The sequence below is a fragment of the Zingiber officinale genome, chromosome 6A (genome assembly GCF_018446385.1).
Source record: "Zingiber officinale cultivar Zhangliang chromosome 6A, Zo_v1.1, whole genome shotgun sequence".
Taxonomy (NCBI): domain Eukaryota; kingdom Viridiplantae; phylum Streptophyta; class Magnoliopsida; order Zingiberales; family Zingiberaceae; genus Zingiber; species Zingiber officinale.
In genome coordinates, this window is record NC_055997.1 from 105,509,712 (window position 1) to 105,581,800 (window position 72,089).

At 34.4% G+C, this 72,089-nt stretch overlaps 2 protein-coding genes across 2 annotated transcripts; both read left to right on the top strand.

The window, feature by feature from the left end:
* Window positions 1-5,154: 5,154 nt before the first annotated feature.
* On the top strand, window positions 5,155-37,607 carry LOC121997246 (structural maintenance of chromosomes protein 1-like). The gene is made up of 18 exons (XM_042551568.1): window positions 5,155-5,811; window positions 14,178-14,414; window positions 17,987-18,220; window positions 18,317-18,555; window positions 22,043-22,309; window positions 22,464-22,734; window positions 26,961-27,085; window positions 27,936-28,045; window positions 28,138-28,245; window positions 28,329-28,468; window positions 32,118-32,207; window positions 32,277-32,485; window positions 33,190-33,359; window positions 34,861-34,970; window positions 35,135-35,514; window positions 36,166-36,417; window positions 36,922-37,149; window positions 37,241-37,607. Exons 1-18 carry the CDS (start codon window positions 5,374-5,376, stop codon window positions 37,284-37,286), a joined length of 3,654 nt encoding a protein of 1,217 aa, XP_042407502.1. The 5' UTR covers window positions 5,155-5,373; the 3' UTR covers window positions 37,287-37,607.
* A 22,391-nt stretch (window positions 37,608-59,998) lies between these two features.
* LOC121997248 lies at window positions 59,999-69,354 on the top strand. The gene is made up of 7 exons (XM_042551569.1): window positions 59,999-60,135; window positions 60,236-60,421; window positions 63,206-63,291; window positions 63,897-64,043; window positions 68,083-68,206; window positions 68,679-68,965; window positions 69,079-69,354. Exons 2-7 carry the CDS (start codon window positions 60,238-60,240, stop codon window positions 69,169-69,171), a joined length of 921 nt encoding a protein of 306 aa, XP_042407503.1. The 5' UTR covers window positions 59,999-60,135; window positions 60,236-60,237; the 3' UTR covers window positions 69,172-69,354.
* Window positions 69,355-72,089: the final 2,735 nt, after the last annotated feature.

Below are 72,089 nucleotides of genomic sequence, written 5' to 3' on the forward strand. Positions count from 1 at the left end.
CCCGAGTAGTTGGATTTTCTCAAGTAGAATTTTTGCCGTCAGCTTATATAAGAAAAAATTTCAATGGCTAAATTTTATTTGTTTCAAATTGATTTAGAACTCACCTAGTTGACCGATCAAGCTAATATAGCTATTGATCATCCAATGACTTTTTGGGGAATCGATTGAAAATTCTTTTCAATCATTTGCTCAAACCTTCACTCTATTGGATCTAGCCCATTTCATTTAATTGCAGCTCAAATAAAAATATTATATTCTTTAAACTATCATATATTTACATTCCTTAGTTGACTGACTAGTGTTGTCGATTGAGGCTAACTCTTTAGTGAATTGAAGCTATTTGTAGGTCCCTCCTTCACTCAACTTATCTCTTGTATGTCTACAAGATGTTACAAAACTAGGCCTACTCACAAACTACAATTTGAGACTAATTACTCAAGTTAGTAGATAGTCAATTCCTACATACTTAAACGTCATCCTGATGATGTTATTGCTCCAAAACATAAATATCGAAAATATATTCCCTCACATAAACATCGAATATATATATATATATATATATATATATATATATTTCTTTTCCAAATCGTCAAAAGGGCATCTCGCTTTGATTTTTTATCAAAAGGACACTCTATGCCCTTATAAAATGATACGACTGTTACTACACTGTTCTCATTATTATCTCTCATATATTTTCTACCTAAATCTTGAATTTGGGATATGTTATAGTAGCTACACGATCGTAGCTGCTACCCAGTTGTAGTAGTTATGGTTACATAACTACTACAACTTAAATGTTAAATCCTAAATTTTGATAGACCATAACTTTTGATTTGAGTTGAACCACATAACACACAATATATCAAATCAAAGCTCATTCTGATATCTCAATTAATTTTGGGGTGGAACCCATACTGACCTAGTTTCAGACTCAAAACATATCATTTAGAGGCTTTTCAGAAGCTCCAAATAATTTTAGTCGTAAAATTTTTTTCTAGGTTGTAACAGCTAATAGAGTTAATTGTTTTCCCTAACCTCATGATTTCTAAGAAAAAATAAAGAAATGCAAAGAGATAGCAATAAACCTAATCAAGATCTAGTTACATCGTAAACATGACATAGTATAAGAAAGTATAATAAACAAAATCTTATTGAATAGTCATATCCTTGTCTTTAGCACCATCGGGTTGATCTATGTGGAAGAAGATGTAGCAGAAAGGAAGGTCTCCCAAGAGACTTAGGGGATGACAACGTCGAACAGTTTCTTGTCAATGGGAAAAAAGAAACTAGGTCAAGATCTTACCTAAATCCTTGGGGGCCTCTCCTTTTATATAGGAATCAAATCCATTATTAGCCCATAAATAATAACGGATTAGGCTAAAGAGTTCCTACACATTGAACCCACATCCAATAACGTGAAATATAATAACCTTAAGTTAGATATCTCACTTAATGGATTTCAGTATTGTAAGTTTCTTAAATCATATATGAGCCCACCTTAAGGGATATTGTAACACCCCTATTTTTTTCCTTTGTTTTTTTACAATTCATAAATGTAACTACGGATGCCACTTGCTTATACTTCCATAACGGGTTCTTAGTTCAAATAAAATTACATAGACAGTTCAAAAAATAACATAACTAAATGCAGAAATTAAACTGGAATGTCTTCGGGTTGTACTATCATTGTTCCGAGCTGACTTACTGGTCAACTTCTCCTGTCTCATTTGTTCCATTGTCTAAAAAAGAAAGGTGAAAGTCTATGAGTTGAGAGACTCAGCATATTCAGAATCATGTCATGCAACAGTTAGCACCTATAATCTAGTGTACTAAGGAAAATCACGTTCTAGATAACTAGGAACCTTCCTACCAACATACCACGAACGTACTCATAGGCATCGACATAAGCATGAGAGAATAAATATAAGCATACAAACAGACATGATCATGAACATGTATATTAGCATAACGTAAGCATAAACATAAGCATACGAACATACATAATCATGAACATGTACATCAGCATAACGTAAGCATAAACATAAGCATATGAACATACATAATCATGAGCATGTATATAAGCATAATATAAGCATATGAACAAATATAATCATGAGCATGTACATAAACATAAACATAAGCATACGAACAGACATAATCATGAGCATGTATATAAGCATAAACATAAGTATATGAACAAACATAATCATGAATATGTACATAAGCATAAACATAAGCATACGAACAAACATAATTATGAGCATGTACATAAGTATAACATAAGCATAAATATAAGCATATGAATAAACATAATCATGAGCATGTACATAAACATATCATAAGTATAAACATAAGCATCAACATAAACATAACCTAAGCATAATTTATCATAAAATCTTTTTAAGGTAAGAATCGTTAAAAGTGACTAGCTATCATCATATGGTCGATTGATTAATCTCAGCTGTAAAACTATGGTACCTGGCGGCGGGACGCCAGCAACTCTCGTCACTGGGTCGTGGCCTAACATGGAAAACTGATATTGGGCTCCCTCTGGGGCCATGCCCAATAAACAAGATCTCTCTTGAGCCTTTTCCCTTACAATGTTCTCATCTAATCATTGTCATTTTGTCACAGTCAACTTACTCGATATTAGGCTCCTTCTGGGGCCTTTTCCATCACGGTATTCTCATTACATCTTTATCATTATAATCGCTTTATTATAGTCAGCTTACTCGATATTGGGTTCCTTCTGTGGCCTTTTCCCATAAACAGACTCCCTCTGGGGTCTTTTTCCCTCATGATATCCTCATTAAATTTTTATCATTATTATCACTTTAAGGTATCATAATCAGACATAAGAGGGACATAAACATAAACATAAACTTAAACACAAACATGCAAATTCATAACCTAAGCTTAAGCATGAATTTCAACGTAATTCTATGCGTAAACATAGGGTGAGCATGAAAAAACATAACACATGGCGCAATCATGAATCTAAACATAAACATACAAATTCATATCATATCTATCGCCTACTAACCGACCATGATGTGGAGTAAGAGTAAACACAAGCATACAAGGCAATTTTCGAAATTACATATAGCATATATGGTCCTCATGGTGAGAGCAAGTGGCATCTAATTTGAGGAACTCAAATAAAACATGATATGAGAAGGGCATGAAGAAATTGTAGAGTAGCATCATGATAAACGAACCCTTACAATAGAATTTAAAACTACTTCTATCATATCTAAAACTTGCAAGGTCTATAACACAATTTAAGCATGCATAGTTCACTAGCTTCTAATGGAAACCAAGCAAAAGAACATGAAGCAATTATAGGGCATCATCATGATGAATAAACTCCTAAAAATAGTGATTAAAACCAAACCTATAGAATCCACAACTTCCTAGGCCTACAAATATATGTGAGCATGAAAAGTTCCCTAACTTCTAAGGATTAACCAATAGCAAAACGTGAAGCAAATTTTTGTACATCATCCAACTAAGTAGCTCTTAAAAATAGTGGTTCAACTCCTCCTATAACTCTGAAACTCACAAACATTATAATTCGAATTGAGCATAAAAAGGGTCTTCTACCTTCCAAGGGAAAACAAGTAGAAGCATGTAACATTATAGGGTACAACATCCATATAACTAACTCCTAAAAATAAAGTTTAAACCAAGATGTGTGAACTAAACATAGGTTTTATAACACACCCTATAACATCCGAAACCCACCCTATTCACAATCAATTAAGAGCATAAGAAAAGGACCTAAACATGATGTCATTAGCAAGAACAATAAACCCATCCCTACAAGCTTATTAAATTCAAAACCTCCCAATTTAATTAGAGCATGAGAAAAAAACCTAAACGTGATGTCATTAGCAAGAAAAAACAAGCCAATCCCTACAATCTAAAACCTCCCAATTTTTTTAAAGCATGAGAAAAGAACCTAAACATGATGTCATTAGCAAGAAAACAAGCCAATCATTACAAGCTCTAAAATCTGAAATCCTCCGTTTAAACAAACCTTTAAGATCTTTAAGGAAAGAACTTAATTAAAGCATCACAACTCAATCTATGATACTCGAAATTCACAAAACATAGAAGCTAATTTAAAGCATTGACATAGTTGAAAACATGCCTTTAAATCTTAGCTACCAACCCCTCCTTTAGTTGTCTTCTCTTGGAGCTCTAGAACTGGTGGAATTGGGTGAGGTGAGTGATTAGGTCTAGCGGCAATAAGAAAACAAGGTGGAGTTCTAGGTGAGTGTTTTATATAATGTGGAAGCTTTAAGACTTGGTTTAAATTTCTAATTCTTATAAATTTTATATAAAACCTCATACTAAGTTTTTATTTCTATCCTTTATCTATATCCATAGTTATATAAATTTCATATATAATTTGTATGTGATAATATTGTAATTCTTAGTTATTATCTATAACATATACATTTTATAAGTTATGAATATACACGTGAGGCATATAAATTGATATACAAATTCTTATACTTTTATTTAAATACTAGATAGATTTTATAACTGCTAAGTCCCATATATTATTTTTATAAAACTTAATACTAAGTTTAAATAGAAATCTATATTCATGATTATATAATTTTATATATGTGTACAAGTTTATTTGTTTAATTTAACGAACTATTCAAGTTTATTTATTCAATTGATCTTATATATATTAAACAAATATAAATAAATTTTTAATAAATTAAATATTAAATTTGTTCACGAACATTTGATTAATTTATAACCTTATTAACATGCACCCTTTATTCATAGATTTAAATTTTATTATCCGGAGTCAATAGTTTGGACTAAATTTTAAAGACCGAAATAACTATTTTTAACTAATAACATAATATATTTTTTCAAAGATTTTAAGATTCAGAAAATTCGGCTTTAGTTTTTTAAATTTCACATGTGCATGTCCCAATTTCATAAATTTTTCTTAATATATGATTCATCTTCTCGATTTATTAGATGATTGATAAATTTTTTTATAGGATCGGGAATTCATCGTCTCAAAATTAATCGACCTAATTTGAATATCTTATGAAAAAAGAAAATTCCCCTTTCGGAAGGAATTTCTGCTTGGGAAATTTTGCCAAACTGAATTTTCCATTGGGATTTATTCCAGGATACCACTAGTGTTTTCCCGGCTTCATTCTCTCCCCCATTTCCATTAGGATCGCTACTTCGTCGACTCTCCTTATCTTCTCCACTCGTCCAAACCTAGCGAATCCCTCTTACGTACTTCCATCTAGCTTTCGCCTAGACTTTCTCCCTTATCTCCGAACCCTAACTCTAACAACCTGCGGAAGTTCACCCACTAGGGTTCCGCTTACCATGCCGTCCATCCTCGTCCCTGGCAAGATCCACCGCCTGGAGCTCGAGAATTTCAAATCCTACAACGGAAGGCAGACCATCGGCCCCTTCTCCGACTTCACCGCCATCATCGGCCCCAACGGCTCCGGCAAGTCCAACCTCATGGACGCTATCAGCTTCGTGCTTGGTGTCCGCTCTGCCCACCTCCGTGGATCCCAGCTCAAGGATCTCATATATGCTTTCGATGACAGCGATAAGGAGAAGAGGGGGAGGAGCGCCTTCGTCCGTCTCGTCTATCTCATGGCGAACGGGGCAGAACTCCAGTTCACTCGGGCCATCACTAGCGCTGGCAGCAGCGAGTACCGGATCGATGGACGCGCCGTGGGATGGGATGAGTATAATGCGAAGCTCAAATCGATTGGCATCCTTGTGAAGGCACGAAACTTCCTCGTCTTTCAGGTACGGTTTCTAATCTAAAGTTTTGAATTTGTTCTGTTTTGCTCGCTTTGTTTTGAGATTGAATTATGTTAAGCTCTAAATCACAACAACAACAACAATAACCAAGTCTTTTCCTACTAGGTGGGGTCGGCTGTATGAATCTTTTTACGCCATTGAGCTTTATCTCCTATTATATCACCATCTGTATTTAAATAAATTTTATTTTGTTTTATTGTTGCTAACCAAGTCTTTTTTGGTATTTCTCTTCCTCGTTTGATATGCATGTTTATCATAGTTTCACATCGCCTAACTGGAGCATTTATTGATCGTCTAAGTATATGTCCGTACCATCTTAAACGTGTCTCTCGGAGTTTTCCCTCAATAGATGCAACTCCGACTTTCTCTCTAATGCTCTCATTTCTTATTTTGTCCATCTTCATATGCCCACACATCTACCTTAACATCCTCATCTCTGCAACTCTCATCTTCTGCTCATGTGCTCGAGTCATAGCCCAACATTCAGCTCCATATAACATAACAAGTCTAACTGCGATTTTATAGAACTTACTTTTAAGTTTAAGAGGTACTTTACGGTCACATAAAATACTCGACGCTCCCCTCCATTTCACCTATCCTGCTTGTTTCTATGTAAGACATCTCTCTCAATCCCTCCATCATTTTGTAAAAATGATCCTAAATATTTAAATCTCTTGGTTTCGGGCAACTCGTCCTCTCCTATTTTAATAATTGTTTTATTACTTCTAATATTGCTAAACTTAAATTCCATATATTCTGTCTTTAATCTACTAAGCTTAAAACCTTTTCCTTCTAGTGTTTCCCTCCAAGATTCTAGTTTAGCATTACTCCTTCACGTGTCTCATCTACCAAAATAATATCATCTACAAACAACATGCACTACGGTACTATGTCTTGAATGTGCGCAGTGTATTCGTCCATAATTAGTGTAAAAAGATTGGGATTTAGAGCTGATCCTTGATGTAACCCTATCTTTATTGGAAATGTTTCAGTTACTCCGCCTGAAGTCTTTACTCTGGTCGTTACATCTTCATACATATTCTTAATTAGTTCAATATATTTTACGCTAATATCTCTCTTTTTTAAAATTCTCCATATAATTTCTCTTGAGACTCTATCATAAGCTTTTTCTAAGTCAATGAATACCATGTGTAGATCTTGTTTTTGCTCCTGATATTTTTCAATTAATTGTCTAAGAAGATGTATAGCTTCTATTGTCGACCTTCCAGGCATGAACCCAAATTGATTTTCTGTCACTGTGATCTCCTTCCTTAATCTTTTTTCTATTACTTTTCCCTAAAGTTCATAGTATGACTCATTAGTTTAATATCCCTATAGTTTGCACAATTTTGTACGTCTCCCTTGTTCTTATATAAGGGAGCTAGAGTACTTATTCTCCATTGATCAGACATTTTTTTCGTTTTCAATATCATGTTAAATAATTTTGTAAGTCATTCAATACCTTGTTTCCCTAAGCACTTCCATACCTCTATCGGAATATCATCTGGTTCAACGACTTTTCCATTGTGCATCTCATTTAAAGTTTGTTTTACTTCTGAAGTTTGAATTCTACGATAAAAATTAAAATTTCTATACTTATTTGACCTAATTAAATTACCTAAGTAAGTTGGTCACCTAAACCTTCATTAAAAAGTTGATGAAAATACCTCTTCCACCGCTCTTTTATTTCTCCATCGTTTACTAATACCCTATTACATTCATCTTTAATACATTTTATTTGGCTAAGATATTTTGTTTTCCTTTCTCTCACTTTAGCTATTCTATAAATGTCTCTTTCCCCCTATTTTGTATCCAATTTTTGATATAACCGTTCAAAAATTTCATTTTTTACTTCACTCACTACTTTCTTAGCTTCTTTCTTGGCTATTATATATTTTTTTAAATTTTCCTCGTTCTTACAAATATATAATTCCTTATAAGTTATTTGTTTTTCCTTCATTTCTCTTGTACTTTCTCATTCCACCATCAAGATTCTTTACTTAGTGGTGCATGTCCCTTTGACTCACCGAGTACACTCTTAGCTACTATTTTCAACTTTGATACTATCTTATCCCATGTTGTATTAGAGTCATCGTATATTTCACCTAATGCTTGTACTTCTACCTTCTCCTTAAATATATTTTGCTTCCCATCTTTTAACTTCCACCACTTAATTTTAGGAATTGTATATATTTTCTTTCTATTGATACTATGTTTGAGGCGTATATCCAACACTACTACCCTATGTTGGGTAGTTAAGCTTTATTCAGGGATGACTTTGCAATCTTTACAAATCTTTCTATCCTTCTTTCTAACCATAAGAAAGTCAATTTGCGATTTATTATTCCCACTTTTGAATCTGACTAAGTATTCTTCTCTTTTCTTAAAAAACGTATTAGCTAATATAAGGTCATATGCTATCGCAAAATCTAATATAGTTTTCCTTTCCTCATTCCTCGTTCCAAACTCATAACTCCCATGTACTCTCTCATATTCCTCATTTTTCACTCTGACATGCCCATTTAGATCACCTCTTATTAAAATCATTTCAATTGGTGGAATATTTTGTAATATTTCATCTAAGTCCTCCCAAAACCTTGATTTGGTAGCTTTATCTAATCTTACTTGTGGTGCATATACGCTAATTATGTCCATAGTTTCTTTCGCCACTATTATCTTAAGGGTTATAATTCTATCCCCTTTTCTAACTACTCTTACAATTTCATCCTTTAACAAACTATCTACAATAATACCCACTCTATTTCTTGCTTTACTCTTTCTAGTGTACCATAATTTAAAACCCGAGTTCTCTATTATCTTTGCCTTCTCGCCTGTCTATTTTGTCTCTTGTACACATAAAATATTAATTTTTCTCCTAATCATCATATCTACTACCTTCATTGATTTACCAGTGAGAGTTTCTATGTTCCATGTTCCAAATCTTAGATTATTAGTTTTCTTATCATATTTGTTCTTATCCAATCTATGGTGTGAGAACTCTTGCCTATTTAACACTACACCTAAGTTTTCATGGGAATGTAGCGGCCCTTGCTGAGATGTTACAATCGGACCATGTAACGCGAACTCTTGCATATTTATCACTACACCCGAGTTCTGGAAATGTAACGGTTCTTGCCGAGACGTTACAGTCGAACCCTGCAACGCGTTCCTTCCGGGGAACAACCTAGCTTTAGCACAATAGTTTAATGGATTCATTCATTGAATATTTGCCATAGTTTGACGCTGGCGGGCAACTTAAGAATATTTGCCATACTCTAAATTAGGGTTTTATAAATTAGGAATCTATGCTAAGCTTCATGTTGTCTAAAACCGTTAGATATCTGTCTTAACTATCGTGTCATTTTTTAATTTTATTTTTTTCCTAAACTCACAGCCTTTTAGTTTTATTTTTAATAATTTAACCTTAATTTTGTCCTAATTATAGCATGCAAATAACATATACTAACGTGTTTTATCTTAAAATATAATTGGTTATTTCACCTAATACTACATAATAGCTCTAATATTAATTATAACATTGTATTTTTTGTCACATAATTGGGCTGCTAGATATTCCTTCTTCACTAAAGCCCATCACAATTTTTGTCTCAGTTTATTCTCCTTCCAATAACTCTTTTCTAAAGTTTCATGATATGAATCATTAGCATAAGCATAATTCCGTTATAATTTGAAAATATTATATATCACCTTTCTTCTTATGAGTAGGTACTAAACAACTTTTTTTTCCCTTTCCTGAGCATTTTCTTGATTCCCAAAATTTGTTAAATGACATAGATGACTAAATATATGTTGATCTCCTAATGTCTTTCAAACTTCACTAAGAATATCATCCTGATCTGTTTTTACATAACTTCATTTTCTTAGAATTTTCTTTTACTCATTAAATTCAAATTATAATTACTAAATTCATCATAATTGTTGATCTCTAAAATCTAGTTCTCTTGGGAATGCTTATTACATACTCAACAAAAGTATATATATATATATATATATATATATATATATATATATATATATATATATATATATATATATATATATATATATTTTTAAAAGCTTTACTTGATTGCTTGCCATCAATAAAAATCTTTTGATTTTTATCATCTATACATTGAAAATTTCCCAAGTCTTGAATAAGGGTAGAAAGGATGACATTGATGTGTTAAAGAGCACAATTTTGATAGGGTATTCTTTTTATTTCATTTGTGGTATGTCGAAAGCCAATATGTTGTGGCTTGTGGTGCGTTGATCTTAAAGTGATAGATGAACACAGAGATTTATTAAAGTTTCTTGTGACAATCAGTAGATTGAAATAACACAAGAATAACCAGTGAAATAATACAAGAATAACCCCTATACTACCTTTGAGTGTAATGTGCTCCCTTTGCCTTGAGCTTGGTTTGGATAAGGTGCTTATTATGGTTTATGATACCTAATTAGGAATTGACATTGAAGCTAGGTGGGGCTACTTCCTTCATGGAGGCACTAACATCTCAAGTCTTTGCCGCTCGTAGTTAAGTCACTATGGGTTCACTTGTTCCTCTACCCATCTTCTACTAAATGAACCTCAAATTTGGTGTGTGACAATATTGATTCACAAGAAATGTTATAAACATTTCTAGTGTGGTTATTATGCAGCTGTTTACTATGTTGGGTGGTTCCAAGTGGTGGCTGACACAAATATCAAGGCCATCAATAAATTACCAATTTGCTTAAGCATTTTAAAGCCAAAGGCCTAGTAAAGATATATTTTCTTTATTAGGTGCCCCCTTTCTCTGCTAACATAGTTACTCAGTGTCATACCATGTAGCTAAGTCTTTTGTGATCTCTTCAAATGGAGCACAATTGGATATGCCAGTCAACCGCCTTGTGTTATAACTTATAAACGGTCACTAGAATTGCAAAAGCATTGTTATGTTCCTCCATAATTTACATTCAATATATTCTATGGGTAGAGGAATACATAGAGATGAACATAGTAAAATAAGAAGTTGAAAGATTTCAATAAAATTGTTCATTTGGAAATTTCCCTATATTATAGGTTCTCTTCGGTGCAACAATAAGGCTTTTATGCTTGTTACTAAATTTGTTGGAAATGATATAACATCAAGTTCTATTATTTTGATTAGAGGTTGACTTGATCATCAAAAGGAGAAATAGGCCAAAAATTAGACTACTTTATGGGAAATGAAATTTCCATGGAAGAGAAGAAATGAAATGCTTCCATAAAAATTCTCATAGAATTGAGAATGAAGATTTCATTATATGCTAGATCATGAATTAGTAACTACATCCACTTATTTAGAAATTCCTATTGTTTTAGTTTGGAATTTACAAAATCTCTAGGAATTGGATAAAACCTTATTCTATGATGTTTTCATAAGATTTATCTTTCCTATTCATATGCAATCCCCTTAGAGGTCTTTCTTATGCTTATGAAATCCCCCTAGAGAGCTTAGTTGATCATCATTGATGTTTAATCCTTCTTTTCCTTTAATTTGTTTCAAGAACGACATCATTTGATTTTTTTTCCAATAAAGAAGTATAAATATGTGTTTATATAGATCATGATTTGACAAAAATGTGTCCCCTTAGGGCATTGCGGTGGTTGAGGCATGAAGTGTTGTCACATGAGGTCTTGGGGTTGAAACTCGACGTGTTTGAGCATTACCTTCCCCCATGCCTTGGCCACCTGCACTAATGGCTACTAGCCATCCGTGATTTACCTCTTCTGTGTTGGCCTAGGGACGGGTTGGCGGGGGCGCTGGGACGAGCGAATCGCCTTTTGTCACATGATTTAATAAAAATGTGCGAAATCTATATTTGCCTTGGACTTTTTTAACATATGATATCACCACTCTCTTTTGCAACATCTACTAATTCAAAACTTAATTTGAAAGTTAAATTTTAACTTGGACGGTTTCATGATGTCTCTAATAACCAACGGATGACATGAGCTTTTCTTGTGTAGATCTTAATTCAATAGGAACTTACCAAGTCAATCTGCCTACACATCTTACTTTTATTGTATATCAGGAGTTGCTTTATATATTGCTTGACATAGAATAGACAATGGAGATGTTTCTGTCTTTTGTCAAACTTTTCCATAACTTGATAGAAAAGTTGATAAGCATTTTTTTTTTCTATTTTTCAAAATATGGCTAACCATGACATGATAACTTTTTTTTTAGAATATGGTTAATTAACATGTTTATTAATTGACTACGATAAATTAGTTCTCATTTTGCAGTATTTTCAACATCTCAACATGACATGGGTGTGAAAGAGGTTCAAGAATTAGTCTTCCTTTTTTAAGGACAAACCAATTACTTATTTTATCTTTTAACCCTATATTGTCGGGTGAATCTCAAAAGATATGAAAGATCTTCCTCCAAGCACCAGTTCGGAGTTTGTCATCATTTGCACTATGCCTAAAATTGATTATTTAGATCCTCGCGGAGTTGTGTTACTTAGACTTAGATATGAGTATCTAAAAAGGTGTGGATCCTAGTGTCTGATATAATTACTAATTATTTTAAAAATCTTTTACATGTGATCAATAGAAATATCAAATTCACCAGAGTGTTGGTGTCTGGCTGTCCATATTTGACATGGATGTAGAGGGAAGTGGATGAAGAGCCCAAGTGTTAAGTCCAAAGAACACCTTGGCTATGATCATGAGACACTTCCATTTAGGAACCTTCCCATTGCTTGTCGCCCTTGGCTACTGGAGGCATAGGGTGATGTGTAAGGCCTCTCTTGGGCACATGGATTTGGATCATCTCCTTAATTCTAGTTCCCTTAATTATAGATTTGAGAGCCTGTTCACATGTCTTGTAATATATTCTCTTTTTTCTACTCTTACACCACCAACAAGTTCTACTAATGTTGCAACAACTAATAAGTTGGTTAAGGGCATTACTAATATTTCTCTTTCATCTTTGTTGCTTTTATCCTCAATGTTTTATATCCCTAGTTTCTATTGAATTTGCTGTCTATAAGAAAACACACCAACCAAATCACTGCTGTCACATTTGTTACCATTTAGATTCAAAGTTTCTATTTCTTGGGCTCTCTCTTTGCTAAGAGCAACGATTACTAGACCACCACAATCAAGGCTCACAATGGCAATGATGTTGCAACAACTGGAAGGACAATTTAGTGCAGCTCCACTGTTGGCGAGTTTTTCAGTGCCACTCTAAATTTGTTCAAGGGAAGAACAGGACATCTTTGATCCAATCTTGATCCAGATTGATTAGTTGTGGGCACAAATATCACTCTAAAACTTTGACATTTGTGATGTAGTGGAAGTGTGGTGGGCCTATAACTCACAGGTTCTAAGATGGGAACCTGACTTTGATACCATGACTAACTATTTATCCCCAAAACTGAAACTATTATGAAAGTATTTATTTATATAATGGAGTATCACACTTGTCCATGTAGGACTAACGAGTGTTGGAGTATTTATCTTCAACAACTAAAACTAGAGTATGCATATGTACATGATGTCTTGTCTCTCACATTCTCCAACTCTAATGTTACTCTTCTATGTTTATACTCTCAGATTCTCCAACTCCGGTGTTACTCTTCTATGTTATTGTTGGTGCTTTAATTGATGCATTTGCTTTTCCTCTCTCCTCTCCTTTTAGTTTCATCTCTTTCTTGTGGATGGCAAAAATTAAATGATGAGTAATGGGAAGAGAATTTTTCTATCTGGATGATATTGTGATTCTCCTATTTTTATTCCCTCTCATTTTGATATTTTAGTGGTTAGTCTCCTCGTGACCCACAAATGAAATCAAAAGGTCATTTATGAGAAGAGAAATCTTCCTATATCTATTGTAATAATACCAATGAATTTATGTCAGCATGGGCGACATAGTACATTTACCATTGTCGTGTCAGCAACTTTAATTGGGTTTTTCTCATGCCATCCGATACCAGACACTAAAAACTTACCTTGAGATTGTATTTTTGTATTACTTCTTTTGGCGCTAATGTGTCAGATGTGATCTTGACACATTTGTCAAAAACAATATGTACACTTGGATAAATACTTGTAATTATTTTATGGGATTTGACTGGCATCTTCTACTTTGTTTACCCTTTCCCATTGTTGACATTTATGCACTTTTCACATGATTAGCAACATAATGCTATCACTTTAAAATATTTCCTTTGTTACTCTTTTATCTTGAAATTGTTATTCACTGCAATAATTATTTTAGAAAAAGAACACTGGTTTCATCTTGCAAGCGTGTTTAGCTCTAGCACTAGTGTGTAGGTTATGATTATTTTTGTGATTATACATTCACAAGCTGTGACAGGGTGATGTTGAGTCAATTGCCTCAAAGAATCCTAAAGAACTTACTGCTCTGCTTGAACAAATTTCTGGATCTGATGAGCTTAAGAAAGATTATGAGGATTTGGAGGAGCAGAAAGCTCAGGCTGAAGAAAAATCAGCACTTGTTTATCAGGAAAAGAGAACAATCGTGATGGAGCGAAAGCAAAAGAAAGCACAAAAGGAAGAGGCAGAGAAACATATGCTTCTACAAGAAGAGCTGGTGCGTGTTATTGTATTTGTATCTTTGTTCCTTTTTCTTTCATCTTACTGTTGTAGTTGTCTTCAATATCACCTGAGTCCTTGAGGCTTAAGTCTTAGCCTGAAAGTTGCCCTTTTTCTAGATCATTAGTACCTATTTATGTGCCTTTTAATTTAATTGTTATTTGTTCAATTATTCAATGATGGAGAAGAATTATGACTTAAAGAATTACGACTCTTATTCAATGTGGTGGAGTAGCTAGCCCTACCTAGTGGGATAAAGCTTGGTTGTTGTTGTATTTAATGTGGATTATTCCCAATTGGATGCCGTAGATAGCCCCCTCTACCTGTATATGTATTGTTAGTCAACACACGACCTTTTACATATGTGTATGTTTATATATTAACAAAACTACATTTAAAACTTTCACATGATGAATATGAGTGAAGTTTTGGTTCCGAATTTTGACACGAGTACGAAGGGTGTAGATGAAGAATTTAAGTATCAAAGAGTTTGTCACTATAACATTGCTTCTAAAAAAAGATATCTAGATACAATTTATAATTATATGCTTGCTAGAAAATTTTTATATGCTATCCTAATTAGCCATAAAAAGTGGGTAATGTGAGATGGAGGAAAACAATCAAGTTGTTTATGATCTGGATAAGCTTTCAAGTGTTGAGCCATGCTGATTAACACTTGTAGAGTTTACCGTTTCATCAACTACTGATACACAAAACACTTGGCATAGAAACCTTGGGAAAGAAAAGGGAGAAAGTAGAAAAGAAAGAGAAAAATGCTTGGAGAAAAGGGAGAGAATAGAAAAATATAACTTAATTAAATAATTATAAAATGTCTGACCTTATGAAATACAATTAACCTAATTAAATATAGTTGAACTAAACTCTTCTATATCTAACCTGAGTTTAGTTTGGTTTAAATCCACTTGATCCAAATTATCTATTTGATAAGATCTATTTAACCCTAAAGCAACTATAAACTTAAAATATTAATTTGATTTATCCTCATTAGTTATTTAAAAAATTTTAAAATTAATTTAAAATAAAAAAATTGAATAGGATAAAGTTTCATATCTAATATTGTTTTATGTTCCAACTTTTGTAACGGTGACACCCAGAGTAATTATTTGAGCAAGCAATAAGTAGCTAGGGGTCAATATTACATGTTGAGTATGTTGTCCTCCTTTATGTTTTCGTTCAGGTTTAATTTAAGTGTGAACAAATAACTAACATTCAACATTCCATTTTGATTAAATGAAAAAAATTTTAATTTAATTATTTTTTTCACACATTTTAGTTCAGATAAAATTAATTTTTAAAAAACAAATTTTGAATTTGAATGTGATTTATCAAAGAAACCTAAAATTTTCAAATTTAATTGAGTCAAGCTCAAATCCAGTTTTGTATATTTACTTTTTAGAAATTTAGATATAATATTAGACATCTTAAAGTTTAATTTTTTTTAATCTCTTTATTTTTGATCCATCCGATAATTATAGTTACAGGAATAAACAAATCAAATTAAAGTTAAAGGATAAAATTTTAAATACTTTTAATGCTCCTAAGTGTATTTTTATTTAGGGTTTTATCAAAAGAATATATTGTGATATTGAATGCTCTATTAAATGTTTGTAAATAAATTTTGAACACTTTTACATAAATTAATAAAGGTATCTCAATCCAAACAAAACTACATCATCAACAAAATTACATTATTAAAAATTGAATAAATAGTGTGAATTATTATGAAATGAAATAAATATAACTAAAAGATAAAAATTAAAAGCAAAGGATGCAAATATTTTTAATTCTAAAATCGGAGCCATCAAAATAATGAACAAAGATGAACAAAAGAACAAATATATATTAACAATATAATTAATTATTAACTAAACAATTAATTATAATTACAAATTATGCATATTAAGTAAAATTAACTAATAATAATTCAATTAAATAAAATAAGTATTGAAATTGTATTGGCATGATATAATAGAATACTAAAACCTTATCATTCTGGTCAAACACCAAAACTTCGATACGACTCTAAATTTTAAATCTTAGGGATGCCATTTTTTTTAATAGACATGCACCAGATGGGGAGGGCTAGCGAGTTTACTGGGCTCGGAAAGGGCTGTATGGTCATGCATGACTTCACACCATCCTGGTTCTCATGAAGGGTAAGCTTGGTTATATAGAAAATGCTAGTAGTCGAGGGTTTGAATTTGATCACTTGTAAATGGCGTGCAAATTGCAAACTCATATGCAGTTTGAGCCTTAAATATAAATCTGTAAATGCAACCATGACTAGAAATGTCCCTAAATTACATTTTTGGCCTACATGTGGGAAAAATATAAAATGGATGCCAATAAGTGCCTATTTTGTGGCATAAAACTTATCAAATATTAGTATGATGCTGTTACTCTTTATTAGGAAATATTGAATTAATTATAAAGATAAAAAACTAGTAATTAGCTATGTTTAAAGATCAATTGTATGATCTCCCTAGATTAGAACTTGATGTCCTGAGGATCCAAAATGGTACTTATTGTCCAGAAATGTCCCCTGATTGGAAACGAACCTAATGGTGGTTCTGCCATCTCACAGACAACTCTTAGTAAATATCATGATGCAGATTAGGCCTTTTATGAGACTTACTGCAGTGACTTGGCATAAGAATGAATCCACTCATTAATGATGTTAGACCCAATTGCCATAAGCATACATGAATAGATATCATTTCATTCATCCTAGGCCTATAATGTACAAACCCTTTCATTAGTTCATAATTTCAAGTTGGATTATGCAAGGGAGTCAAGTCTACTTAGAAAGAGTTGATAAATTTTAAAGAAGCCATCTAAAGAAGTAATTGAATTATAAATGACATAATTCAGAAACAATCAACAAATTCAAAAAGACCGAAGCAGTTCTTATTTTCACAAAATTTAACAGTGAAATGATTTGAGAGGAATAGTACATTCAGTTGCAGTTGCTTGTTGATCTTGGTTTTAGCACAAAGATAGGATTTACTGAATTTTAAAAGTAAGCCATGACAAGTCTTAGCTTGTTGGTCTCATGGAGTATTATGTAAATACACTAAGAAGTGATTTCGTAGGAGACAGAAAAGGTGACTTTCAGATAAGACAGTGACGTTTGAATAGACTTGATCCCAAAAACTAAATAAACAATTATCCATATTAATTTACTACCAATCCCAGAAAAAAAGACAGTTCAAAAGTAACAAATCACATTGCAATAATTATTAACATCTTAGAACTGGGATTCATAATTCAAATGATTCTCTTTTCTGCGTCAAATGATCAATCTGGAGTTGATAGGTGTAGGGTGCCACTTTCATCATCATTCTTTTGTTGGAGGTCTATATAATTTTCATCTAGTCCTAACAGGAATTTTTTTGCTCATTGTTACAGGAAAATCCAAGCAACATATGAATTAGTTGTTCAATAAAAACAGTGAAATGCTTGTTCAGTGTATTTCTGCATTTGCCAATTGTTTGCCAATTTTTGTTTGTTTCGTGATTAAATAAGATGTACTTGCTATGCACGTTGCAGAAATCTTTGAAGATAGAACATTTCCTATGGCAACTTTTCAATATTGAAAATGAGATGGAAAAAATCTCTGATGAACTTGATAAAGAAAAGAAAAAGTTGGAGGAAGTTCTCTCATTACAGAAGGAGTGTGACTCTGAGGCAGACATGAAAAAGAAAGAACAAGCTGGCTATCTCAAAGAGCTGTCCATACGGGAAAAGAAAATTGCAAAGTTGAAACTTGAGCTTGATAAGAAGGTATGTTTAGTCTACTGGTCATATATTCTTTCCTAATTAATTTGCTATATTGTCAAGTTGTATATTGTATACTTAAAATTTTCACATCTTTCTCAGCAACCAGAACTTCTGAAATTGAAGGAGGAAAAATCTCGCATTAATTCAAAGATTAAAAGCATCTTAAAAGAGTTGGAGAAAAAGAAAAAAGATCAAAGGAAGCATGCAGAGGAAATAGTTAAGCTGCAGAAGGATCTGCAAGATATCACTGAAGCTATTCATGAGCTCAATGAGCAGGGTAAGCAGGGTTTTGGAAAACTTCAACTAGCAGATGATGAACTAAGTGAATATCACAGAATGTAAGCTGACCCTTTAGTTATAGTAACTTTTACTGCCTCTACTCTTATGTTTGGCATCTGATTTGATATGAATTTTTCTTGGCAATGAAGTGATATGTGGTGTGGTTGATTATATATAATTATATATATATATATATATATACATATAAAGCAAAGTGAATGATGAGAATTCTGTTCCATTTAGGATTGCAGAAAGAGTTTCAAATTTCTGTCAGTATTGAAAATCATATTTCCATAATCAAATCTTTAAATCTCATTCTAAGTTGGAGTTTTGGTGGTTTATCAAAATGAGACAGTTTGGGTTCCATTCCAAAGTGTCGATGCATGGTTCTGCTAGTGAATTATATAGTTAGGGGAGCAAGGAGATGAAAAGGAATAGAGGACTATTGCATATGGAGGCAAAGTTTCAAGTATCATCCATGTTGGAGTTCTAGTCCGTATTAGTATTAGTACTGGTTTAACATTGTACAAATGTGCATTAAAGCATGCAAACACTTACCCAATGTATTTATGCTATTTGGCTCCTTGATCACTATGAAATCAAGCTATTTTCTATTGTAGAATTTTCCCTCTACTTAGACATGTGTTCATGGTTTAAAGTGTCGTGCCGAAACGGTCGAAACGGGCAAAACGTCTCGTTCTGCTCGGCGACAGGCACCGGCACGACCCGACACCAGACCCACGACAGGTGCGACGTGTTGTGCGACCCCGTGGTCACAGTAGAGGGGTCGCTCGACCCTGCAACAGTAGCGAAGAGGTCGCATAACCCTTTTGCTGCGGCCGTGGAGGCATCGTGCGACCTTGTGGTCACTGCAGAGGGGTTGCACGACCAACGTGGTCGCGCCAAAGGAGTCATGCAATCCCCGCGGTCATGGCTGGTTGCGCAACCCTGCTACCGCACCGAAGTCTTGCGGGCTCGCGAGTGGTGTCGGATTTCAGTTTTTTAAAATTAAACTTAAGTTAATTTTTTTAATCAACTCCTAGTTATGGTGGAAATAATCTAAAGAGACTTTATTAAACCCTAATAAAATTATCTAATTAATTTTATATTTCATTTATTTTAATTTAAAAATTATAATAAATTATTTATTTATCTATTTTCATATCTTTTCCTTGTTTAAAAGATTATTTTTTATCTTGTTTATTTTTTAAATATTTATGTTAAATATTTTTGTTTTTAATTAATATATTTTATATTCAAAAAATACCGAAACTATATCGACACAATACGATACCGAAACCGTATCGTTTCGGTCCAGAACCGAAACCGGGTCGACATTTTAAACCTTGCATGTGTTTGTGTAACCCTGCTTAACTCCCACAAAGTGCCTAATGTTTACATTGGTTTAGCCCTGCATATGTCGATCAATGCAATGGTTCACAAAATTTATAGGTAATCTTAGCCATATTAATGAGCAAATACTAAAATTTTAAATATTATATCAAATACACAATTAACATCAAATGTAACAAAAAAGTATTTTTTATTGATATAATATAATAAAAATGTTTTATTATTTTAATTATCTATATATTAATTATATGTATATTTATAAATTATTTATTAATAATATGATATGATAGTTTTATATAATATATCTACGTGTATGTATATATGAAGGGGAGCCTCGGTGTAATGATGAAGTTGTTGCTGTGCGACCTTGTGGTCACGAGTTCGTGTCGCGGAAACAACCTTTTGCAATGCATGGTAAGCACATATAATATACCCAATGTGGTCTGCCCTTTTCCAGACTTTGTATTAGTGGGAGCTTTGTGCACTAGGTTGTCCTTTATCTATGTGTACACACACACACACATAAGTGTATATAAAGTGTGACACCATGTCCATACTATCTAAATAAGTTGGTAGTACATATTAGTGTCTTTATATAGCAAAAATACATTTTTCCTCATAGTTAATTATTGGATATTGTTTTCATTTTTCTTTGTTTCCTAATTTTTTTAATATTATTTTTAATTACAATAACATGAATCTGATACAACCAATACTGTAGTGTTTTGCTTGGCTGGACTCATTACTGATACTAAGAACTGGGAGATTTACCTTCCATTTTTGGTGTAAAGGCTGCACTTCTTGCTTCAGAATTATGTTCAGGAGAGATGGAACAGGCTGTATTTGGTTTTCAACATAAACATTATGTTAGTCTCATTACAAATTTTTTATTAGAATAATGTTTGTTGTTTTGTTAGAATGTGTATTTCATATGCCATATGCCATGAATAATAGGAAGATCTGCCTTGTTGCTACTATTGTTTTGATTATGGATTGAGATTTAGTTTTCTGATCCTCTTTATAGGAAGATCTGCCTTGTTACTACTAAATAGACTATGATTCAATCCTCACGAGGGTGTCCAGTTGGTTAGAGGGTTGCATATTTGCTAGAATGGGACAGGGAACAAATCCCGACCTCAGGAAAACTCTTCCCACCCCCTAGCCACTTGGCGATCAGCTATAAGCCGACCTATGATTTACCTCCCTTCACATGACCTGGGACGGGCTGTGAGGGGTGCTTGGGGTGAGCATAATAACCTTTTGCTACAATGAATATTCATAATCAAGGGAAAATATTAAAAATATGTATATTGACGACAAACATATACCCAACAAAGTATGTTAGTCATTCCATCCAATTCATAATCCACAGAAAAATATGACAATTATACAATGAAAAACATATAATGCAACAATAGTAATATCTAAAGGTTTTACTTACGTGCTACTGCAAAGCTTAGTGTTTCACAATGATAGGATTTAGTTTTTGGCTAGAAAAAATCATCAAAAGTTTATTTTTTGAGTTCTTGATCATCAAATGAACAAACTAATTAGTTTATTTATATATTTATTTTTTCAATCCACAGACATGCACCTAGCCCTACAGAAGGCTGCTGAAACTATCTAAAGTAGCCACATATTAGTATACAATTCAATCCCTTGACTAAAACACCTAGGTTTTGTTAATAACATAAGCTTAAATTGTTTATGGCTTCACCTGACCATACTTTACAGTTATAGATGATTGTTATTGGGATTTTCTCTCTATACTGCATAAATATGTGGCTGTAAATGAACTTTGACAAGCTTACAAATAAAAATGTCCATGAATGCTAATGTACTTAGTTTGCTCAAGCATGTTGATTTATCTTATTGAGCTTAAAAAAATATTCTAGCTTGTTTCTTTTTTTGTTATTTTTATAGTATATGAACATAAACAAGTTGAGTATCAATCTTGTTCTTCAAAGTTTGCTTATTTGCAGTACTAGTTGCGAAGTCATTCATTAGAGATTACAAATGTATCATCTCAATTGATAGGCATTTGTTTCAAGATTTTAAATACCCTGTTGAACTCTAGTAATTCATGTTGTGGGGCTAAGGCAACAAACATATGATTTTCTTTCTGGCTTGATATGCTTGGCTCTTGTTGATTAAGTTTTCTTGTCACTATATATGTGGTTCTTGATGCTACAGAAAGGAAGAGGCGGGAATGAAGACTGCTAAATTAAGAGATGAAAAAGATGTTCAAGATAGGCAATTACATGCAAACATAGAGGTGGAACAGAATTTGGAAGAAAATCTTCAGCAGTTGCTTAATCGAGAAAGAGAGCTGTCCTCTCAAGAGGATGATTCCCATAAAAGATTAAAGCAATTATCTGATTCAGTTACAGGGTATAAGAAGGAGCTTGAAAAGCTTAAGAAGGAACTGAGTAAGATTACAAAAGATCGCCAGAGTTCAGGGTTAGTAGATAGCCTGCATTTCTAAAGTTGAGCTTTTTGTATTCTGGTTCCTTTGGAGATTTAACATGGATTAAAATTCTAAACACTTGCTCTCTATAAATTCCTCGTGATGTTACTTCATGTCTCATGCTGTCTTCCATTTCTATTTGCTCAGGTCGAAATATCAGAGTCTAAAACAGAAACTTGATGAAGTAGATCTTCAATTACGTGAGCTAAAAGCTGATAAGCATGAAAGTGAGCGAGATGCTCGGCTCTCTGAAACTGTTCAGAGTCTCAAAAGGCTTTTTTCTGGGGTTCATGGTCGTATGACTGAACTTTGCCGTCCCTCACAGAAGAAATATAACCTGGCTGTCACGGTTGCTATGGGAAAATTTATGGATGCTGTGGTGGTTGAAGATGAGAATACAGGAAAAGAGTGTATCAAGGTATTTCCTATGGAAGGTTAATATTTTATTTAGAATTTCTTTGCTGTCTTTTCTGGTCTCAACTATTGAGTAAATACATTTCTTATGGCTAAGCTACCAGTTCCCTTTTAAAAAAACTAGGTTTCTAAATCATAGTCTATTTGGTAGACTTCTGATGAATAGAATTGTTAAAGACCTATAGTATTCTGTCATGTTTCATCGAGTAACTGTGTATTCTTGTATGACCACTGTTTTATTATTATTATTATTTATTTTTTATAATACACATTTCATTGTTAAATCTTTAATAGCTAAATGCTAATCCTTGCTTAACAGTCATGATGCTTTAGGACCAGAGTACTCTGGAATATAATTGAAATAGGAAAAGTATTCTATTTTTTAGGATATTATCCTTCTCATTTATTTTGTGTCACATATAGGTAGAATATCAACTTTTGAACAAGACATTTCTCAATTTATCTAATACACAGAGGTCGATATTTATAGGCTGCGATCCAATTCCTGAAGAGACTGAATTACCAAAAACCATAGGTTCTGAGGAGTTGCTGGTTATGATGAAGTCATTGGTCGAGATGTATAATCAAAATTTGGATTGCTTTGTTATCCAATGTGCTTATTTTTCTTATGTATTATGCCTCATGATTGTGAAAATTTAATATAACCCTCACATTCCACTCTCTGGCAATCCTTCATACGAATCTCGTCTATCTTCTCCTTTGTGTAACCACTCTTTGCTCCAATCAGTGTGCTTTGATGTGAGCTTCCTCCTTTAGCCTATGATGAACTGCGATAGTCATTCATGTCTAGCCCACGTTGTTGTCTCATCTTCGACATCATCCCTCCTGCCGATGTTCTTCTTTTGGCCTTTGTTATTTGTTTGAGCATTGCACGTTGTATTTATGCCACTTACTTTCATCCAACTTTGCACTCTGCAAGATCCATCTGCCGATTCCTCCACTTTCTCCGATCTATCTATTTGTCTCAATCCGTGCGATTTGTCTTTGCCAATGCTCCTCCTTTGATTTGTAACTTTCTTTAGTTGTCGCATGATGTGGCAGCCATCTTGTATGTATACGATGAAAGGGCTTCACGTTGCTCTTTATCATCTACAGACGTTGACCTTCCGTTTCTAGTTGTTGGTCAAAGGTTGGAAGCAATGCCAACATCGTGAACTTCTTTGCTTGCATAAGCTTATGTCTCATGCATTATCTTTGCAAGCAAGCCCTTGCATGCATGTTATTTCATGCATCTTGAGTCTGCTTTCCTTATCTTTCTAAGTGCATCATTCCACAGATTTCAAGCCTATGTGACCTATCTCTTTATGTGCTTCATTCCACAGATCTCAAGCGAATAAGCCCTACTTCGCATGTGTGTCATTCCACAAATTTTATCTCTCCTCTCTCTGTTGCATCATTTCACAAACTCATCTGTCCTCTCTCTGCATGCATCATTCTACAAACATTTGAAGTTGGATACATCATCTCTTGGTGTGCGTTATTCCAAAACATATCAGTTGAATAGTTGTATGTATTTGTAACAAGTTAGTCTCCATAGTATATTTGAACCAAGTTGAGGTGAAGTGTTAGAGAGAGTAAATATGTAAGGGGGTCAAGAACTTAATATCTCCTATGCATCAGTAATCAATAAAAGTAGAGGGCTTTTTAGGATTTCTTGAGAAGGAAGAAGCCAATGTTTTTTCCCCTTAACAATGATGTTGCAACAATAGGATAAACCATGTGCCTGTCTGACCAACATCATGAGGTTGCATGCTTCTGTTTGCTTTTTAGAATCTTTAAACTAATCATGCCAATTTTAGAAAGAAACTGAAAATGCCGTTTGGTGTTGCTGTTGGTACCAAGGTGCCTCATCTTGTTACGGTTCACTTTTTTTTGCTGTAGCACAGCATGATCTCTCAATTGATACAATTTGAAGGTACTGAAATTTAAGGCGCTGAGAGATAACACATCAATGATATGATAGGCAATGCTCTTGATGTTGATTTACATACAGACTACAAGAGACAATGAAAGTTACGTATCAACAAGAATCAAACTCCAATACTCAAAGCATAAATAAAGAGTTAAAGCAAGTACCAATATTCATTTAAAATTAACATATAAAAATAAAAGAGGAACTACAATATAAAACAAAATCTAACTACTATAAATCCGCAGAAAAATGCAAAGTGTTCTCATTGCGGCCCCTAGCACCTAGTTAAATTCTTGGCAATGCCTCACACTTGGTTAAACTTCAATAACCAACAAACCTTAAATTGGACCAGTCCATTGAATAGGTTTGATCTGGTTCAACTTTGTTCAACTTTGGCTCATCCATAAAACATCTATTTGAAGTTCAACTCAAGTCCAGATTGGAAGCCGATGTTGCATCTTGCCCTATAGAAGTCTAATTAAACCCCAAATTGAATCCAAACAAACTCTGATCAACCCCAAATGAGCTTTTAAATTTCCAGTAAGATCGTTGTTGATGCAATTTCAGTAATTTACTGATTCACTCCCCACTCCCCCAATATCAATTAATAGACAAAAAAAATCAGAAAATAACACCCATGCACACACTTATCTCATGCTTAAGAAAAAGAAATGCTTGAGTATTTTCTTGACAGTCAGTGTCCAAGAGATCCATTGTCTTTCCATTCCTTTACTAATTATTATTGAACTTAACCAACCCTTCATCAATTAAATCTAAATTGTGTCTAAACCAATTTTATTATATATATATATATATATATATATATATATATATATATATATTGAACTTAACCAACCCTTCATCAATTAAATCTAAATTGTGTCTAAACCAATTTTATTATATATATATTGAGCAATGAATTCAGTGTCATGGTTAACTCTAATCCGATCTGTTTTGAGTTAATTAATTTGATTGATTCAAACCAGATCCAACTTGGACTAACCCTGTTTGAATCAAAATCCACATTGGTTCAAAATCAGAATTAATCCCAAATCAATCCTAAATCACATTTAGGTCAGCTATCACTTACATACACAATGTAAAACTTAGTTATAACTTGTATCATGAAATATTTTATTTGTTAATCTGACAAAGAATGGGTGGTCAAAATATTCAGTCTTATGTGACTGTTGTGTACAAAAATATAACATTGCAGAGATGAGAAAATGGATGTGCAGAGCTACAAGAAGGGATAAAATAAAAATATCAATATCTAAGAGCTCCAAGGGATAATAAAATGAGAGTGAATACTAGATTGAAATGGTCAAAAATCACTAGTTATAGTTGGAATAAAAGCTATACCTATCATAGTGTAAGGTGCAATAGATAGGTTGAGACCAAAGAAAACATTAGTAAATGTAATAAAAAATCTAAGGCATGCAGAATATTCTAGATAGAAAACTTTGAGACTTCCATGATCAGAAAACTCATAGGGCACCAACTGCGACTGCAAGTTTTCTAAGGCAACAACAAAGCTTCCTCGACCTATCTAAGATGATAACGAAGTTTTGATGACTTGTTCGAGCTTCAATGATCTGTTCGAGATGACAATGGAACTTCTACTACTTTTGAGATAATGATGAAGCTTTCACAAGATGTCCGACATGACCATGAAGCTTCCATGATGTTTCTGAGTTCCAGTCTTCCACATGCTGCCGAGATGTTGCTGCAATTTTCCACAAGGCGACTGTGTGATGAAGTTAGGCAATTGGAACTTTCTGTGTTTCCATTCTTCTGATCTTCCTTTTCTTTCTGCTCTCCAATTTCTTCCCTTCATTTTGATGTTTTCGGTAACAAAACATCTTGTTTTGGCCAAGTGTAAAATCCCAACTTGAAACGAGATTGCAAACCTTGGTTTTCATAGAGTTCATGAAGAGATAAAATTTATGTGCCAATCTTAAATCTCAAATAGTTGTGACAAACATGACTTTGTCATGATCATGATTAAGAACGAAGCATAATGCATCATTTTTATGGTTTTGTAGATCTTATGTTATCTGATACACCAAACACACTTTATTTTTCTCCTTTTTTTAAAAAAAGTTCTTTGATGATCTGGATCCAATTATCCTATCAATATGACAAATACAATTAGGCTTTTTGATTATTCTATTGGTACTGTTTTTTCACAACCTAGTTTAAGATCTATTGCTTTTTTTGCTTGAGGTATGGAGTTTAAAGAAGAATAATATACCAAGTGTTATTTTTAGATTAACTGATATTTCTTTTGATATTAGTATTTGAAGGAGCAACGACTCCCTCCCCAGACATTCATCCCTTTGCAGTCAATCCGTGTGAAGCCAATAACTGAGAAATTGCGTAATCTAGGCGGAACTGCACAGTTGGTCTTTGATGTGATACAATATCCTATTTGTTGAAAAACTTTAAATTGAATTTATCTTTTCCAATTCAATAGCAAAAAATGTATAGTTGTACTTTTGTGATGATAGATCAATATCTTTTCTTTACCTGTGACATTTTATTATCATTTATTTATTCCCTCATGATGAAACACTATGTTTACATATATGGTCAGAGCAACAATAAAATTGATATTTTTGGTAAATCCCCACCTGTTGTTTTTTTTTTCCAATCTGTTATGTAGTTTTGCACATCCTATTAATAGATTTCATATTAAATATGTAGTTTTATTTAGTTTTGTCAAGGATGTGCATTAGGCTGGTGTTGCCTTCCTCCTTTTTCTTTCTTTCTGTCTTTTTTATTGCATGTTAAGAAATTAAGCACATGCCATCATTCAATTGTTTCTGAACTTTCTTTCTCTTTCGCTTTTTGATTGGGTTAACCATTTTTTTAAAAAATTAGTAGTAAGCTAATACATGATTTCTTCTCGATACTAAGGCTTTTCCATTACTGTTTTGTAATCTTTATTGTTGCAGAAAAAGCTGTTCATGTATCTTATTTTTTGCACAAAACAAACTAGTAAGTTAATACATTAGTTCTTCTTAATGTTAGGGCTTTACCATTGCTGTTTTATAATTTATTATTGGCACAGAAGAAAGCAGTCCATTGTGTCTTATTTTTGGCCAAAATAAATTAATAAATTGCACCAGATATTCCTTCTTTTTCTCCTATTCATTTTCTTAGTGTGCATATAGATGTGGTATACGGATTCTCAGAAATGTCCATTTAAATCCATTTTCTGCTGGTCATTTCGAACCTGAACTAGTCATCTGTTCCTTTAACATTTTCACATTTGATCGATCCTTGGAGAAAGCCATCTTGTATGCTGTTGGGAATACTCTTGTATGTGATAAGCTTGATGAAGCTAAAGCTTTAAGCTGGACAGGAGAGAGGTATAAGGGTAAGTGCTTCATGTATCTGATGATATGATTCCTACTCACTGTGCTGTATAATTAATTATGTTGTATCCTACTTCTCTTAATGTCTCTCTAGTTGTCACCACTGATGGAATTCTCCTCACAAAATCTGGTACAATGACTGGCGGGTTAAGTGGTGGAATGGAAGCCAAGTCAAATAAGTGGGATGATAGCACGATCGAAGGTTAATCTGTTCATTGCCTTTTTGTCTCTTTGTTCAAGAACAATCTTATTTTCTTCCACCTGGATATTATTTATTTCATGCAGCTCTTAAAAAACGGAAGGATCAGCTGGAATCAGAAATGGAGAGTCTTGGGTCCTTGAGAGCATTACAAATAAAAGAATCTGAAACATCTGAAAAGATCACAGGGCTTGAAAAGAAAATTCATTATGCCAAAATCGAGGAGGTAAACATGGTTTTAGTTAACTTTTGAGGCCATTTTCATTTTCATTTTTCGTTGCCATAGTTGATTGATTTGGATAAGATTAATTTGAAGTTGAGAACTCTTTTTGTTTCTGGCATGGTTTGAAATCTCGTACCGTGCCGGGTGAAACGGTTGAGACGTATCATTCTGGTAAATCACTGAAACTCAATACCACTCAACACCAATGTTTAAAATCTCAAGTTGTGTCATAGTTTTGATCATTGATTGAAAAGATAATATATTGTCCCGATACTCGAATGCATGATATTGGTGACTGATTGGAGGTTGGAATAGGAAGGAGATGAAGTGAAGGAAGGAGACATTATCTGTGTTGAGTGAGTTTAGTTTCAATAATTTTCCAAAATAATATGTTTTGATTGTTTCATTCAACATGGTACAAGATTTAAAATCATTCTTGGTACAAACAATGTCTCCTTAGTATGCTTCATCTCCTTCTTCAACTCCAATCCATTATTGACACCGTGCATAGAAACATCAGCACCATACCAAAATAGTATTGTTCCAATCAAAGACCGAAACTTTGGCACGGCTCGAGATTTTGAACCTTGGTTTTTGGATCATTAGCTGGTATTATGGTCTGCCTTTTCGAGGAAAAAAGTTGTATTTACCTAGCTAGAGATATGTGAACACTTCTGTACCTTTTTTTGTTTATTACATGTCTTAACAATATGTCGAAAGGATAACCGGTGTCATATTATTTAATTTGAGAATTGATGATATAAGAAATCGTGGCATTATATTTTTATGAATGTGAAAGGTAATAACACCAGTAATGTGTGCTACAATTCTTTCTAGTTACTGATCACTACTTTTTTGGATAAATGAATTCCTAATTTGCATTTTCCCTAATGCTGAACTTTCAATTTATGGAAGTTGAATTTATTCTGTAAAAGTATACTTGGAATTCATTCTATAAAGTATGCTTGATAATCTCTTGTCATGCTTCTATGGATGTTTGTAGTCATTTTAAGTTCTTGTGTTAATTTAAGTGTGTTGCCTATTGGTTGTGGTAGTCATTCTGAGTTTTTGCTAATTTAATCTTGTTCTTTGCCATTTACATCTCCTCCATCTAATATAGGCTTGCTTTTTGGGAAAAATAAATGGCTTAGTTCATTTATTTCCCATATGTTTCAATGTTGTACACAAACTTAATAAGATCGATAATCAAATACACCTTTTAATTTCACTGATGCATTGCTGACATGGCAGACGGAATACTATTGCAGCAGCATATATTAAAAAATTATAATTTCTTACTTAATTATGTTTATAAACAAATGATTTTGTATTATTTTCTTTCTTCTTTCCCGTCCTTCCTTGAGCCCTAGCTGCTAGTGTTGTATCCCCTTTTACTTTTCCTCTCGGCCTCCTTTTCCTTTGTCTCTTTCCCATAGCTTGCCACTCACCACATCTTTGCAATAGTACTCAGGTAACCTCTACTACATCTTGTTTCCTTCCTATGACTCTAATGCTGCCTTTACTCCAGGGAGCAGATCGTGGAGGGGAAGACTGTACGTTGGGATGTAGTGCAACTATGGAAGGAAAAGGAAAGAGATTCTATCCTTAGTTTACCATGTTAGGAGCGGAATAAGGGAAAGAGTTGGAAATGTCCTATTATGCCCTCGATCTTCCTTGTCACAAAACTAGGGTGTGTGGTGTAGGTCATATGTGTGCCAAGAATAGCAATGATAGGCTTGGGAGGAAGCTCATGGAGAAGGAGGATACTTGGGTGAGAATAAGGATTCACTAACGTGGAAGGATGGAAAGAGGCTTCTGTTCACGAATGGATCAGAATATGGCCAAAAATCAATGTAGATAGATTCACAATCCGTCCTTTGGGTACTCTGCATTTGGTAAATGACCCACACGTTTCGACTCCCATGCCATTTGCGCAATTGGTTAAATAAAATTCCAAAGGGAGATTCTTATTTTACCATGATTTTGCAAGCCTAGCCTGGAGCTGAAATTCCATAAAATTGGCTCTTATGCAATTGGTAAGGGGCTCTTCGTTCTTGTAATCTTGCAATTCACTTTCCACTGGATCTTAAGCAAAGCGTGGACCAGATCCAATGACTTATGTAATTCAGTAAATTTGTCTCCTCTCTCTTCAACAAAGCTGGACCTACTCATTAATTGAAGCAGATCAGGATTTTAATCCATCAAAAGACCTAGTCCATAGAAAATATAACTCAACTTGGGGAAGATGGCTTGTCATGTTGCTTGTGCAGGGAAGGGTCAACACTGCTGTTTCTTGTCTTAGATGAAGGGCATCTGGATCTTAGGGCTGGGTGTCAAGCAAGGCAAAAGTAGCATGCTATAGGTCTACCAAATATGAGGTATGATGCAGAAGGTTCTGTATCTTGGGTGATAGAACTGCCTCTATGAGATCTCCACTGCATGGCGTTATGAGGGTGTTGCAGGACAAAGCCGTTGTTAGTTGGTTTTTAACTTGGTGGTGTCGTGCACATGAAACTGAGGTTAACCTCTCCTATATCCATCACATGGAAGCAAACATAAAACTCACAGCTTGCTTCCTAACTCACATCACTTGATTTGGTTGCTATTGTTCGAAAATGACTGATGCAAGAATATTCTCTCATTCCATGACTTATCCCAATTTTGTTGGCTATTTTTGGGGAGAATATAAAAATGGCAGCCTGGTGCACGAAGCTCCCGCCAATGCAGGTTCCTGGGAAGGATGGGACCACATTGGATCTATTGTATGTAGCCTTATCATGCATTGCAAGAGGTTGTTTCCGTGACTCGAATTCAGGACCACAAGGTCACACAACAATAATTTTACCGTTGCATCAAGGCTTCGGAGATGTATCTGTATCTTATTCTAACTTGTATCTATTCTAATTGGAATTATGTCAGTGCAAGTGCAGCTCCTAGTGACTAACCAAAATATATTGCTAGTGTTTTGGTAGAATTATTTAATGAGTCTTGAAAATAATGAGATTAATCTTAGTACAATCATACAAGAACCAATGCTCCCCTATGATGTATGCCCTTCATTTTCGTATGAGCAAATATAATCAGAAGTCATGATGCTTGTTCACTTTTTTGAATTTTTTGTTTTCTGAAATTTTAATTAAATTATATTTAGAGGTGAACAAGCTAAGTGTAAGGGGAATATAGATTAAATCTCATTATCTTTAGTTTGCTGAATAAAGAACAATATGTTTTTGGTATTGAGTGGTCATGAAGAATGTTGAGTGTTGGCATGAGAAGGTACCAAAATTGTACCATTCTGACAGATATCAAAATTCAGGTACAAAACAATACTTCAAAGCTCAATTACACATAGTAACTCATGTACTTTCATTGACAAGTATTCCTCTTTTAAAGTTTGCTATTACCTCAGTATCTGCCCCCAAAAAATGTCACATTGGAAAATTGGTTGGTTGTAGAATGATCTCTGAATCTTGCCTTGGCATTTTAGTTGAATGACTCCAAATATTTTGGCTGAAGAATTTTCTGTTAAGTTGTTTTTGTTTTGTCAGGTAGTATCTGTATTTCATGTTCAATGTTCATTTGCTTGGTTTTTTATGTATTCTGTTCTTTGCTGGATGTTTATATTCTTCTCATGTTAAAAGATCACATGCAGGCAAATATTCATGAAAAGCTTTCGAAACTAACTGATGAAAAGCACAATATCAGAGAGGAGATTGATCGCCTAAAACCTGAGCTTCAGAAGGTGATTTCTATTTCCATTGCCCCCTTGCCCATATTAGGTGTTTGCTGCTGATCTATCTTGTTTATGCAGTTGAAAACTGCTATTGCTAGAAGATCTGAAGAGATCCAAAAACTTGAGAAAAGGATCAATACAATTGTTGATCGAATTTACAAGGATTTCAGTGAATCTGTTGGAGTGAAGAACATTCGCGAATATGAAGAGGAACAACTTAAAGCTTCTCAAGAAATGTATGAGAGAAAGCTTAGCTTAAGCAATCAAATGTCAAAGTTGAAGTACCAGTAAGCATTCAACTCTATACATTTTTTTTTTTCAACATATCGATCCAAATTTTCAAAGTTAATCTACCGTTAAGCTTTCGACTCTCTACTAACCAGATTTTATTTGTGTTTTTTTTGGTCTGATTAGCCATCAAAATTATGTTATTCAATTGTAACATTTTTATGTTTTATCATACCTATTACCTGCCGTTCATCAATGATCATTTAAGGCTGTACATTTAGTTACTGTATCATAGGCCAAGCTTACCCAGCAACTTGAATTGATCTGCTACTCTTGTGGGCTAGAACAAAAGTGTGTTAGAGCCACCTGATTAAGGACTTAAGGTTTTTTTCTCTAATTGATCATCAAAATCATCTCTTTTTTTAGTTTTGAAATTCATTAGTTCTTTGCTGTCTTATTACCAATTTTTCGTTGATCATCACTAAATGCAGTGTTTTGATATGGAGTAGTTGCCCTCATTGACTTAAATTTCTTTTATTCTCTTGTAGGCTAATAAAAAGGGCGGGTGTTTTTTTTTTTTTTTTTGACAATGTTTTTGACTGATTGGCCATCAAAATCATGTTTCAGTTTTAACATCCATTTGTTCTGTATTATATTGCATTGTTTCCAATGGTTCATCAATGGTCACTGAACATGGTGCATTTGGATAGTAAGTAAGCTGAAGTTATGTCAAGTGACTCAAATTGCTTTGCTTCTCTTGTAGACTAGAGTATGAACAAAAGCGGGATATGAAGGCCCCAATTGCAAAGTTGGAATCCTCAATTGATTCTTTAAAGGAAGACTTGAAAGATGTAAAACAGAAAGAATCTAATGCGGAGAAAGCAGCAGCAGAAATTACAGACCAGATGAAAATAATAGAAGAAAAAGCTGATGGTAGCCTTACAAGTTTGATTTCTCTATGCAAATGAATGCCCAAGTATTTTAGCATCTATGTCATCTATGCTAGTGGTCATTACTTTTGTTGCTTGTTTGCTCTAATTTTCTTATCAGGATTATAATATTTAGGAACCAGCAAATCACTCCCTTTTGGTTACATTTATTCCTATCCAAGTAAAACGAAATGCACACATTAAGTTGGATTTGTTTGACCTCAGGAAAAAGGTCTGAATCACAGAATGAATCTCTTCTGATGGATTGGAAGGGCTTCCTAATTTGTCTCTCTGGTTCGAAGCTTGTCATTCTATCTAATCTTGAGAGTGACCCCTACAACTTGAGGGGTAGATTCAGTTTATTATGCAGAATATTCCACGTGGTATCTTTAAAATAAGAGAAAGGCAGTCTGAAAAACCCACTGTATGATTTTGCATTGCCTTTAAACATGCCATGCCACAAGATAATTGTATCAACTTATATATATATATTAATTTTTTTCAAACAAATAGTGACAAAAATATTCATCCATGAGGTCTATGAATAGGATATACTGCCCCTTATGCAGCATGCCCATCAACCAGAGCCTTTGTCCTATATGATAGGGTGAAAGCCATTAATATTAGCTGGAAATAATTATAATGCGAACTCAGGCATGCCTTTAGTTGTGAAATTGAATACGTTTTCATTTATTAGATCTTTTTGTTTCTGATAAATTTTTTTATGGATACTGAGTGATTATCTTCAGAAGGAAAATGTGTCTGCATCAGCTTTCAGAACTTGAAATTTTCAGATCAAGATTAATGCATTTTGCAGTTACATTTACATTTGAATCCAACATCAATTTACAAATGTCCAAATAAAATGTTCATTGTACCATGGTTTGAAATCTTGAATGGGGTTTTGACCCTAGCCGGAACAAGACAGTTTCATGCCATGCCGAGCGTGTGAGATGCAGTACCAAAGGCATTGAGGAGGAGAAGAGGGTAAGGAAAGGAGAATGAAGGATATTACCTTCTCCATTTCAGGATGCAATGATGAAGTTGAGAGAAAGCAAACAATATTTTGGGATGACGTGACGAAACCGAGAGAAGACAAACAACAATAGGAAGATTCTGAACAAAAAAGAGAAGTTATTTTGCCAAACCCTTGCTTGACCTTACATGACCTCACCAATGCTTGCATGAACCTCCCGACACCATGAAAGTAAGAATGTGACCTTATCGATGTTGCAGAAACTCATGCAAGGCATTTGACCGTCACCATAATGTTCACCCACCGTAGTATGGTAATATCGTGAATGTTACGTTGGTGCTGGGCGGAACAGTAAATTTCATCTAAGTTGACCGACTTGGTGTGACATTTTAAACCATGCTTTATTCGAACCAGTGTCTCGAGAGTAGATTTCTAAATGCAATGTTGGTGTATGTTTAAGATTTTGATAATTTCTAGTTTGCTTATCAATTTAGGATGACAACACATTATTGATTTTCTTTTCTTGTAGAGTGGAAGGTCAAGTCAGATGCGTGTGAAGATGCTATTGACGAACTAAAAAAAAAGAGTGACAGTTTCAAAGGAACTATTGGGAAGCTGGAGCGAGTTATAAATTCTAAGGTTGGATGATGTTTCTTTTCCACTTTGTCTTTCAATTTCCTATAAAGATATTGCTCTTGAAATGTTATGGGAAAAGAAAATGATTCTTGTTCATCCTTAACATCATGGCAGTAAATTAAACTTGTCTATTGATGTCATACTAAGAAGGCTTTCTTTTGCAACAGGAGGCACGACTTGAACAGCTTAGATCTAGTAAGCAAGAGGTGCTTGATAAGTGCGAGCTTGAGCAGTTGAAACTCCCCATGGCCAATGATGGAATGGAAATTGAATCTTCTGGCACACAACCTGTCTTCGACTATACTCAGCTGAGAAGAACATATTTGCAGGAGATGAGAGCTTCTGAGAGAGATAAACTTGAGTTAGATTTCAAGCAAAGGATGGACAATTTGATGGTTGAAATTGAACGAACCGCTCCTAACTTAAAAGCACTTGATCAGTATGAAGCACTACAAGAGAAAGAAAAGGAAGTAATTGATAAATTTGAAGCAACTAGGAAAGAAGAGAAGGAAATATCTGAACGATATAACTCTGTTAGACAAAAAAGGTACACATTTTGTATGCAGAAAATGAATGCCATTGTAATTTGAGTTCTTTTGCAAGTATTATAATTGGCTTATGCAGCATATTGTTGAACGACTCTAGTTATGTGGGGCCTGATATGTCTGCACTATGTGAGGCAAATTTACAAAATTAGTTTGTAGCTAAGGCATTTGTGATTGAACTTCTAGTTACAATTTAATTATTTTTTTTTTCATTTAATATCCAATGCAAGTATTGTCTAGTGGAGCTTTAATTCTGATGAACAGATCCATAATAAATGTTAATGTGGGGAAATTATTCTAGGTTTTTACCCCCTTAGGTTATGCTTTATAGTTATTCCTATATTTCCTTATTACAATTTTAAAATCATACCCATATACGTGCATAATAATGTAAAATAAATTTCCAACACTTTTCTCTCAAATTGGATAAAAAAATATAAGAGAACTCCAACTAGACTTGATAATTGGAGCTAAAAAAAGACGGAAGGATGCCCACAAATTGCACTTCTAGAACTATCTCTTTGTGCTTTCTTTAGGTCGGAGATAAGTACTTTGCTTGCAGTTTAATTATTTACAGGTTTAAGTTTTTCTTCCCCTCTAATCAATCACATTTTACCAGCCTTTGTACATTTCCCCTTTTTTGAACTTGTTAGGTATGAACATTTCATGGAGGCCTTTGATCATATATCTAAAAGTATAGACAAAATTTACAAGCAATTGACGAAGAGTCAAACACATCCTCTCGGGGGGACAGCTTATTTGAACCTAGAAAATGAAGATGAACCTTTCTTACATGGAATCAAATATACAGCCATGCCCCCTACCAAACGGTTCAGAGATATGGAGCAGTTATCAGGTGGTGAGAAAACGGTTGCAGCCCTTTCCTTGCTCTTTGCAATTCACAGGTATTTCTCATCAGCAATATTCTGATTTTCTGAGCAGCAAATTTTTGTGTTCCTGAGATGATGACTTGATTTCACTTGCTCCTGAGTATGCTGGTTGTTGCTTAGTACCAACTTATCTCGTTACTCAACCTTTAGACAATACAGAAAATTGTATGGTTCTATATGAAAACTACTCGATTTCTTTTTAATGCCCATTGAATTATTGGTTCTAAAACATAATTATTTTTGAGGTAATGTGATTATTTTCTGCTCTGATGGATAACTTTGTCTAGCTGTATGTTCTTAAGATTATCTTGCTCCAGAACTTTCAATATTCTTGTCTAAGAGATTTTATAAATTTATGCAACTCGATGTGGACCTTTTAAACTAATCATTCTTTGATTTAAATTAAATGTCTACAGTATGCCAACTGCTAAGCTAGTGGTCAAAACATTCTTTTTAAGCCCTGGTAATGCAGAATCACTGCAATGCAAAATTCATTCTTATCTTTTTCTTAATGTTCAGTTACAGGCCATCTCCATTCTTTATACTTGATGAAGTTGATGCAGCTTTAGATAACCTGAATGTTGCCAAGGTTGCTGGGTTCATTAGGTCCAAATCATGTGATGGTGCTCGGAGCAGCCAAGAAAGTGATGGAGGATGTGGTTTCCAGAGTATCGTGATTTCACTCAAGGACAGTTTCTATGACAAAGCTGAGGCATTGGTTGGAGTTTATAGAGACTCTGATAAAAGGTGAGTCTACTTTGTAGGGTTTAGTAATTTAAATATATATCAGCAAGCACATCTAACTCAGTTTTTTGTTGTCCTAAATTGCCATTTGCAGCTGTTCAAGAACTTTAACATTTGACCTAACCAAGTACAGGGAGTAATGAAGCTTCGTCAGGAGAGCTTCATCGTGCCTGCTACATGCCTATTTGTTTAAGATGATTGACCCTGATCCAACACAAATTGTTAGTTTCTGATGAATATATTGTAAAAAGGTAGTATGTCCTTGCGTTGTTTGCCACTTTGTTGTCCATTCGTCCATAGCTACATGTCTTCTTGTCTAACCATTTGGAAGAGTTTCTTCAACACTAGCAGTTAGGATGTCTTAGCTTTGTTTACTACAGATACTTCTTGTTCATAAGTATGCAAATGTTGATTTGGGATTTTTGATTTCATATTTGAGGGTGGTTGTTTACCTCTAGCAATTACTAAAGTGCATGAAAATATTGCTAATGACATTTTCAATTTTGCTGTTTGGTTTTATGTAAATTCAATTGGGTTTTCAATAGTAAGTATACTATAACGTTCTAGCCTGCAAATTTGCCTTCCATATGAATAAGGTATTTAATATTGGATACCGCTATTTTTTTTTGAAATAATTATTTTTATTGATTACATTTGTCTTCTACAACCTTACGAAGGAATAACTATTTATTTGGAAATAAAGTGCCCATATATATATATATAAAAGAAAAATGATGTGTTGTTCAATCTTCGTGCCAGACTACTGTACTTGATTGGGTGTGTGGGGCCATTCGGAAATGGTCCATGCACTCGGATGTGTGTGAGAGTCGCGGACGGAAGTTACATGTCTCCTTTCTCTCTCTTTCTCTCTATATATATATTTTAAAATTATATATTAGTTAATTTATTGGTAAGGTAGAAAAAAATTTTTAATCACAATTTTAATTTTGTATACAATCCTTAATTCTAAAAAATTTTATTCCCACTCTCTGCATGTAAGGTTTTATTTGTTTCAACTCTCATGTAAATATTGTTACCTAATTATCTCTCAGATTTTTTAGGTACAAAGGTTTGTATAATTCCTCTTAAAGTTAATATTTTACGCTAGAATCGAGTATATTTTCTATTAAATTAAGCATAATTTTTTTCCTGTTTTAATATAATTCTTCCTAAATTTAACACTATTTAAATAAAAATCTAATATATTTTCTATCCAATTAATATCATTTAAAGAAAATCTAGTATATTTTCTATTCAATTGAGGTGGAAAAAAAATTGTACTCAATTTGATAGAAAGTATACTAAAATGAGTATAATTCTTCTTAAAGTCACACTTTATAATAGAATCGAGTATATTTTCTATTAAAATTGACCCTCATATCTTTTAGATACAAATAGTCTAAAAACAAGTATAATTCCTATTAAATTCAGTATTTTAAATTAGAATTGAGTATATTTTCTATTAAATTGAGCACGATTTTTTTCTTACTTAATATAATTCTTCCTAAATTCAACATCATTTAAAGAAAATTCAGTATATTTTTCATCAAATTGAGTATCATTTAAAGAAAATCTAATATATTTTTCATCCAATTAAGATGGAAAAAGAATCATACTCAATTTAATAGAAAATATACTTGATTTTAGTTTAATGTACTGAATTTAATAAGAAATTATACTCATTTTTAGACTTTTTATACTTAAAATATCAGTGGTAATTAGGTAAATATATTAGAATAGGGAGTGAAAATAAAATTTTTTTCCAATGAGGAGTGCATGCAAAGTTATGTTTATCAATGAGGACTGCATGTAAAATTTTCCAATATATATATATATATATATAGTGTAACCCAGTAACTTTTGGGTTAACATATTGAGTCCAGCTCAGTGTAATCTAGTAATTTTTAAGTTAATATCCATTTCAACTCAGTAATTCTTAAGATTTAAGGTTAATATAGTGAATCCAATGTAACCCTCCAAATGTTGATGACTATTACTACCACTACGACTATCGGCATTATTTTTTGGTATAAATGACCGATCTCTTGTATTCTCCGATAAGAATACAATCCGTGATGGGTATAGTCACCTCTCATAATTTAGCCAGGGTTAAAGATCCTGACTACGCCATTAAACAAGAAGGCAAAAATGTCCTTTGATACTTCTTCATTGGTCGATCATAATTTTTTTATACTTCTCCATTGTTACACTTGTAGTCACCTATCAAGCTTCCACACCTACGCACTTCTCAAATATATGACTTACTTTTTGTCAACCACATTAAAATAACTAATCAAATCCACTCCTGTTTGTCAAACTATTTAACTTAGGAAAAATGCGAGTGATATTAAATAATACCTCTCTCCCTAACTTTTCATCTTTTCCTTATGGAGTTCTAGCTTGATGCATAAATAAAAACAAATAAAATATGAGAGAAATAAATTTCACACGCAGCAACATAAACATAAAAAATATATGAAATGAGAAAAGTGATCGTCAAGACAAATAATAAATCAATGAAGGTATAATTTTCCTTAAGATATGGTAGGAAAAATTTACTTTTTTTTAGACCTTTGATTAATTTCAATCAATTGACTAGGTTTCAAACGTTGAAAATTTGTTTTTCGTAACAAGTAACTTGAATAAGGATAGAATGGCAAATTCGTAGACTGCAAATTCATTTTCCAGGTGTGAAAAATTAATGTTTAAAATTATTTGAATAATAAAGGATTAATTTGATGATATAATTAGAACAGTCAATTTTGCGACTGTCTTGAGCTTCAGCCCAGTCCTGCTATCCATCCCCTATTGAGGAGCTCCTCGATCTATATTTTCTGCGTTGACCTTGATTTTTCAGATAAATACATCCCGTCGCTCGATCAGAGTTAGGTCCGACAGAAGAAAATAAAGAACCAGAAGGTAGATCTGATGAAAGATGTCATCTTGTTGTCAAATTCGAAAGTACAACCCATCTCCAATCGGCTTCTCTCAAATACCTTAGGAAAATGAGATAGTAAACGGGTCGATAAGAGAAAATCTAGGACTTTTCTTTTGAAGATATATAAAATCGGATTAGGAAATCTCCATGTCGGTTTCGACGATGAAAATGGGTGAAATTTAAAGGAACAGAGTTAGAGGAGAGATCTAATTTAAGTGTGCTTGCGTGCGTAGAGTAGCTTCAATCAGAGAGATCTGTCTCTACCAACGGATGTAGTAAATTGTTAGAACTATAAATGAATCAAGTATTCGTGAATAAATTTGGTGTTCAATTTGATAAAAATTTATTTATGTTTGTTCAATATATATAAGATTAATTAAACAAACAACCTTGAATAGCTCGTTAAGCTAAACAAATAAACTTGAACATATATGCGTTCAACTCGTTAACATTCGTGAAAAAGTTTGTAAATAACGTTCATGAACAATATTCACGAACCATATTTATTAATAATACTTTTTTCAATATGTTAAATAAACAATAAAATAAAATAAATAAATTTAAGTTATTAAGTTCAATAACTAAGGAAATAATTAAAAATTTCAAACAATCAAACAAGTTTAAATTAAAAGTTCTATAACATCTAAACAAACCATGCTCAAGTTAAGCTTGAACCAATTCAAACTAAACTTGAATTGAGAGCTCGATAACATCTAAATGAACTAAGCTTAAACTAAGCTTCAAACAAGCTCAAACTCATAAAAAATAAATCAAGTCAAGATTGAATAATTATTTCAAAAGTTTAGTTCATTTTAAGCTTGGCTCGATTCGGCTTGATTACCTTATTAAATAAATTTGAACACTCTAAAGTTCGGCTCGACTCGACTTATTTACAGTCCTACTCTAACAATAGGGATTCGAGGAGGAGAGAGCGGAGAAGAGTATTTTTGATAAATTAATAAGTGATTTAATAATTTAAAAATAATAGAGTGCATAATTTAAATATTATATTATTTATTATTTAGGGAATGGAAATTATTTTTAAATTTAGATAATTACTATTCATAATATATATTTAAGAAATACATAAGATACCAGATGTTTTTCCTATATAAAATTAAGAATTTAAGGTAAAAATTTAGTTTAGAATACTTGAGGTGATGATCTTATAAATAGATAATTAATTATATTAATAATCAATAGGGAAAATAAAAATAACAAATTTGTTTTAAAATGTAAAAGGTAAATAAAAAAGAATCGGATAAAATAAAATAAAATAAAATTTATTAAAGAGAAAATCATTTATCATCATTTTGAAAAATTCATCCTAATATTAAAGGAAATTATTTTCTATCGGAATAATTTTGATAAAATAAAATGGCAATAAAATGATAGATGAAAAAGTTTTAATTACTATTGAACGAGTCCTTTCAGCAATAAAAGTAGGTGAAGATGACACTTTGTAATCAAATGATAGATGACTTATTATTAATTAGTTGTCTTTTTTTTTAGGCTCATGATTGTATCAATGAGATTTTCTCTTTAGATTTAAGAATTAGATTATAGTATTAAATAAAAAAATAAATTAAAAAAATAATTTTAGATGTGCACGGAATATATATATATATATATATATATATATATATATATATGATATTCAAGCCTATACTAATTTTATTTTCTGAATCGGGCCCTAGTCACACCAAACAATTTAAGTGTATTAGATTGAAATGTTATCAATCAATTTAAAGGGAGATCCAGGTGGATCGACCCACTTGACTCACGTGAGTTGGTTTGCGAGCTTGAGTTGACCAATGAATTAAGGACAAAAAAATCTCTAAAAATCTAAAATTAAAATGAAAAATTCAAGAACTTCAAAGATGAAACTTTAACTTTAATCGAATCGAACTACGTAAATCAAATAAAAAATAATTGCCAAAAGAAAGTAAAACAAACACTTGGAAAGATAGAATATCAAATAAAGAATGCAAAGTCCATCCTCAATTGAACTTTGTATATAAAGATAGTTAACATCATCACATTTGTGTGCTAAATCATGAGTTTACTTGTCTAATTTGTAACTCAAATTTAAAATTTTTAATTTTTCTATATATATATATATATTTTGGTAGCCCTGTGGTTGGTCCACCTAACCTGCAATCCACCTTGAATTGGGTTGTGAATTTTCTAATTTGCTAAAATGATAGATCAATCCACTCTACCATAGGTTTACTTGTCTGGCAGCTCTAGATATTTTACTATGTTATTAAGAATCTGAATCTTTAATAAGTAATTTTGATGAAGGTCAAAATGAAATTATGTTAATGTCTTTTTTTTCATACTGAAAATAATTTTAAGATTTATTGATAATTTTTTTCTGATTATTTTATTATAAAATTATATATTATTATGGTTCTCTTTAGTTCTACATCTTAAGATTGATAACACCGCGAACGAAGAATCTTTTATAAATACTTTAGGTTAATGATGTTAGAAAGTATACATTTCTCGATCTTTTGACTAAGGTCAAGTACAACATCTATTCTTATTAATTTAATATTTGATATTAAAAATTAAATTAATTTTTTTTATGAGGAATAATCCATTACATTAGTTGACTGTTGTGGTCTTACTGTTCGGGTTCTTATTTATGAACCAAAATTTTAGTGCTGGGGTTCTTATTTATGGACCAAAATTTTAGCTTGCACAAAAACTAAGTTCATGGACGTGATTATGTGATTATATGAATACAAATTACTCTATGTATGAATGTGAATCCGTATGAAATCATTAAAGGGTTTAAGAAGACGTTCTTCTAAAATTTGGTTGCAAGTTAAGAGGAATTTGTTAATATTATTATTTTAATTAGTTCTAGGTATCTAGTTGATCCGGTTTCTTGGAAGTTCCCACTTTCTTACAATTTACCGACTGTAGCTGAGTCTAGATCGTAAGTCTAGACCTTGAGATTCCTGAAATCTACATTTAGAGATCTAATTATTACATCATAGTACTTAAAATTCATACTTAGAAATCTCACATAGGTCATCCGAGTTGGTATGTGATGAGATACTTATCACATGAAGTTGCGGGGTCGAAACTCAAGATAGTCGGGACATAAATCTCCGGTTCCTATGCAACTCACCCCACCTACCACATGCTCGCTTAGGATGCTGTGATTTACCTCCCTCGTGATGACCTTGAGTCGGATGCGGCGAGGGCACTGGGGACGAGCGATTTCACCTTATTGCCACTTGAAATTCATACTTAGAGATCTAACCATTACACCATAGTACCGGGAGCAAGAAAAAGTCAATTGAATAATATGATTAATAATATTAAGTGAATAATTAATTAATTAATATATATGAGTTATATTAATTAAAAAGATACCATCCTAACTTTTCATCTATAGGAAGAAACCCTTCCCTCCTAAAAAATAAAACTCTTTATTCCAATAAATAAAATCCCACTTCTTAAATCACTCAATTCAATCTCAAATTATGAAATCTCTTCTTGAGTTTTCTCTTCTCTTAAGAGTTCTAAGACTTCAAAAATTTATCTGGATTCAAAATTTAGAGTGTTCTTATTTCGAGTCATAGTTTGTCGTATCTTAGAAGACTATTATCGATAAATGATAAGCATCCGAAGGGGTGTGTTGATATCTGAAGAGATAATTCGACGACCGAGTAGATTAAGTCAATGACGACAATATCAAGAAGGGTACAACTATTATCCGAATGAGTACTTTTATAACTAAAAGAGTATGTCGATAATATAAATGAGATAAAATTTACATCGCCATATTGAGTCCTACCGATTCGACAAATCAACCGAGTTTTACCGATTTGAGTGGTCGACTCATCATCAAGTTAACTAACCTAACACAACTATTGGATCAACATCGCCAATTTCCACAACAACACCAATGATTTCCAATAACAATCTTAAGACAATATTAGTGGTTATGACAAACGTGGGTCCCTCTCCTGTAGGAGAGAAGTTAGAGAAAATTCTCCAAAATCATCTTCAATCAGTGATAGTAAAAGACATTGTATGTGTTACTTGAAGAAAATATGCCTCACAAAGTTATTATCAAAAGATGTCGTTAACGCATTTGAAGGGAGAGTTGATTGCAAAGAAAAATAGAGATTTCCTATGCAAAACCATGCCCTTAAAGGGGTGGACAATAAACTATTCAATGGGTATAGTATAACAATGATGGTTAAGGCTTTGTGAGGATGTTAAAATCACAAAGTTGAGGATGATAATTTTAAACTATCCAAAAAGAAAGGCAATGGAAGACTTTAGGTAGAAGCTCAAATCCATTTGGCTGAAAGCAAAACTTGAGTCTAACTCAAGATAAAATAAAACCTATATGAAGGTCAAAATTGATGAGTTAGAGGAATTACATAACATATGTTTCATATATTGCAATCGACTAAGAGATTGAGCCTACTACTACTATATATAAGCCAAAAGGGATGTATACTTCTTGAGTCATGTGTCTTTCGAAGATTAAATGCAATCTTGGTTAGCACTTTGATTAAACAACCGCAGCTTTGACTTAGCGAGATTGGAAGACCCAAGGGTATATATTTATTGAGTTAAGTATCTCTCGTAGAGTAAATATAACCCTAGTCAGCACTCCAATCAAATGATCGTAACTTTTGCTCGATGAAATTGGAAGACCAAAGGATGCATGTGATCATATCCGAAATATGAGTCAGACGAAGGTCGACTGAGGTGTCGTCGGTGTTGACGGAGAGGTGACTCGGATACACCTAGCATATATGCATTGGAAAATAGACCCCACATGGGACTGAAGGACGACGATGACCTAACTGGCGGTACTTAGGCTCTATGCATACTCAGATAGACACACGAAATGTTAGAGACCTAAAATCAGGGAAAAAGTTCCCGGTGTAGACCCTCTGACGCTCAAGTTAGATACTTTTCCTCCAGAAGAACAGTGTACGAAGGAAAAAAAATGTAGGAGACAAGTACGAATGTGCGAGAGAGCATACCTGTACAAGGGAGAGGATCTCCCTTTTTATATGACAATGCGTACCTTTGGAACCTGATCGCTGTCAAAGAATGTTAGGTATCAAGGCCTGTCGGCTAATGGAGGACACGTTGTGTCCTCTTATGGATTGAGAGAAGGTTCTATTCACAAATGACAGCAGACCACTGGAATATTCCTTGACATATGACAGTTATTTCCTGACAGGCGGTTACGATTCCCTAATATTGTTATCACCTAGTGCCTTCTGTCCCGCCCGAGTTGAGTTATAGGAAGTTCGGGCTGACCGTTAGGGTGTGACACCTGGCCCGTGTCTTGATGAGGGAGACGAGCTGCGATGAGGATCCCATCTTTTACGCTTGGAGTACTGAAGGGCTGATCGGGAGTTATCTTACTAAAAGTACCAAGCCTATCTATGCAGATCAGGTTGAGGAAACCAGACTAGTGGGGGAAGGTCAGGTCTTACTCCAGGCCGCATCTCATGTCTCTAATCTAGGATCCTGATCTGTCAATACCCAATCGGGAATTATACGGATGATGACGTCAGGCGGTTTAACTTCTTTTTCCTATCTTCTGACTGTCACGTCTCCTTGACTTCTAATTGCCACGTCCCTTTAACTTCTAACTGTCACACCCCCTTGACTTCTAACTGCCACGTCCCTTTAACTTCTAACTGTCACGTCCCCTTGACTTCCGACTACCTGGCCTTATTGGACCCTACCGTTATGTACCGTATCACAAGCCTCTCCTCCAAGTCTAGTCAAAGGAAGCTCAAGTCCAATTGACTAGACCCAAACCCTGGTTTCCTTTACTTCGCCGCTATGACTCTAAATGTTGTTCCTTTTCTCAGACCATCGGTAGTGTAACCGGTTTAATTGCTTAATCATCCTCGGGGGAAGGGCCACTTTAATCTCTACAGAGGTTGACCCCCCCTTCTTTCCTCCTCTTTAAAACGGCTAATCTCCATCCATAGAGTCACACTTTCTTTCCACTAATTCCCCTTAATCATGGATTTGAATTCCGAGTCGAATGAACTATAGCGCCTTCGTCAACAATTGGATCAGATGACTCAACTACTTACCCAGAGGGGTATGGTCTTAGCCGAGATGATGCAGGATAGGGATCTTCAATCTTCCCTTCGTCAAGAAATTGAGGAACTTTGATTAGCCATTAAATCTCGAGCTTGGGCTCAAGTAGCACTGAAACATAAAACTTGTGCAGACCTGGAGAGCCAAGCCAAATTCCTGATCTACATGAAAGAGAAACATGCAGCTTCCATATCCCTTCTTCAAGAAGAAGCCCGGATCAAAGATGAAACCATTGCTTAACAATGACGCATCATTCAGTCGACTAAGGCTGAACTGGCACAGGCTCGAGTCCATCTGGAGCAAGCAATTCAGGTAGAATGCTATTGCCCAAGGTGCCAGCTCGTGGCTAGCACTGGAAGAGAATGCTGAGTGTTAAATGTCCTTTATGCCTCTATGGATGTAAGAATGAGATTATGAGGGGTGCCCCCTGTATTTTTTCGGGTGAATGTAGATCTGATCGAGTTTCAATCTTTATTCGTGTCTCTTTGCTCCTTTCCCACTGGAACTTTTCTGCTTCATACCACATTGTCATTGAAAGGTCGTTAGTGAAGACCTTGCTAGTTTAGAACCCACGAGGGGACGAGAGCCTGGAGGAAAGTTGGCCGCTAAGCCGTTGAGCGTGAGAACACGCTTATTCCTAACTCGCGCTGGGGCGAGAGTTTGGAGCCTGACCGGGAGATCGCTAGTCGTGAGAGCATGCTCACTTATAACTCGTCCTGGGGTGAGAGTCTGGAGCCTGACCGAATGGTCGTTGGTCATGAGAGCATGTTCACTTATAACTCACCCTGGGGCGAGAGTCTGGAGCCCGACTAAGAGGTCATTGGTCGTGAGAGCATGTTTACTTATAAATTGCATTGGGGCGAGAATTTGGATCCCGACTAAGAGGTTGTTGGTCGTGAGAGCATGCTCACTTATAACTCACGCTGGGGCGAGAGTCTGAAATCTGACTGGGAGGTCGTTGGTAGTGAGAGTATGCTCACTTATAGCTCGCACTGGGGAGAGATTCTGGAGTCCGATCGAGAGGTCGTTGGTCGTGAGAGTATGCTCACTTATAACTCATGCTGGGGTGAGAGTCTGGAATCCGATCGAGAGATCGTTGGTCATGAGAGCATGCTCACTTATAACTCGTGTTGGGGCAAGAGTCTAGAATACCGATCGAGAGGTCGTTCGGCATGAGAGCATGCTTACTTATAACTTCCCTTGGGGCGAGAGTCTGGAATATGGACCGAGAGATCATTGGGCGTGAGAGCATGCTCAGTTATAATTTGCGCTGGGGCGAGAGTCTGGAATCCCGACCGAGAGGTCGTTGGGCGTGAGAGCATGCTCACTTATAACTTGCGTTGGAGTAAGAGTCTGGAATACCGACTGGGAGATTGTTGGGTGTGAGAGAATGCTCACTTATAACTCGCACTGGGGCGAGAGTCTGGGGAGCCGATTAGGAGGTCGTTGGTCATGAGAGCATGCTCACTTATAACTCGCACTGGGATGATAGTCTAAGGAGCCGACCGGGAGGTCGTTAGTCGCGAGAGCATGCTTGATTATAATTTGCACTGGGGCGAGAGTTTAAAATACCAACTGGGAGGTCGTTGGTCGTGAGAGCATGCTCACTTATAACTAGCACTAGGGCGAGAGTTTGAAACACTGACTGGGAGGTCGTTGGCCGTGAGATCATGCTCACTTATAACTCGCGCTGAGGTGAGAGTCTGTAACTCGATCGAGAGGTCGTTGGTGATGAGAGCATTTTCACTTATAACTCACGCTGGAGCGAGAGTCTAGAGCCTGACCGAGAGGTCATTAGTCGTGAGAGCATGCTCACTTATAACTTGCCCTAGGGCAAGAGTCTGGAGCCCGACCGAGAAGTTGTTGGTCGTAAGAGCATCCTCACTTATAACACTGGCTAGGGCGAGAGTCTGGGGAGTCGACCAGGAGGTTGTTGGTCGCGAGAGCATGCTTGCTTATAACTCACGCTGGGGCGAGAGTTTAAAACACCGACCAGGAGGTCATTGGTCATGAGAGCATGCTCACTTATAACTCGCGCTGGAGCAAGAGTTTGGAATCTCGACCAGGAGGTCGTTGGGGCACGAGAGCATGCTTGCTTATAACTCACGCTGGGGTGAGAGTCTGAAAAATCGACCAAGAGGTCGTTGGTGATACTTCGGTCCGAGACCGGTGGCGATAGCTCAACCCCGAATGAGGGAGGTGAAGTCCTGAAGTCCATAGAAGCGAAACCCGTAGCAATATGAGGGAGCAGAGACTTTATCACACCTGATCGTGAAGTGGTGTCGACCAGTTGAGGATCTGACTTGATCCTTCGACTCTGAAATGCCCGTGAAGTCGAGGAGAGAAATAGTATCGATCCCTTGACTCCGAAATGTCCGCGGAGTCAGGGAGAGAATAATCTGAGCTCTGACCGTCAATAGGAGTGAAGCCCATAGTAATATAAGGGAGCAGAGCCCATAGCAATAGAAGGGAGCAGAGCACTATGGGTGAAGGGAGCAGAGCCTGCAGATGTAAGAGGATGCAAAATAGATGGAGGATGCAAAGCATATAGTAGTAATAGAGTGCAGCACCTATAGCAGTAAGAGGATGCAGAGCCCCATGGTGAAGGGTGTAGAGTCTATAGCAGTAAGAGGATGTAGAGTTCCATGGTGAAGGATGCAGAGCCTATAACACACATGATCGGGGAGTTGTGCCCCTAGTTTCTGATCGGAGAGTAAGACCCCTATCCTGTAATCAAAGAGCGAGACCCCTAGATCCTGATTGGGAAGCTGTACTATGAGTCTCTGATCGGGGAGTTGTGCCTCTAATTCTGATCGGGGAGTTGTGCCCCTAATGTCTAATCAACGAGCTGTGCCCCTAGTGTCCGATCGAAGATCTAAGGCCCTAGTCTTTGATCAAGGAATTAGGATCTTACTCGCTTATCAGGGAGCTATAGTAGATCTTGTAAACATAAAAAGGGAGTAGAGCCGATAACGTACCTGATCGAGGAGCCGTGCCAATCGACTAAGGATCTGTCTGGAGCCCTCAACTCCCGAATACCCGTGGAGTCAGGAAAAAAATATAATGAAAAAACTAACCTGTCGACCAGTTGAAACTCTAACTTAATCCCTCGACTCCTGAATATCTGTAGAGTGAGGGTAGAAGATAATATGTTCGTCAGGATCCTCCGAGACTGTGATAATGGTAGAGAACTTCCCGATGTCGTCTATCTTCACGTTCTAGAATAGGTAGAGAAGATTCTCATAGACGACGCCAAATTGATCCTGTCCAGAATCTGAATTAAATGAAGGTCGGCTAAGGTGTCGTCGGTGTTAACAAAGAGGCGACTTGGATACACCTGGCGTTTGTGCACCGAAAAATAGACCCCCACGTGGGACTGAAGGACGGCGATGATGTAACCGACGGTACTTAGGCTCTGCACACACTTAGACAGGCACACGGAACAATAGAGACCCGAAACCAGGGAAAAAGACCCCGACGCATGCCCTCAGACGCTCAAGTCAGGTACTTTCCCCCCAAAAGAACAGTGTACAAAGGAAAAAGAAATGTAGGAGACGAATACGAATGTGCGAGAGAGCATACCTGTACAAGGGAGAGAGCCTCTCTTTTTATATGACACTACGTAACTCTAGAACCTGACCATTGTTAGAGAATGTCGGGTGTCAGAGTCTGTCGGCTGATGGAGGACACGTAGCGCCCTCTTATGGATTGAGAGAAGATTCTATTCGTAGATGACAACAGACCACTGGAATATTCATTAACATATGACAGTTATTCCTTAACAAGCAGTTACGATTCCCTGACATTTTGTCTCCTAGTGCCTTCTGTCCCGCTCGAGTTAAGTTATGGGCAGTTCGGGTTGACCATTATGGTGTGGTGCCTGGCCCGAGTCTTGATGAGAGAGACGAGCTGCGATGAGAGTCCCATCTTTCATGCTTGGAGTACTGAAGGGTCGACCGGGAGTTGTGTTACTGAAAGTACTAGTCCTGTCTATGCAGATCGAGTTGAGGAAACCAGACTAGTCGAGGAAGGTTAGGCCTTACTTCAGGCTGCATCTTATGTCTCTGATCTAGGATCCTGATCTGTCAATACCTGACCAGAAATTATACAACTGATGACATCGGCGGTCTAACTTCTCACTATCTTCTGACTGTCACGTCCCCTTGACTTCTAATTGCCACGCCCCTTGACTTTCAACTGTCTGGCCTTATTGGATCCTACCGTTATGCACCGTATCAGCATGTTTTCTAGATTGAGCATTTTTTGAGAACAAGTGCAATCTTGGTCATCACTTTGATTAGGACACAATAGTTTTGACTTAGTAAAATCGAAAGACCAAAAGATACATGTAAGCAATTTTCAAGAACATAAACAATCTTGGTCAAACTTTGATCACACAATTGTAAAGCGATCAAATGAAGACATGTGGTCTCGAACAAGAATGTGACTTTATGTTATGCAAGGGGGCTTTATCAATGGTGTTACAACCTTTGCCTTTCCTCACAAAGAATGTACCTTCATTGATTATTGAAGTAGTTATGGAGAATTGCTTCTAAGTGAGATTGAAGCCCTTAAAGTGTTTAAAAATACTAGAAATATGGTTGAAAAAATTAACCAAACAAGATCATCTATGCTGATTGAAGGAGAGAATATAGGGTATTATTTAAGGAATGCTTTCAGAGAAGGACAACATTCATCAATTGATTATATCCTACTCACCTCAATCCAATGATGTGGTGGAACACAATAATTATACATTAAGGAGATAATAAAAACTATGTTGATAAATTTTAGATTTATCCCAAAAATTATAGGAGAAATTGTCCTCTTAGCAATCCACAAACCCTAGTGAAATAAAAATGGAAAATCTCTATGAGTTATTGAAAGGTCATGGACCTTTTAACATAGATAATAAATATGAGAGTGAACCAATAAATGTTAGGGTATTTGTCTAAGGTACAAATACCTAATTTGCGATGGAAAGAATTAATTGTATAAAATGAATCAATATATGTTGGTAAATATAATACATTGTGGTCTTTAATAAGTTACAAGAAGGACACTAGTGTAAAATGATTAGTTTTAAAATAATTATCAAAGATTTAACACCATTAAAGTAGTATATCTTTATAGTAAAATTTTAATTGAATATGGAGAATTATACAGATCCACTAGTTTAAAAAAGTATACTAAGAGTGTTAGGATTGTTTCGGGGCACTTATAAAGAGATCAAACATACTACATGTCTAAAGGAATTAGTCTAAAATCTAACATTTGAATAGAATAGTGGTGACCCAATCATGTTAACTAGAGATCCCAAGATCATGATTTAAAAGAGATAACTAAGGTACAAGATTCAAGACACTTACAAATAATTACTCAAACTCATTCATGAGAACAAAAGGTGTGAATGGATAGAGAATGAGTAAAAGCTCTTAATAATTCCTAGATTATATCACAGAGGATATAATGGAGTATTGTAAAATATTTTTAATAGGAGATCACCTAAAGTGAGGGTCACACTTCAAATATGTAAGCACTTGTTGTTGAAACACTTTAGAGCTAGAGGGGGGTGAATAGATTGTCGCGTTTCGATGATGATGATTTACAGCGGAATAGAGTTAAAGCAAGCTCCCAATGCTAACGCCAAGGATTTACCTGATATCCACCTCAAGAAGAGGTGACTAATCCAAGGATCTGACTCTCACTCACACATCCACTATGAATACACTCCTTCTCGAAAACACTCCAGAGGCAGAGAAGCCTCGTACAAAACTCTCAATACAAAGATACAAGAAGAAGAACAAAAGAAGTTAATACAATATGAACTCTTACAAGATTACAACAGTTGAAATCCTGGCTTCTTACTTCTTCTTATTTTGGAATGCCTCTTGACCTTGGAAGTGCAGTAACACTTTGCTCCAAGAAGCCTCAAGAACTAGCAGTGATCACCTGAGAAGAATCACAGGAGAGTGGAAGGAGAGATCCGAAGACTGTCCACACGAACGTCTTATATCGAGCTGATAACGGCTATATTTTCAACCTTAAGCGATTACTCTAATCGCTTAAGTGTTTTTAATAGATTAGACGAATCGATTAAGAACCTTTCTGTTTGTGTGAAAACAGTCCGTAAGCGATTAAACTTCCCTGCTTAATCGCTTACCAATCTCTTTTTACCTTTCGTGAAAATCAACTTAAGCGATCAACTTGATCGCTTAAACTTCGAACAGAAACATTATGTTCGACGCGAAAAGCACTGTAAGCGATTACCCTAATCACTTACGGTGTCTTAATCGATTACACCAATCAATTAGAGAGCATCTCTTGCATTTCCAAGCTTAATCGATTACCTTAATCAATAAAGCTACGGTAATCGACTAACCTAGTCGATTACCAAACCCTAACTTCCCAACTAAAGTCTAGAGTTTCCTTACCCAATATCCAGTCAACCTTGACCTGTTGGGACTCCTCATTGCCTAGTATCTGGTCAGCTTTAACTTGCTAGGACTTCTTCATCAAGTGATCGGTCAATCCTTTGACCAACTTGGACTTTTCTCCTTGTGTCAAATGTCTGGTCAACCTTAACCCACTTGGACTTCCTAACGCCAGATGTTCGATCAATCTTGACTCACCTGAACCTCTACATGTCTGGCTTCACTCACCAGGACTTTCCTTCTATCTAGCTTCACTCACCAGGACTTTTCTTTTGCCTAGTTTCACTCACTAGGGCTTTCACCTGACTTCACTCACCAGGATTTTTCATCTGCCTAGCTTCACTTACTAGGACTTTCCATCTGTCTGACTTTACTCATCAGGACTTTCAACACAAAGTGTCCGGTCAACACTGACCCATCTGGATTTTCATCTTCTACCAACCTTCTCGTTGGACTTGTCTTGCCTAACCTCCAGTTAGGACTTTTCAATCAAGTATCCAGTCAACCTTGGCGTATTTGACTAATCTCCACACACGGATAATTACAATTGTAATATCTATATATTGTCAAACATTGAAACCTAAACATCAAGACTCAAACTTGAGCTAACTCAAGTTTAGTCAACCTGATCAATCTTGACCCAGGTGATATTGCACCAACACTTGTGAATCCCAAGAATTGTCCATTGCCAAAATAGACATTATAGAAAATCAATAGAAGCCTAAAGGGGCTAGTGTATGAGTATGATTGTCTTGGTTTACATCCATGACTGAATAATTCAAGACATTGTTCATTAGATAACCACGTAAATCCGATCGTATTTCACTACAGAAGATTCAAAGTCATAAGCTATCTCTCTCAATGCAATAGTCTTCCATTAAAACTCTTATTTGAGACGTGAAACTTGTCCATAATTTTTATTCATACGAAGGATTGTTCGTATTGTTGAAAAATTAGTTTTTGTAACCATTAAATCGAATAAGGATAGGACTACTAATTTGTACAATGGAAACTTCAATCAAACTCGACACCACATATACAACATCACAATTGCTAACTAAGATGGTGTTACTTGGTTCATTACCTCCCAAGGTGACTACGTCTCAGGCCTAATCCTAATGACTACCACCACTAATCCTTCTGTTTCATAGATATCTTCCAGAGGTAGAGAAGTCTCTTACAATCTTTTCATAACAAATACCAGCAATATAAAGATACAAATACAAATGAAAGCGAAAATAACTTTACAAGTGAAATCTTTGCTTTATTGGATGTTTTCTCATTGTTTTGGATTGGCTCTTGATGTTAGAAAATGTAGTAGCAATTCGTCTGCAAACTCTCAAGAATTAACTTGTTCAAAATATCTCAAAACCTTCTTTTATAAGGTTGTTGTTCAAGTTACTTTCGGCCTAACAGTAAACTGACCTTACTCATCAATCAATAACCTTGTCGAATTTGACCGTTTAACTCTATAGAATCACTCTTTATTGACCACCATCAGTCGACTGCTAAACCCTACAGTCGATTATCATGAATAATCAAATCCCATAGTCAAGTTCTGAACCTTCTATATACTATTATAGTGTCATCAGTCGATTGATACACTCCATCAGTTAACACTGATTATGATCAGTCAAGTTGAACAAGCAAGTTCCTAACTCAATTTCTTGTTTGATACAATAATAGTCGATTGTTTTTATTCATTAGTTGACTAGCACTGTAGCAAACTCGATAACTACAGCAAATCCCAAACTTATTGTAGAAAACTATAGTAAATCCCCAAAACATCTCAAATTCTAATTTCGAGATTTAGAGTTTATTAGTCGATCAATATATTCTATCAATTGACTAATACTCATGTTTTAACCTTACCAAAGTTGTACTCTTGATTTGTTAGGTATCTAGTTGACCTCAACTTGCCAAAACTTCTTTTTCTTAGCATCTTGGTCGACCTTATTGGCATACCAAGACTTTCCATTATATAGTATTTAGTCAATTTTGACTTGCTGAAACTTCATATTTGTTTGGTATCCAATAAATCTTGACTTGTTTGAGACTTCCTTTTTACCTAGTATTCAATCAATTATGACTTGTTAGGACTTATCATATCAATTAATTGTTAAGTATTCCGTCAATCTTGACTTATTTGACGTCTTATTAGACAAACTAATGATCAAACATCAAAATGCCAACTTAAGTTAACTCAAATTTAATAAACTTGGCCAATCTTAACTTAAATTTAATTAACTTGGCCAATCTTGACATGATCAATTGTATTAACAAAGTTGAGTTCATGGACAATGCTAACCTGAGCATTCGTGAATGTGACTTCGCATGGAACCATTACAAAGATTTAGGAGTCAATTTTTAAGATTTGACTGCAAATTAAGAGATTGATGAATTAGTTAGCAAATTATTTGATTAATTAAATATTAATATGATCATTAATTAATTAATTTATCAATCACTTAATTGATTGATAATATGGTAATAATAGTAATCGAATAATTAATCAATTAATTGATATATATGAGCTATATTAATTAAAAGGCACCCTCATACTTGTCACCTCTCACCTCTCCGTTTGAGAGTAATCGTTTACTCTTTAAATCATTCAATTTAATCTCAAGTTGTGAAATTTTTTCTTGAGTTATCTTCTTTTTCTAAGAGTTTCAAAATTTCGAAAGTTCATTAGGACTTGAAATTTGAGTGTTCTTATTTTGAATCATAAGTCGTTGTATTTTGAAAATGATTATCGATAAATTGTAAGGACATGATTGAGATAATATCGTTTAAAGAAAAAACAGATTTTGTCTTCATCTCAACCATAACACTTTTATCCGTAGTGATAAATTTATACAAGAATTATATTAATATCTGAAAGGATAATTTAATGATTGACAAGATTAAGTTAGTGACGATAATATATACCATAAATGGTACATCTATTATCTGAAGGATTATTGATTATTTCAATAGCCAAAAGAGTGGGTAAAGAATATAAATAAGACAAAATATACGAGTTCCACCAACTTTAATCGATGTCTCGGCGTCAAATTGACTGAGCAAACCTAGTTGGTGGATTAACACTGCCCATTTATCCAAGAGCACCCATTCCATACACACCAAATGGTTGAATTCTTCCTAAATTTATAAAATCTTGTAATTGTTAATAATCTTGATTTGAAAACTCTAAAAATTCTATGAATTTTAAAAAATTATCAATTTTTACAAATACATGAATTTGAGGTTTATCAAAAATAAATAAATAAATCATATTTTCAAAACAAATACCGCTGAGTTAAAATTTGATTTTAAAAAAATAATATTTAGCATAGAAGTATATAACCATGTATCAATTTCATGACTACGGAAAAATTATCATTTTCACTTGATTTATCATAAAAATCTCATGAAAACACATGTATTTCATGCATAAATAAACAACATTCTTACTTATGACACCAATAGCCAAGCTTTTTCAAAAGCATAACATTTGAAAAGCTAGTTTTATTATATCAAAGCTAGCTTAATTACATAATATAAAAATATTTTCAAATATGATATCACGTAAACTATGTACACAGTAGGTTCACATCATTTGCATAATTTCTTTCTATTTTAATTATTGTTGTTCTAATTAAATGCATTATATTTAATATCATGGACTAACACATTAAATCATAATCCTAATAGATGTAACAGATATATTTCAAATTACAATTGCTATATTTGACATATATAATACACTAATAAAATATTAAAAGAACTAGAGCTTAAATTCTGTTAGGGTAAATACTTTGAAGGTGGATTTTCGAATGTACATAAATTTAATATTAGCCAACAATCAAAAGCCTCCCTTTTTTTTGGAATTTTAAAAAAAAGCGTTCCTTAATTATTTTTTTATCGAAATGGCACTTAGGGATGTAAATGCATCAAACAATCCGCGAGTTATTCAGAGCTTGATTCGATAAAAAATTTATTTGATTTCGTTCATTTATCTTATCGGGCCGAGCTCGAGCTCGATAATTTTATCGAGCCGAGCTCGAGCTTAAGGATATTCGGGTCATGAGCTCGTGAATATGTTCGTTTATGTGCTTGCAAGCTCAAGCTCGAGCTTGGCTCATTTAAAGGGCTCGAACTCGGCTCGATTAAAGGGTTCGTGAACATGTTCAAATGATGTGTTGAGTTTATATTATTTTAGTTATTAAATTTGTTGAATATTTATCCAAATAAGTTTTCGAGCTCGTTTAACAAGTTTGTAAAATGAACCTTGATCCGGCGGTAAGAATAGGGGACCCCCTTTGAGGGAAGTCAACGCCACGTGGAGGTCAAAGGTCAAATGGCCGATCGGAAAAGGGCGACCGACTGGCCGAACGGGGTCTAAGCAGAAGCAAAGGCAACTCGACGGGGAGTCGGGTCTCTGATGCTCATGGTGAATAGAGTCGCCTGGCCGAGCGGGTAGCCTGCTCGGCCGAGGCTTGAAGCATCGATACTGTAAAGGAACCGTTGGAGCCAAGCACCCGGTCGGACCGATACCTACGTCCGGTCGAATCGATGCTTGCCGAGCGGATGGATACTCGGCTCGGGGAAAAAGAAGACAAAGGCAGAGGGAACATTGGGGAACATCTTTTTCTGACAGCGGGCATGTTCGACGACCAGGCCATACGTAGAATCGTACAACGGAAGGTTCTGCTGTCCCATCAGAGAGGTAATTAGACTGTAGCAGTATGGTGTCAGGCATGTTCCTCTGACAAGTCCATATTATGGTATGGGAAACGATATGTGTACATCTCGGTAGGGACGAATCTAGGATTTATAGATGGACTGGGCTATGAATATAAAACAATTATGAATTAAGTATCAAAATAAAATAAATGAAAATAAATTAATTATTTTTCTTTGAGGTCAAATTATAATTATAAAATACTTATTTTTCTAAAACAGTTAGATAGATTGTATTGGTAATATGTATTTTATACACGGTCATAAGTACAAAATCTTTTTCTCAATATGCCATATATACAAATACGTCATCTCAAACGTATTGCAACCTATTTATTTTTAATACATATGATTACTTCGATCCATTAAATCTTTCTTATTATTTTTTATATTCTCTTATGAGATAATTTGATATTATTTTATCTATATTTTATGTTTATTAAAAGTTATTTTTGACAAATTTAATTCAGATTGATTATTGAAATGTAATTAAAAATAAATGGGTTTATAATATATGATTGTTTCAAAATATTAATTTATTTATGTATTAATAAAATATTAATTTAAAAAACATCTTTTTTTAGTAATGATAGTATTTTAAATTAAAAAATAAATAAATAATATTTACATAGGATACCTATATTCAAACAAAAGTAAAAATAGAATTATTAAAAATGGGATAAGATATCTTTCTAATTCACGAATTGAATAATTAATATAAGATATTTTATGTGGTTCACAAAATTACATGCACTATTTAACGCAGAGGAAATGAATCCAGATTTTTTACTGTGGTAATTTGAAGCAAGTGATTTAGGGATTAGTATTATCGATTTGTTATACGTAGGGCTACCGAATTAGAAGGGAATTGATCATCACAGCCGTTGCTTGATTTGAGAAGATTGTTGTCTCCGTCGCCTTGAGGGGAAGGAGATTTAGGAGAGATCGGCTCTTATAATTAAGTCTTCCACCATCAGTTCACGAGGAGCAGTAAGTTTCTTCTTCCATCTGCATCCTTCATTTGCGAGCCATGAGTTCCAGCAGCAAGTTTCTTCTTTCCTTCCTCATTGTGATAGCTTGATAGTTTTTTTTTTTTTTTTGAGGGGTGGGCTACAGCCCAGGAGAGCCCCAACATAGATCCGTCTCTGTACCTCGGTAAGTGTGCATAAGCCTCCTCACAACTCTATATAAGAGCCCTCATACTTCGACGAAGGTATGTAATCACGCATTCTCACATCTTCTGAGCCACTTCATAATTTCCTCTTACCTGACTTGAGCGTCGGAGGGTCGTCACCGGGAACCCCTTCCCGACCCGACTTCCTTGCAGGTTCGCCGGAGATCCCTACGGCCGGCCGGAGATCCACGTCATCAGTTCGGAGAGTGTCACGTGCCCAGCGTCCGTTGATTCAGCGTTCGGACAGGATCAAACCTTAAAACGAGCTTTAAAAGGAGTCCGAAAATGAGCTTGAGCTCGCTTAACGAGTTAAGTCCGTTAACTATGATAATCATTAATCAAGCTAATAACAAGCTGAGTTCGAACTATTCGCGAGCTTGATAATTCTAAAATAAGCTGAACTCGAGCCTTGTGATTAAAGTTTTATTCGAGCTCGAGCCAAATTTGAATCCGAATAAAACTTAAACGAACTGAATTCGAGCTTAATACTATTTGACTCGATTCGACTAGTTTACATCCATAATGACACCCATCCCACCCATTAGCCCCTTTGTAAAACTACAAAACTATCCAATTAATTTTGACTTTTTGGTAGATCAATTTTAATCTTTTGACGAGTCAATTCCAAATTAAAATTCTGAACGGTTCATGAGGACTTGGTCTATTCAATAATATTTATATTATAATAGTTATGGTTATAACTACTGCAACTTATATTTAACATGTTCAAAATATTACATTATAATAACTATAATTTTATAATTATTATAATATAAATTAAATAAATTCATCTAACATTTATCGATAAATTAGAGAAAAATCCTCAATCACAATGTTAACTTTACATGTAATTTTCATGTCCAAAAAACTTTATTTTCATTCTCTGCATGCAAAGTATTACTTGTTTCAATTCCCTCATGCAAATATTGATAACTAAATTACCCCTTAAAATTTTTAGATACAAAAATTTCAAAATTGAGTACAAAAAGTCCAAAAATGAGTATAATTTTTCTTAAAGTCAGTACTTTATATTAAAAATCGAGTATATTTTCTATCAAAATTGTTCCTCTTATTTTTTAAGTATAAAAAGTCTAAAAGTAAGTATAATTCATGTTAAATTCAGCACTTTATACTATAATCTAGTACTCTATACTAGGATCGAGTATATTTTTTTATCGAAATTAACCCTCATATTTTTCGGTACAAATATCTAAAAATGAGTATAATTCCTATTAAATTCAGCACATTAAACTAAAATCGAGTATATTTTGAGGTGAAAAAAGAATCATACTCAATTTGATAAAAAATATACTAGATTCTAAGTTAATATACTCAATTTAAGAGGATTTATACTGATTTTTAGACTTTTGTACCTAAAAATATCATGGACAATTAGGTAAAGATGTTTGACTGGGGAGTGAAAACAAAAATTTTCATGGATGAAACTACATGTAAAGATTTGTTTACCAATAGGGACTGCATGCAAAATTACCTAACAATGATTTCATACTTATCGGCGATATCGCCAAGTTTTCTCCTCCCTCTCTCACAATTCCCGCCTCGTTCAGCTTGTTGATCTATCCTTAGCTGCTTTCTTCCTCGTCTGGAAGGTGAGATGCCCTGGAAAACCCTCGTGTTTTGCTGTGTTTTCTGGTGATTTTCGCCGAAATTAACGCTGTTTTTTTTTTTTTTTTTGTGATTTCTTTCTAGGGATGAGAGGCGTGGCGCAGATGGTCCGGGACGAGGAGAAGAGTGGCACCGATCCCCTCATCCAGAGGCAGACTGGATCGTCCCGGGCCCGGCTTCATGAGGGTTTGGGCGAATTCAAGGACGAAGAGGCTGACACTGTTTCGTCTGCTTGCTGCCGCATCTGCCTGGAGAGCGATTCCGTCCCAGGTGACTTTTCTTTCATCGATTGTGCATTTTGTGATGCCCTATTACCCTATGCCATTTCGCAACTTCCTGATACAGTTTTGTGGGTTTTAACATATACTTTCGATTAATTGTCGACAGCATGCTTGAAACAATTTTCTTCATTATGTAATCACTACATTTGCCTATATGATGTCTTACTTTCAAATGATTCTGTTGGTTGCATCAATCTCATCACTGTGTATATTCATACACTAGGTGGGTCTCCATGTTCATTAGCTTGGAAAGACTCATGCTTGCATGAAAATTTCTCCAGCACTTGCTTAGACCAAAAAAAAAAACTTGAATGATGCGGAAACATGGAACAGTGCCTGAACATGTAATAAAAGAGCAGTATATATAAAACAAATGTCCAAATAAACCATCAGGAATATGTACAGATGAATCCATCCTCATGAATAAACCATCAACTGAAAGCAAACTTGTAGATAGGTGTGCGTGTAGTTTTATGTATCTAAAACAGAAATAAAGGTATAGTAACTAACACTTTCCAAGCATACAATGTACATTATAAGAATACAGTAACATAAAATAAACCCACATATCTGTGCATACTTAAAGTATTTAATGCATCCTTGAAACCATGATTAAAATATCGGTGTCATAGTAAAAGGTATTAAAAAAAAATCAAAGAATGCTGCATCTTATATGGATCTAATAATAAGGCCCGGAAACCAGAAGACCTAAGAAGTTTTTTAAGGCAAAGGTGGACAGAATGGATGAGGGTAACAAGATGCTAAGTGGAAGCTTTATCATGAAAACAGAATCCCTGACTTGGTTGGCTAATGTGATTATGGTGAAGAAGTTAAATGAAGTGGTGCATATTTGTTAAGTTACTTATTTAAACCAGACTTGCCGAAGTGATTATTCTTATTGTCTAGAATTGATCTAGATGGCAAACAACACAATCGGGTATAAAATGCTGAGTTTTTTTTATACAATTGAATTCACAATAAGTTTTTTTGGATACAATTAAATTCGCATGACCTAAGAGGATGAGTCTCATATCTTATTTCAAATATCTGAAAATACTTATTCCTCTAACATTAATGCCTTTTGGTTTAAAAAATTCAGATGTAGCCTACAAAGTTTGATATTAAGTTATTTGACTTCTTGATGATGAAAATATGCAAGTTTACATAGATGATATGGTTGTGAAGAGTAATACTAGAGAGAAGGAAATGTATAGGATTTGATGGAAGTTTTCACTATACTCTGAGACTTAGAATGAGGTTAAATCTCTTGAAGTGGCCCCCTGACATTGGATTAGGAAAGTTCCTTGGATTTCTTGATTATCAATAGAGAATTTGTGTGATAATTTAATTCTTTTATTTTCAGGTTATTATATCTACATTATTTCTTTAATTTTATTATCAATTCAACATAGTAATATTTTTTAGTTATTTCCTATTGCGTTAGCTTTTTTTATATGTTGACATGACCATCAAATTCTTTTGATAATTAAATTTAGAATTGCTTTTTTCCACAACAAATAAAAATAATAAAGTATATGTTGTAGATCCAACAACTGTCACCCACCATAGAGCTTACTTAATTCACTTGCTAAAAGTGTGTGCTACTTATTACCTTGTTTTTGATTTCTTCCCTCATAGAAAACATAACCTTAGTGTATCTTATCATTCATAGAATTGGATTTGTTATGGGGATATGCAATTATAAACCTCCCTCTGGTATTGTTGGATGGGGTTGAAGACCATTGTAACAATGTTTGCTAGATTCCACAATCTCAAACTACAACTTATGGATCCAATCTTGGTGCCTCTATAATGCCAAATAACCTCATTGATAAACCAACATGATGAAATTTGTCTCTCTTGGGAGAATAGCAAAAACACATTAAAAAAGACAGATCAGTTTAATGTGGTTTGGTGTGTCTATATCCACATAGAGAATTCAAATCTATAAATATGAGATATAAAAGTACAAATAATCAGTTCAAATCCATTTCACATACCATATACAAATCTCTTGTTCCTATCTAGACCTCTTTTTTTTTCATCCACTAATAGATAATTGATGTTTGCACCTTGCACAAAAACTCGCTCATAGAGTCCTCACTAGCTCTCCATGGACAAGAACTCTCTAATTTTCCATAACCTCTGTACATTCCCCAAAGATGTCTCCTAATATTTAAAGTTCTAAGGCGAGAAAATTTGTATCCCCCTTGTTCTGGCTGAAATCAATCTCTTATAATACTGAAAGACGCACAAGGTTTCAATCTTTTTGGGCCAATAAGGTCCAAAAGCCCACTCTGGGTTGCAGAGCTGGACCAACAATCTTCACCTCCATGAGATGCTACTCATATGCACTTCTAATAATCCAAGGTGATGTCTCTAATTGTCTTGCTATCTTGATATGCAAAAGTTATCTGATGAACATTCTTGACTCCACCTTGGCCAAGTATAGGTGTGTAATTGATTCAGTTGATGGTGCTACTTGACATGCATGCATTTGGCAAAACAATCTTAGTATACCCCCATATGAAATCTCAGAGATGTTGAACCATATATCCCATAATTTTATTTATTAAATATGAAATATCATTGTACATGGTTGATTTCATAAAGTTAACAAAAACTTATATTGTAAAAAATTTGGCTTATTGGTCCTAAAAATGAATTCTTGTTGCTAATCGATACTTTCTGTTAGCTGATTGACCTAACTTTATAAATTTGCAATCATAGATAGTCATGATATATACAATAGCCATTGTCTTTGTTGTTACAGGTGATGAATTGATATCTCCATGCTTATGCAAAGGCACTCAACAATTTGTCCACTGTTCATGCCTTGATCATTGGCGTTCAGTAAAGGCAAATTTTCCACCTAAACCACTTATTTTTCTTGGCTATCAATGCAAATTCGTAATGCATTTCATATCATTCTTAGTGTTGATTGAAACAAGTGTCAAACAAATTGATTTTAAACGAATCCATCTGTTTCAAGCACAGAGAAAGTAAGTAAATTTTGTTAAACTGATATTATTAGCTCTTCTAATTGTTATGATAGATTGTATAAGTCCTAAGCATCACTAAGCAAACTTTAGTGTGTTTAAGCTTGCCCGCTACCAAGAGACAAACACTAAGCTGTTTTCTTCCCTATTTTACTTGTTTTTCTAAGTATAAGATATTCAACTAATACTTTCTCTGATAAAATTTTGTAATCTCCTTAGTCCTTAGTTCTATCTTGAGCTTCATTTACATAATTTGTTCTTACATTTTGAGTTTATTCATTCACAGCCTTGAAAACTTGTTTTTTTTCTCACATTCAAGAACTGAGAAAGTTGATATTAATTTATAAGCCTCTTGATAGTTGTTATTGTAGAGAGTTTATATGCTCATTACTTTTCCATATCAGAAAAAAATGATCTGTTATTTTCTTCGATATTTTGGTGATCAAATTTTCCTCCTGTTTACAGGAAGGATCTGCCTTCTCCCACTGCACAACATGCAAGGCTCGGTTCCATCTGCGTGTAGAATTTCTGGAGGATTATGCATGGCGTAAAATAAAATTCCGCATTTTCGTAGCCAGAGATGTGCTCCTTGTCTTTCTTGCTGTACAAACTGTAAGGGCAATTTTAATACATTTTTGGTTTGTTTGCGCTGTACATTTCATGTCAACTTATTTTTCCTTCATTTGTTAGACCTGTTTAGTTGATTTTAACAATATATTTTGGAACTATTTCACTCTTATATTCTTTAAGAAGCTGCTTTTATACGTATTTTACTGGTGCAATAGATGGCAGTTTTCTTGACTTTTTCCTGCAGAAATACAAGTGATATGTATATATGCTTGTTTTAGCTAATTCTCTATGCCTTGATTTTTTCAAGAGAAAAGTATGTAAGTTTCAACTATTCATAAGTGGTGACCCATTTATTCAAAGAATTCGAACTCACTTTCTTTAAAAAGTGTCGTTTACGGATAATTATTTTTCCAAAATTTCTTTTGGGGAACAAACAGTTAGTTCTTAGGTGATTTCAAAAGTTCAGTTGCTGACTTAGGAAATACTCTCTCCACAATTAGTATTCTTACTAATAATTTTACAACACATTATGGAATTTAGTTAATTATACTGATTTGTCTTGGGCCCCGATTGGGATTATAGTTCGATGGCCACAAAGTTGGTGGAATTCGGTCAAAATAAATTTGGGGCAGGTTGAGCTTGCCCTAGCTGAGTCCAAATCCATCTATGTTAGCACAATATTTTTTCTTTTTTTCTGAAAAATCTTATGTTGCATATATATATATATATATATATATATATATATAGAGAGAGAGAGAGAGAGAGAGAGAGAGAGAGAGAGAGAAATTGGAATAAAAAAATATAAATTTATTTTTTAGTTAAAATTTAAAGAATAATGCTATATATAAATTTTCACGAATGGTAATATGAAAACATTACGCATGGATTTTGGTTGTTCGGTTTAAAATCAATTTTCAAAAAAGTAAATTGAAACTTAACCAAATTATATAGCCAAATATATCAAACCAAACTAACCCTAACATTAAATAGGGTTTGGTTTGATTTTTTTTAAGATAAACCAAATAATGGACACCCTTAGTTTCATTCGAGCTGGTTGCAATTTTACCTTGAGCGTGAGTGTTGGTTAAGATAAACAACTCAGTCGAGTGAATGAATTTGTTTAGAGCGACTCTATCTCATACAAATTCATCCGTGCTGGATGCAATTTAGCTTTAAGCGGCGAATGTTGGTTAAGATAAAAAGCTTGATTGGGGTGAATGAGTTGGTTTAGGGTGACTCCGACTCATGTGAATTGAACGTTGTTTGGTTTATCAAATGGAGTTTGGCTGAGGTAGGTTTTGTATGGGATTTTACTGAACAAAGAATTACTTTAGAAACTCTTGAGGAAAACTTCTACGACATTTGACTGAATCACGCATCTCATTTTCACTGATACTCGAATCACACACCACACTTTCATATTTACTAAATCACACACCTCTTTCCTAAAATACCCCTTGGTCTATGCATGCACCTATCTCACCCACCCAAGCCACCAAAGCACATTTAAAATCTCAAAAAAATGAACTAACTTTTGAAAAAAGTTGTTTTTTTTTTTTTAACTCACAGCGAACTACATAGGGTGTGGAATTAAAATTGGAGGGCATGGTTACACTCAGGAGAGTTTCAAGAATACATTGGTAATCTAACAAGTCTAAATCCATCTGTAAGTTTTGGCCAAAACTCATTGATAGTGGCTATACAGGGTCAGATTCATGAACACGGACAAATTGCAAGAGTCCTAGGAATATGATAAGTCTAAGTCCATTAGTGACTTTGTGAGAGTGTGGAATCAAAGTTAGAAGGCATGGTTACACTCAGGGACTTATAGGAATGCATTGATCATGGTTTGAACTTTGAATTGATTTGGATGTGCCTAAGGTCATTACTGACTTTTGGCTAAAACTCACTGAAGCCATTGATGGCAGGATCAATGCATTCTTACAACTCTCCTAAGCTTAACCATGCCCTCCAACCTTAGTTTCAAATCATAGATAGGCTGTTTTTGAGTTTTTTAAACTTAGACAACTTTTGAGTAAATTTGGCACAAATTCACTGTTGGACTTAAACCTATCATATTCACTCAACAATGGCGCCAATGTGACTCTGGTCATGTTAAAAATTTTAGATTCTGAACATTGTACAACCATCTTGTCCAAAACTTACTAATGGATTTAGGCTTATCGAATTCAATCAAAACCAAGACTAATGCATTAATAGGAGTTTTCTGACCGTAACCATGCCCTCCAACTTTGGTTTCACACTCTATTGTGAGTATCTAAAATTTATACAACTTTGAGTAAATTTGACACAAACTCATTAGTGGACTTAGGCTTATCATATTTACTCAACAACAATACCAATGTATTCCTGAGACTCCCCTGATTCTGATTATGTTAAAAATTTTAGATTATGGGCATCGTACGACCATCAACAACTTTTAGGCAAAACTCATTGATGGACTTATGATTCAATCCAAACCAAGACCAATGCATTTCTAAAGTCTTCTTAGTGTAACCATACCCTTCAACCTTGGTTTCACATTCTACATAGGCTGCTGTGAGTTTCTAAAATTTATACAATTTTAAATAAATTTGACACAAACTCACTATTGGATTTAGACCTATCATATTCACTCAACAACAACAACCTCAATGTGTTCCCGGGACTCTCTTAACTCTAACCATATTAAAAATTTAAATTTTGGACATTGTACAATCATCAGTGACTTTCGGCCAAAACTCATCGATGACTTAGATTTATCATATTCACTCAACAACACCACCAATTTGTTCCTGGACTCCCTAAGTGTGACCATGTTAAAAATTTTAAATTCTAGATATTGTACTATCATCAGTGAGTTTTTGCATGAGATATAGCCAAAAGTCACCGGTGGCTTTAATCCTATCAATGAGTTTTCGCCAAAAGTCATTGATAACCTTAGGCATATCCAAATTAATTCAAATCAGAACCAATGCATTCCGACAAGTCTCTTGAGTGTAATCTTGCTCTCCAACCTTGATTCCACACTCTATTTAGCTTGTTGAGTTTTTTAAAAAAAAATTCCAACCTTATTCACTCAACAACAATGCCTATGTATTCCTTGCGAGTTTGACTATGTTCAAAAGTTATGAATTTGGACCCTTTACACTAATGGACTTAGGCTTATCAAATTCAATCTAAATCAGGACCAATGTATTTTAAAATTCGATAAAACGTGGCCCTTATTTTGATATTTTAGATGTGATTCGGTGGCACAGGTGGGTCGGATAGTGTGTATGGACGGAGGGGTCTTTTAAGAAAGAAGTGCATGATTTGATAAATATGAAAAGTGTGACGCGTGATTCGGGTATTAGTGAAAGTGAAGTGTGTGGTTTAGTAAAATGTTGAAAAGTCTATCAATTGAAGAGCGCCTTTTTTTAATAGGCCTCATGGGGTAAGCATCCTCTAATGCCTAGTTTCTGTGTGCCTCTTAGAAAGCTCCGCTTTGCTGTTGAGGATTTAGCTTGTGTGTTCACTATAGCTTCTTGGATCATACAAGTGGGGCCCTTCTAATAGTGTGTTAGTGGGATTTTTTAGCCACATTAAGTATCATGCTTGTCATATATTGCTGGAAAAAGATAACTAAAATCAGAATCATGTCTCAAGGACGTTCTCCCTGCATCTATTGTGGTTATTGCTCCGTGAATAAATTAATTATAAACATTGCATCCATCAACCACAAAGAGTTAGTTCCATCTATTTGTATCTACTACAAGGATTTTTGCTTTCATTGAACTATTAAAATCAATTCTTATCTGGTTTAAAGTCTAAACACTTTTTGCACTGATTGACAATTGCACTGATTGACAATGCCTAATGTAACTTTAGTTTTTTTCTTCTTTTTTCATTTTGGTTTGTGGCCAATTATTGGTTGTTATAATTTTTAAAGTTGCATTACCATGGGGAAATATGCTATAGTTGGTACAAGAAAGTATATCTAGACAAATGCTCTATTTTTGGTATGTAAAAAGTTTAGGTTGATGGAAGCATTCTTTTCACTGTTGCCACTGAGAACTCTTCTATTCTTGGTAATTTTCAGGTTATTGCTACAATTGGTGGTATAGCTTATTTTCTGGACAAAAACGGGAGTTTTAGGAATTCCTTCACTGATCGTTGGGACCGTATATTGTCAAAGCATCCTGTACCCTTCTACTACTGCATAGGTAGTATAATGAACTAGCCACTTCAGTAATGCCATTTTTTTTTTAACTTTTAGATATTCAATTATTTTGTTGTTTTTCTTTGTAGGATACGGTTCTTGTCTATTAAGGTTATGTACTTCAGCTTCATGTTGAAATTCTGCTAATTCAGCAAGATTTTTGCTTGAGCTTGGTTGTACAGTGATGTATTGTAGACTTCTTTGAGGTCAAATAAATGGTACTTTAATGGACCAACTTGTGATGTGCTTTTTATGTGGCATATGCAAGAGATACCTTTAGCCAGAAATTTATTTGGCAAATATATAAGCTAGATTCGTCTGTTTTCAAGTATCATTTGCTTGATTTCCCATATTATTTTCCTGTAACAATTTTATCAAGCAATAATTTCCTTCTCAAGTGAGCAGATCTTGTGCTTATGTTTTGTGAAAAGTTTTGATGGCCTTACAGTTGGATGGCATTTATTTGGTTGTTGCAGGTGTCTTGGTATTCTTTGTGCTACTTGGGTTTTTCGGGCTTATATTTCACTGCTCAACCTTTAATAGTAATGATCCCTGCATGACGGGTTGCCGGAACTGTTGTTATGGATGGGGACTCCTGGACTGCTTCCCTGCTTCGCTTGAGGCTTGCTTTGCGGTGGTTATCATTTTTGTCGTTGTGTTTGCCATCCTAGGCATCGCCTATGGCTTCCTTGCAACTACAATGGCAATCCAAAGGATTTGGCAGAGGCATTATCACACCCTGACGAAGAGGGAACTAACAAAGGCAAGCATATTTATTCCTTACAGTTCATCTCTATAAGATTTTATTTCTTTTTTCAAAATAAAAGCTGCCATTTTTCTTCACCTCACTAAATATTTCATCCTCCCTTGTTTCAGGAATATGTGGTAGAAGATCTTCACGGTCATTACACGCCAGCGAAACTGGATCCGGAGCATGAAGAGCGCCTGAGGGTGCTCAAACTTCTATAAACGCAGCAACGCCTATAAAAGAAAATCCTGATTGTAAATATTTGTTGGTGTTGACGCCAGGTATCTGGTGACCCCTTATCTCTAATTATGTTTTAAATGTCCTGTTTTAATCACGATCATGACGAATTGGTATTCAGTAGCCACTTCTTAATGACCTAACCACATATTGTAGTGTAACTAAAATTTACCATCCATATGCTAAAGAACGCATGATCAAATGCGAAGAATGGTTGTAATTTAAACCAAATTTAAATAATTTATGGACTTTAAACTGAGTTGCTTAGTGAAGTCCTCAGAGGTATCTGTACCTCTCTGGTTAGAAAACAGTTGGTTTCTTGGGTAGAACTGTGTTTTAAGGTAACTTGGATTTCATGTGGAGATGTTAATCGTCAAGCTTATTGATAATAGTTAACTGGGTATTATAGTCATCATCGATTTTGAATTTTTGAGACAATCACAGTCTGATGATGATGATCGACGAAGAAATCGATGCTATGTCTAGTACATTTTATCACTTATTGGAGTAAAAGATGATATTGTGCATCCCAAGCGGTCCAGTATTGTTGGTCCCATAGTAAAATACAGATAGGTAAATGAGAGGGATATTTTATCCGAGTATAACGGTTCTTTGTATGAGAGAGATCAGATATCTAACTAGATATTTTATTTTCATTGGGAAATTGATTTTAGGATCTATTGGAGCAAATACTTATATAGTTGTGTCAACATGTCGGGGTAATTTTTTTTCCCCGCCTATTAGGTCTGCGTAGTAGTGTAAGATAATTGATGAATTGTGTTGAGATGAAAATTAGTGTTAGCACTCGAAGCCATACAAAATGATCGATCATGGAGGGGGCATTTCCTCAGTAACTCCTCGTGCCTTTCCGACTCATAGAGGTTCCCCATCTGCTATCGCATGAATGTTGTGATATCATTCCTTGCAAGCTCCTCCTATGAAGTTTTTGTACCTACACGCAAAGAGTTGGCCATGATTCAACTTTATCATTCCCTTAAGAATTAAGGATTGAGTAATAAGTTTTTTATGTTTATTGTTTTGATGAATTGAGTTATGCGATAACTAAACCAGAAATAATAATTCAAACAATATCTATAGAATCAAAACTCAATTGATAAAACCCAAGAACTCCAAGGTATAAGCACTCAAAATGGCCTTGTTAAAACATTAGGTTGAAAATTTGACTGAATCAACTCACTACTAAACTTAAAAACTTTCTCAAAGTTTTTGATATTGACATATTTTGATCTCCCTTACAATATAAGGTAATCCATTAAATCTAGGTTGATAAGTTCATTCTTACTATGCTAATTAACCCAACACAATTAAATTATTAGTCGCTAACCAAAAATAAACATTAAGAACATGAATTAAATAATGAAAAATTTTATTTATAAATTAGAAAATTAAACCTAGAATAATAAATAGGCTATGACATTTATCCTTTTAGTTCAATAAAAATAGGAAAACATGGTGTAGGAATAAAAATAATAGAAAATATAGGTAAGAAAAACTTGTTGAACAATTGAAAAGATTATTCAATCCCTTGCCAAACTCCAAGCAAATCCATTGTCCAACTCCATACTGAATAGGGTTAGGTTACAACCTTGATATTCTCTAAAAAAAACACTTGATAAAAATCTCAACCACTATCTATCTTGTGGTATGTTTTTAATCTATGGTAAAAGATGATAACTTTCACCCCAGACAGTCTAGAATCGTCAGTCCCTCTGCTAGACTTAGATAGATAAATTACGAAGGATTTCATCCAACAATGATAGTGCATGCAGGGGGAGTGGTATGTTTTCAATGAACCATGTCAAGATGATACATTAAAATTATGGACATATCTCTTAGCTTTATGTAGCATTAGAACTCATATCAATCCAAGTTGTATAAAGAAAATTATGTGCAAAATATCACAAAGCACTTAGATACAATCCACTTCCCATAAATGCACCAGCAAACCCTAATTTTAGAGGTTTTCTCTCAAAAAGGTTTGAGGATGATATAGGATCGTCAAAATTGCGACTAAAAACAAGTTACACAGCAAAAATAAGAAGGAAAGGAAATAGAGAAACTAAGCACTAACACAAGTCATTTTTACTTTGAAGTCTTCGATGATTTCTACTCTAAGGTCTGCACTCATCGAGTACTTTCTTTGGGCATGATACTTCCATCTCACAATTTAAATTAACTTTGTAGTTATTTGATTTGAATTTATTTTTTCTATTTGAGTTTGAATTGCTTGACTTCATTTTACATGTTAAATTTAGGTTTGATTTATTTAATTTGATATTATTCTTTAGTTTGGAATTTATCTTCGAAGGTCTATTTTGGTTTAGTTTTGAATTAAAAAGTTTAGTTGGATTTGTCTTTAGATAATGAATTTCATTTTTAGATACATAAAATTGATTGAGTCATATTTACGTGGTTAGACACATTTTCGGAACCCAGGCTTTAGTTTATTTCTTATTTTGGCTTATAAGTGATATAAAGGTTTTGTTCATTGAGCTGAACTTATATCCGAGTCCGGATTTATTGTACACGACTCTTTAGGTTTTAAGGATTAGGTCCAAGTTTTTTGATTTAATGGTGAAAACTTCTAATAATCCTTTGAGTTTATTAATTTCACTTTTTAATATTGTGTTTTCCTCCTCGAGTTTTATAACTTGATTTGGATTTGTACTTTCAATTTGTTCCTTGAGGTGTTGATTTTCCTCAAGGAGCGTTTCAGTTTGTTTTTCATATTCAATTAATTTTTATTCAAACACGTAATTATTTTAAAGAATTTTGAGGTTAAGATAGAAGATACCTCGTTCGAACTTTCGGAAACGAGTGCAGACTTGTGGCTTGATTCATCTTCGGACTCGTCGTCTTGTTCCATCTCGCTTTCTGATTC

Excerpts from the sequence above, each read along its gene's own strand:
- LOC121997246 (XM_042551568.1), top strand. The coding sequence starts at position 5,374 with ATGCCGTCCATCCTCGTCCCTGGCAAGATCCACCGCCTGGAGCTCGAG. Across the intron at positions 32,486-33,189 it reads ATGTCAAAGTTGAAGTACCA|ACTAGAGTATGAACAAAAGC; the intron begins GTAAGCATTCAA and ends CTTCTCTTGTAG. Across the intron at positions 36,418-36,921 it reads TTGCTCTTTGCAATTCACAG|TTACAGGCCATCTCCATTCT; the intron begins GTATTTCTCATC and ends CTTAATGTTCAG.
- LOC121997248 (XM_042551569.1), top strand. The coding sequence starts at position 60,238 with ATGAGAGGCGTGGCGCAGATGGTCCGGGACGAGGAGAAGAGTGGCACC. Across the intron at positions 63,292-63,896 it reads ATCATTGGCGTTCAGTAAAG|GAAGGATCTGCCTTCTCCCA; the intron begins GCAAATTTTCCA and ends TCCTGTTTACAG. Across the intron at positions 64,044-68,082 it reads TCTTTCTTGCTGTACAAACT|GTTATTGCTACAATTGGTGG; the intron begins GTAAGGGCAATT and ends GGTAATTTTCAG.